This window comes from Megalobrama amblycephala, linkage group LG22, assembly GCF_018812025.1.
Source record: "Megalobrama amblycephala isolate DHTTF-2021 linkage group LG22, ASM1881202v1, whole genome shotgun sequence".
Taxonomy (NCBI): domain Eukaryota; kingdom Metazoa; phylum Chordata; class Actinopteri; order Cypriniformes; family Xenocyprididae; genus Megalobrama; species Megalobrama amblycephala.
In genome coordinates, this window is record NC_063065.1 from 412196 (window position 1) to 469890 (window position 57695).

Here is a 57695-nt window from a genome sequence, read left to right on the forward strand (position 1 = left end):
GCGCTAGTTGCTTCGTTACTGAATGAATGACTTGATGACTCGCTCAATAAGACAGTGACCGTTGTAGAATTAAAATGAATCACTTAAAGCAGTGGTTCCCAAAATTTTGATGGTAAAAACAAAGTGATACTTTTCAATACTAAACTAAAACTGCCAGTAGGTGGTGGTAAGTCACTGTCTTAAGTCATCCAGTCATAGAGTTATTCATTCATTCAGTAACGAATTAACTAGCTGTATTTATGAATGAATCATTGAATGATTGACTCTCACGATTTGTTCAAAGCTGCAGAATTGTTCACGAAACAACAATGTGTGCTGTAGTTCTGCTGTGGCTTTCATTGGAACAAATATTTCATTGCAAAATAGAGTAAATACTGACAGTACTGTGTTTAAAATGCATGTTTTGTCTGTTGTCCTGTTGTATAATAATCAATGTCATGTTTGCATGTTTTTTTACTCTTATAGACAAAGTTCCCATTGACATGCATTATATGGCTGACAGATGGCAACGGTTGGAGTTAAAAATCATCATTTGTGTTCTACTGAAGAAACAAAGTCACCTACATCTTGGATGCCCTGGGGGTAAGCAGATAAACATCACATTATCATTTTTGTGTGAACTATCCCTTTAATGTTATAAGGACCTATGAAATATATTAGATTGCACAATTCAACCAGCAAACCTTCTTATTGTGCTAAATTTAATAATTAAGTAATTGCAATAAAACTGCAGCATGTAATGCAAATACATACAGTGGGTACGGAAAGTATTCAGACCCACTTAAATTTTTCACTCTTTGTTATATTGCAGCCATTTGATAAAAAGTTCATTTTTTCCTCATTAATGTACACACAGCACCCCATATTGGTAGAAAAACACAGAATTGTTGACATTTTTGCAGATTTATTAAAAAAGAAAAACTGAAATATCACATGGTCCTAAGTATTCAGACCCTTTGCTGTGACACTCATATATTTAACTCAGGTGATGTCCATTTCTTCTGATCATCCTTGAGATGGTTCTACACCTTCATTTGAGTCCAGCTGTGTTTGATTATACTGATTGGACTTGATTAGGAAAGCCACACACCTGTCTATATAAGACCTTACAGCTCACAGTGCATGTCAGAGCAAATGAGAATCATGAGGTCAAAGGAACTGCCTGAAGAGCTCAGAGACAGAATTGTGGCAAGGCACAGATCTGGCCAAGGTTACAAAAAAATTTCTGCTGCACTTAAGGTTCCTAAGAGCACAGTGGCCTCCATAATCCTTAAATGGAAGACGTTTGGGACGACCAGAACCCTTCCTAGAGCTGGCCGTCCGGCCAAACTGAGCTATCGGGGGAGAAGAGCCTTGGTGAGAGAGGTAAAGAAGAACACAAAGATCACTGTGGCTGAGCTCCAGAGATGCAGTCGGGAGATGGGAGAAAGTTGTAGAAAGTCAACCATCACTGCAGACCTCCACCAGTCGGTGCTTTATGGCAGAGTGGCCCGACGGAAGCCTCTCCTCAGTGCAAGACACATGAAAGCCCGCATGGAGTTTGCCAAGATGGTGAGAAATAAGATTCTCTGCTCTGATGAGACCAAGATAGAACTTTTTGGCCTTAATTCTAAGCGTATGTGTGGAGAAAACCAGGCACTGCTCATCACCTGTCCAATACAGTCCCAACAGTGAAGCATGGTGGTGGCAGCATCATGCTGTGGGGGTGTTTTTCAGCTGCAGGGACAGGACAACTGGTTGCAATCGAGGGAAAGATGAATGCGGCCAAGTACAGGGATATTCTGGACGAAAACTTAACAAATTTAAGGGGGTCTGAATACTTTCCGTACCCACTGTATAAAGAGAGAAAGACTGACTAAGCAAGGCAGACGGTGTGTGCCTCCGTGTTCGTGTCCAATCTCCGAATCAGACACACACCAATACTGTTCTGTTTGTTGCACTCAAAAAAATATTTCAGGCTAAACATAAGTTTTATGTAACTGAATTACATATAAAATTTCCATCCATTTGGATTACATAGTTTTTACATAAACAAATTAATAAACTTAATGTGATTCATATTTGTAAGTCATATGTAAATGAAATAGGTAAGATTTATCTAATAGTATGCCCAGTCTATATAACACTGCTAGTGTTCATGTGTTTGCGCACTACTGAGTTAAAGTACCATTGAAGCATGTGTCAGAGTTAATGAGATAATTAAGTGATTAATTGAGTGATGATTGAGCATTATTGAAGACACCTGATGATAACAAGCAGAATCACCAAAGGAGAAAATCACAATTTTTAAGCCACCATCGTGGAGATGAGGGTTTGCTTTAGTCGGGCTCTTGACCCTTGACTATGTCTTATTAGATTTTGTTTGGGCTGTTGTAACAGCTAGTCAAACAAACAGAAAAGATGATCAGGTGGTGTTGGTTATGTTTTCACGTAATCATTATTTGTGTGAATAACTGAACTAATTTAGAGCTCAATCTCTGAGATAAATTTACATGATTGATTGCAGCAGCACTGTGATTCAATATAATCCAAAGTTATTCTCAAAAGTTGTTCTGAATAAAAAAATAAAAAACTTTCTTTTAGGCACACACAGACATCAAGAATCAGCCTGTGAATCTCAATGACGGCGATAAGCAACATATTCTGATAAACAGATCAACTCTGAACATTAGAAAACAAGCTACTAAAAAGTCACATAAAAACAGAAAAAAAAATAGTGACAATAAAGGAAATTACTAAGACAATTCAGCTCATAATTTATTCATGCAGCAATGCATGATGGGAGCCATGGATGAATTTTGATTGGTGGCTCCCAGAATGCACTGCAACATGCTTTTTGATGGTCACCACTGTTGAGATTCACGGGCTGATTCTTGATGTCTGTGTCTCTAAATACATTACCTTTTTTTTTTTTTTTTGAAAATTGAAAAGAATTTTTGAGAGATTTTTCAGATTATATTGTTGTATAAAGCTGATCTTCTGCTGTAGAATCACAGTTCTGCTGTAATCAATAATGTGACTCTAACTCAGAGATTGGGCTCTAAATGAGTTCAGTGATTCAGATTAAATAATGATTATGTGAAAACATAACCAACACCACCTGATCATCTTTTCTGTGTGTTTGACTAGCTGTTACAACAGCACAAACAAAATCTAAACAAGAAATAGTCAAGGGTCAAGAGCCCAACTAAAGCAAACCCTCATCTCCACGATGGTGGCTTAAAAATTGTGATTTTCTCCTTTGGTGATTCTGCTTGTTATCATCAGGTGTCTTCAATAATGGTCAATCATCACTCAATTAATTACTTAATTATCTCATTAACTCTGACACTGCTTCAATGGTACTTTAACTCAGTAGTGCGCAAACATATGAACACTAAGCAGTGTTATATAGCCTGGGCATACTATTAGATAAATCTTACCTATTTCATTTACATATGACTTACAAATATGAATCACATTAAGTTTATTAGTTTGTTTATGTAAAAACTATGTAATCCAAATGGATGGAAATTTTATATGTAATTCAATTACATAAAACTTATGTTTAGCCTGAAATATTTTTTTGAGTGCACCATCAGAATAGTTTTATGTGGTTTGTTTTTATCTCTCTCTCCAAATGTGATTTTTGTACATAGTTTAGTTTGATTCAGGTTGTCTGAACTTGTTTGCAGATGGTATCGAGCAGGATTTCCATCTTTAATTAAGATGCTTTTCTTGATGAGATCATGTTTGTTCTGTATAAAAACACAAAAACAATAAAGATGTTCATGTGTAAATGTTGTACAATGTCATATTTTGAAATCATCATAAAATTATAAAATATGCACTAACATCCCTGATATAATAAAGGGCCTTTCACATAACTTAACCAAGAAAAGGATTAGTATTATACATTTATCTTATTTTGTCATTTCTCCTCATATGCTAAATGTCAGTTTAGAATTGTTGTAATGTTTTCTGTTTTGTAAACTTCAGTAATTAAATTCTTTGTTAATTTGCATCCCACATCAGTCTTCTGTGAGGCTTGGTTACCTTGTTACCAATAGAAACCAAATATCACCCTTTAATGTGAAGCTATCAGCGTGTGATCATCAGATCACTGATTGTGTTTGAGGTTCAAGTCATGTGAAAAGGCCTCAAGATTAGAATAACAGTGTTTAATGATGTAGTAAAATTCTATAGCTGATATTTCATGTATGATCAACATCATACCTTTGTGATAACTGTGGTGACATCAGATTCAGTGATGTAGTTGAGTTTTCCCACTGCTGCACATTTAATATTGTACACAGTATCTGGTCTGAGATCAGTCAGAGTAACAGTATTCTGGTTCTTTGACACAGTTTGAGATCTCCAGTCTTCCTCTTCCTTCATTTTGTACAGCAGTTTGAGCTCCTCTGTAGCAGGACACGGTGGAGACACTTTCAAAACCACTTGAGTACATCTGACATCTTCACCCAGATAGCAACTTTGTGTCGGCCCAAATCCGGCCCACATCTGGCACATGCGGGATGATGATCTGGGCCACATGTGGCAGGAATGATGGCACTTGGGTGGACCGCTCCTGTTTGCCAGATCTAGACCACAAGCAGGCCATAGAAATGCCAAATGTCAGCCAAGAGCAAAGAACTGGACCTTATCTGATCCACAAAATATTTATATATTATTTATAGAGTCATCTCAGCATTAACAATGCTGTTATCAAGCAGAATCACTGAAGGAAAGAAGGAAACAGGAAAAAAAAGAGATGAGCAGAAACACAAGAACTACAACTGACTTCAGTCACAGCCTTAGAGGAAATCAACTAAATAGGGATGTCCAGATCCGATCACATGATCGGAAATCGGGCCCGATCACATGATTTCAGACTCGATCGGAATCGGACGTTACCTCCCGATCAGGACTCGGATATATATGTATTAGGGGTGCAACGGTTCTCAGTTAAAAATCAAACCGTACGGTTCTCCACTTACGGTTCGGTACGCACTTGCACCGCGGTCCATCTCTATTGGTTAATATGGTTTGTTTAAAATAGCAACGTGGAAAACAGACAGACAGAGTTCAAATAATGTATGTTTCAATCGATGGATGCGCAAAACGTTACAACAACGATAATCAGAAAGCGTGGACAAAACAGTCACTCTTTGTAAACTGTTACCTGCGAGTGCCGTATGCTCTAATGTCTAGTCATTTACGCCGTCATCACCCGGGTGTTGATACAGGTGAGACCTGAACAGCACACGTTGCTATCTGTGTTTAAACTAACTCATTTAAGCCTTGCTGATTTAAACCTTCAAGAACAAGACGCGAAAGAGAGCTCACACGCGCTGTGAGAAGATTTTGTGTGCGCTCATCCGAAGCGCGCACACGCTTATTTCAGTCAGCGCGCAAATACTGAGTTCTCTTTCAAGTCTTGCACTTCAGCGGACAAATTCATACAAAATTATGTCAACATGCCCGTCTTAGCGAGTATCATAGGAAACATAGTCGGTTATGTCTTAAGTGAACGTATATTAGTTGAGAAAGACAGCGCATGTGTAAGAGTATATGTACTGGATCGTGCATGTCTTGTAGGGAAAAAAACCATTCCTGCTGCCTGTTTTTAATGTTAAATCAAACAACAAATAACAAAGAAATCACTCACTGCTCTTGACTGAATAGTTTTTGTAACTTCAATAATGATTAATCTTTATTTATTTTCTACAATAAAGATAATATGCAGTGTTATTTTATATTTGATTACTTTATCCATTTTCTGTACTTGAAAACTACTGTTAGATACCTGAAAAACCTGAAAAGCACTGTTCCTGGATCCTGGATCTGTTTTTTCGCTCTTCTTTATTCTTTTTCATGTATTATAGAAGTATCGGATCGGGACTCGGTATCAGTAGATACTCAAAATCAAATGACTCGGACTCGGACTCGAGGGCAAAAAAACGTGATCGGGACATCCCTACAACTAAAGACAAAAGACATTAAATCTCTGAAGATCTGATTAAACAACTCCACAAACAGCATTACCAGCTTCACTTATTACTAACCAGACTGACTTTATTTCTGTCACACGTCTACAGAAGCTCTTATTGAGAATTAACAGAAGTTTAACTCTCATGTTGGTTCATTTCAGGTTACCATGATGGTGATTGATGTTTCCATTAGTTGGCCTCTTAACTTTTAACATATGTTTGTCTTCTTTGGCTGCTGTGGTAGTGTTTCTGTCAAACACATTAGCAGTAGCAAAGAAAACTGAAGCATGATCATTGTAAACTATTGATGATTTTGTAATCATCATATAACCTGTGAACAACACTGTGTCCAACAATTAGCCATCAAATAGTCTGCTTCACTGAAGTCTTAATAATTGAATATAAATGTTACTGCAAAATGAATCCAGATATTTTGCAGAAATCAGTTAGAAGATGAAAATAAATAAAAACACAAAAAGGAAAACTTGTTGACAAACACAGATATCAGTAATCAGCATATGAATCTCAATGATGGTGACAATAAACAAAATATTTAGACAATCAGATCAGCTGCATAATGCTCTGATGCATTCTGGGAGTTTTGTACTATAGTACCCAGCATGCATTGCGGCTACATGATGCTTTTGATTGTCACCATAGTTGAGATTCATGTGCTGATTCTTGATGTCTTAGTGTGTCATCTCAAAAGTCCCTTTTAAAAAAAATAATAATTTCTGCAATACAGCTCAAGCTCATGTCACAGAAACACAGGGTTTGTAATGTTAAGTGTATTAATGGCGCAAAACATTTTTTTTTATCTAAACAACATCATTGATTAGTTAAATCACCAACGGCTAACAGCCAACACCTGATCTCATTTATTGCTACTGCTAATGTGTTTGGTAAGCACACTATCACAGCAGTCAGAAAAGACAGCTATATATGTATAAAGTTAAGAGGCCAACTAATGGAAATATCAATCACCATCATGGTAACCTCAAATGTAACAAACGAGTTAAACCTGGTAATTCTCAATAAGAGCTTCTGTAGATGAATGTCAGAAATAAAGTCAGTCAGGTTAGTAATAAGTGAAGCTGGTAATGCTGTTTGTGGAGTTGTTTAATCAGATCTTCAGAGATTTAATGTCTTTTATCTTCAGTTGATTTCCTCTAAGGCTGTGACTGAAGTCAGTTGTAGTTCTTGTGTTTCTGCTCATCTCTTTTTTTCTTCTTTCCCTCAGTGATTCTGCTTGAAAACAGGCCTGTTAATGTTGAAATGACTCTATAAATAATACATAAGATTTTGTGGATCAGATAAGGTCCAGTTCTTTGCTCTTGGCTGACATTTGGCATTTTTGTGGCCTGCTTGTGGTCCAGATCTGGCAAACAGGAGCGGTCCGCCCAAGTGCCATCATTCCTGCCACATGTGGGCCAGATCATCATCCCGCATGTGCCAGATGTGGGCCGGATTTGGGCCGACACAGTGTTGCTATCTGGGCAATGATTGGACAGTCTGGTTTTGATGGAGGAGTGAAGCAAACAGCTTCATTAGATTCATTTTCATACAGCAGTATGCAGGAACCTGGATTATTTTTAATTTCTTTTGATGCAACAATGAATTTGGCTGATGTCCAATCATTTAAATCGATCAAGTTTTTAAAAACCCTCAAGTTGTTCCTCATTGTCTTTTGGATATCAGGTGCGAGCCAAGTCTTGTGTTCAGATTCAGAGCTTTTCTCTTCATTTTTTCCTTTTGTTGAAGGACTCAGGAAGGCCTTTTGTTCAGAAAGCAGCACATCTGTCCAGCTCAATGATGTGAAAGTGTAGCTGACCAAATATTTGACTTCCAGATTCATTAAAATTTTATTGAGTTTGTTTTCTACCATCACTCCTGAGTCATTCAGTTGTGTGAGCAATGATTTAATGATGTCAGATTCTTCCTCTTTCTCTTTCAGCCATTGTTCAAGAGCGCTTCTTTCAAATGGAGAATCCTCATGTTCTTGTAGAAGATCGATCAATGCTGAATCCTCTATGAATTTTCCACGGATCTTTGGTAAGAGAGAGCCGAGTTTCTTCACGAGACTCAATCTGCACTGGTTGCAGTTTTTCTTCATGTCATTGATTTTGTCATGAAATTGTCAGGAAATGAACACAGACAGAGGATCCAAGTGCAAGTATAACAATATTTATTGACAGAATACACTGTACAATAACTTCACTCCAAATGGACAGTCGATGCAAAGACTGAAGTGTGCTGAGACGGTTGCGTGCCGAGTGGTGACAAGCTGGGTGGGGCAGGGCTGCAACGGGTATCAGAGACCAGGGATAATCCAGCCCAGAAAGCAGGGCACATGCTGATAGTCCAGAGATCCGAGAACCAGAGTGAGAAAACAGAGAGCACAACACCAGAACAGCCTGCAATGAACTGATAAAGACTACATGTAGACACACACATTATATAACTCTCACTAACAAGACACGGCTGGCAACAGATCACAATCAGACCATAATGGGTGACGCCCACACAATCTTTCACTCACACACATACACACAACAAACACACGAGGGCGAGTAAATGAATCCATGAACCGTGACAGAAATGCAGTAAATGTCGAAGCAGGTGTGTCTGTCAGAAGGTCACTGCATTTCATCTCAGTCGTACTTAAAATAACATGTTTCAATTGAGTAAACCCAACCAGGACTCGATCAAACAGGATTTTCACTTCCCATCATGCTTTGCAAAGGGGCTGAACTAGGAGTGTAAATGTTGAAATAAAATGTTATTTTAAGCAGTTTTTAGGAAGATGAGAAAATGGAAAGACTTTTTAATGTTTACTGTTCTATTATGTTGGTATTTAAAAGTTTCTGTTAATTAATAGTTTTGGGGTTACCATTGTGGTGAAGTGTTGCACTTGTGCTTGGGTTGAGGACCTGCTAACAAAATTTCTAGTTACTTATACTGTAAATTGATTAACAGAATTATACTGTAACCCATTTTATAGCAATTAACAACTGTTTTACAGAATTTTGTTGGCAACTTTTTTGTTAGTAAATTCCTGTTAGTGATGGGAAGTTCGGATCATTTTACTGACTCGGACTTTTGAGTCTCGTTCAACAAATTGAACGAATCTTTTTTCGCGTTCATTTTAGCAAAATGTAATTAAAATGTTACGTGTTACTTCCCCAACACATCTGCTACTTATGCAAACGTTGATCCCACTACAAACAATACAAAACTACAATGCTATAAGATTCAGAAATGATTAATTCATTACCTGGGTCTTCAGTTTATGACAAGCTGATTAAGCTCACCTCACCTCTTGTCTGACAAGTCTTCGGGTTTAAGTCATTCCTTAATGACGTGACAGGCAGTCCCATGCTAAACCAATGCAGTCTGAGCCGGTAAGAGAATTGATTAGTTCATTTCATGAGTCTTTCGGGTTTTGAGTCGTTCCTTAAACACGTGACAGACCCATACACTAAGCCAATGCAGTCTGAGCCGGAAAGAGAATTGATTAGTTCTCTTCATGAGTCTTTCGGGTTTTGAGTCGTTCCTTAATCACGTGACAGACCCATACGCTATTTCTGACATTTCTGTCACTGTTTTTGTTACTGTTTCTTGAGGATCTGTGGTGTATTATAAATAAATAAAGCCCTGTTATAAATAAAATATTGATTAATTTATCTTTTTGACTGTCTATCTGTAAATAAACACTAGGCTATATAATAATATAATAATCCAAGCCTACAATACAAAGTATTTATAGCCTAGTTTTGAGTTTGCTGTTATAATAATTGCTTTTCCTAGGCAGACTTGACATATTGGTCTAATATAAGAAGATTGCTCAAAAAGGACATAATGACATAAATTAAAAGCAAATAACATTTTGAATTTGAATTATTAATGTTAGTTTAAAACATCAAGGTTATGATAACTTCAGCTTTAACAGTTGTAACACAAACTCAAACAAAACTGGAGAGTTAACGTTATTTACTAATAAATATAATGTGTATATATATAAGTATAATGTCACGTGATTAAGGAACGACTCAAAAACCCGAAAGACTCATAAAAAGAACTAATCAATTCTCTTTCCGGCTCAGAATGCATTGGCTTAAGCTGCGTTCCATTCGACAGGGTCCCTACGCAGTGTTCACTGCTCCCTACTCCCTGAGCACGGTATATCAGTTGAAGTGGACTTCGCTGACAATAATCTTTCATTTGGAACGCCCTGCAAACGTCATCAAAGAAAGTCAACGACAGAGTCGCAGAGATTGATAACATAAATAAATAAATAGATATTTTAATTTACTTTCTAATTTAAAATTGACTCTTAACAGATTTGAAGCTGTAACTGTCATGCCATGTGCAGAGGTGGACATTCCAGGGGTCAGAAAGTAAAAGTCCTGCCATATTTTTATTCCACCCACTGAAGCATTAATGAGATAAATAAGTGATTAATTAAGTGATGATTGAGCATTATTGAAGACACCTGATGATAACAAGCAGAATCACCAAAGGAGAAAATCACAATTTTTATGTTACCATCATCGAGGTCAGGGTTTGTTTTAGTTGAGCTCTTGATCCTTGACTGTTTAATATTAGATTTTGTTTGGGCAGTTTTAACTGCATTAAAACCAAACAGACAAGTGGTGTTGATTATGTTTTCACATAATCATTGTTTGATCTGAATCACTGAATTCATTTAGAGCTCAATCTCTGAGTTAAATTTACATTACTGATTACAGCAGCACTGTGATTCTACAGCACAAGATCAGCTTTTACAATTTTTTTTTTAGAGTTCTGATTTAAAAAAAAAAAAAAAAGAGCAGAGCTCATTTAAACACACAGACATCAAGAATCATCCTGTGAATCTCAACAGTGGTGACCATCATAAAGCATGTTGCAGTGCATTCTGGAGCCACCAATCAAAATTCATCCATGGCTCCCATCATGCATTGCTGTATGAATAAATTATGAGCTAAATTGTCTTAGTAATTTCATTTATTCTCACTATTAAAATTTTGCTGTATTTCTGTGACTTTTTAGTAGCTTGTTTTCTAATGTTCAGAGTTGAACTGTTGATCAGAATATGTTGCTTGTCACCGTTGTTGAGATTCACAGGCTGATACTTGATGTCTGTGTGTGCCTAAAAGAGTTTTTTTTTTTTTTGTGATAAGGACAACTTTAAAAAAAAAAAAATAATTCTATATTGTATAAGCTGATCTTCTGCAGAATCACAGTGCTGCTGTAATCAATAATGTAAATCTAACTCAGAGATTGGGTGCTAAATGAGCTCAGTGATTCAGATCAAATAATGATTTTGAGAAAACATAACCAACAACACCTGATCATCTTTTAACTTTGCTTGTCTGGTTGGTTTTAATGCAGTTAAAACTGCCCAAACAAAATCTAACACTAAAAAGGCAAGGGTCAAGAGCTCAACTAAAACAAACCCTGACCTCGATGATGGTAACTTAAAAATTGTGATTTTCTCCTTTGGTGATTCTGCTTGTTATCATCAGGTGTCTTCAATAATGCTCAATCATCACTCAATTTATCACTTAATTATCTCATTAATGCTTCAGTGGATGAGATAAAAATATGGCAGGACTTTTACTTTCTGACCCCTGGAATGTCCACCTCTGCATATGAATGTCATCTCATGCTTCCGTGGTTTTTTGACCTGTGCTTTACATAGACTGTAAAAAAATATGGACGTAGCGTCCGTGACGTCACCCATAGAGTTCTGAACAGCAGTTTTGAAGCAAAAATGAGGCCGCGGCCATCTTAGCTGCGCGTCACCGCACGTCACTCCCGGATAACTGAAAATGGGCAAAGAGGCGGGGAGGTGGTTTGAGCTGATATGACTGGTTGCTGAAACCACGCCCGCCTAGCTCGACGTGACCATGTTAGCAAGCAAAGGAGCTATCTATCTATCTTAGATACGATCTAAAATATTAATGAAGATAAGTTTTATCATCAGAACGTTCTAAAGGTTTACTGTCAATCTACGGTGTTTTTTAAGATATAGATCCTCCAACACCAGTAGTGTTGGTTGTGCAAATAACAACATGGAAAATCAAATGGGACTTCATACCTTTATAATGAAATAGAGATCGCGAGATGAATCCAATCTGTGGCACTTGGGTAAAATATGAGTGTCCATTGCAAAACAAAAAAACATTTCACATTTCTTCTGAATGATCTGCTCTCTGTCATCGTTCTTCAAGAAAGGATGCAATCTGAGCAGCCTTTATGTTGTAAAACTGTATACGATCGTATCTAACAAACAAATGAGCCTGTGTCCAAAGTATATTTTTTTTTCAAAATAGTGCAGCAGTTTTAGTTATAATATCCAAGCAGTGCTGTCGGATTTTGATATCCTCCCGCCATTGTCATTGCAGTAAATCTCACAACCAAAACTTTCAGTCAATGCCACGATCCAACAACGTGTGTTCTGTGTCTCTTCCCCATGCATGCACATCTACACAGACACACATCAGTCTCGAATATTATGCAGCAAGCCATATTTTATAATTGTATAAAATAATCGAGCACAAATACGGCTGAGATGCCAAATTCAGCGGCAGCTGAGGTAACATGACGGCTCACAGACAGCAGCGCAATCTACCTGTCACTCAAGTGACCACGCCCTTAATTATGCAGAACTTTAAGGCTTAATATAATTTAAACGGATAAGTTATAAAAAAATTCACCCCCCTCAGAGTTGTCATGAAGGGCAAAAATAGCAGTATAGACCAAAACCACAATTTGAACCAACTTGTAAACATGTTTTTTTCTGCTATAAACTTGGCCAATTTAACATGGGACTCTATGAGATTCTGCTCTCTTTTGGAGCCTGTCCCTAGCGGCCAGTCGATGAATCGCAGTTTAAGTTACTTCCGTATTGGCTTCACGAGAGAAAGGGGGAGGTTGCCGCTTGGTGCTTTACTGAAAATCACGTGATCTTCAAAAAACGGGTGTTGGCTCAGTATAAACTGCGGATATTTCTTTTTGCAAGTTCCTTCCTGAAGTGAGTTAGAGAAAGAAAGTCTGTTCATCAGGTAATATTCCAAGTCTTTTATTGCTCTTTATTCTGTGACTCAGTGTAGTAATCATCAATCATTTATCTCAGATTGTCTTATATTGTTGCATATGATTGCTTAAAATGCTTATGAATAAAGAAACAGGGCAGAATGAAAGAAATATATTGTGTATTTATGTATATATTATTGCGTAATTTACTTGTATCAAATTTCATTGTTTAGCAAAAACAGTGTACTCTCTAAGCTGGCATCAGTCATGGCAGATTCTACTGAAAGGTAGGACTACTACACACTTGCATTTTGTCTTTAAATTCTATTTTTATTACACTTTATACTAATGTTCAGTTATAAGTAATTTATAATTTATTAGTTAATGGTGAATTAATAATATACAAGACATGATTATACTTTCATAAATGATTAAGAAGTGATATGCTAACAATTTACATGTGTTGTTGCTAAGTTGGAGAGATTGGTTGGTCTGTTAGTAAAATCTGTTGACTTTATCTTTGTTTAATTATACACCAACAGTGACAGTTCAAAAATGACAAAAAACACTTTTTGTGTTTATGCCTCAAATTTGCATGCCTGTAACTCAAGAAGTCTTAAACATATCTTAATATCCTTTCAGATTCTGGATCTTAACAAACTTTCCTTTTAGTATCTTCATTTTAAAGGCCCTCGATGGTTCAATCATAGAGATATGGACATGTTAATGTGGTTCCCTGAGTAAATTGTACACAGTTACATTGGCCATAAACCAAATGTGGGAAAATTGATTCCCATTTTTCTTTTGGAATCTTCATTTTTAGGTCTTATAGTTCAGTAGCATATCCAGATAGCAAGCAATGATTGAAATAATGTTAAGTCAATGTTAATGTGTCAACGTTAACCTCATTGAATAAATATCACATTTGCACCCTCAATTAATGTTGAAAAAATGTTGAAATTTCAACAAAAAAAAAAAAATCAATGGTAATGGCATTGACTGAGTGTTTGCACTCTCAGAAAATGAAACACAACTACAACTGACTTAAAGCCACAGCCTGAAATCAACTGAAGATAAAATAAGACAATTGAGAGATTGAGGGATTCTCAAGATCTCAGCAGAAGTTCTTTTTGAGAATTAACAGAGGTTTAGATGTTGTTTCATTGAAAATGTTTGGTCACCATTTTGGTGATCAGTGTTTCATTTAGTTGGTCAGTTTAACTCTGGGCTTTTTGTGAGTTTATGCTCTTTGTAATAGTGTTTACTAGAAAACCAGAAACAAAATTATCAAGTGATATAGTTTTTTGCTTCACATAACATTACTAATCTTGTTCTTGACCAAAAGTGGTTTTATATTTGTTATATTTGTTATTCAAATATTATATTCTCCAATAAAACCTTCTTACCACAGATCATATTTGCTTTTTTTTAATACATTGTGGAATTTTTTATTTTTGTTCTTGACACACACAGACATCTAGCCTGGATGCCAGCCGAACTTAGCCCCGCCCACAACATTTTGAGGTCGGGGAGTTCGGTCTGGACTTGATCCGTAGAGGAGTAATTATGCCCGAACAGAAACTGTTCGGACCAATCACATTGTCAGGGCGATGATTGACAGATTATCACCAGAAACATAATCAGCCACATCATCAAAGAGCGCTTGGGGAGTTTGATTGACAAGCGATCTAACCAATCAGAACGCCGCATCCACTATTTTGTCCGACAAAGCAGTCAGGAGTTAGAAGATTAACATCGGTGGAGTTAAACTTGAAAAATTTTGCATATTGACGTCTTTCCGCGTTTGAAACAACATTCATTCTCATGTTCATTCATGTTTATTTGATGCTATAAATGGACTCGTAGGAAGAGATGATCGGTTCACGAGCCTCTTGAGCTGAGGCGCTACAGCAATCTGTCACGATCATGGTCACAACACATTAAAGAGCCACAAAACGGTTTTTATTAACTACACAGTTTGAAAGCTGGGGCTCTGTTTAATATCATAAGTAACCTGTCCTGTCTTGTCTGTCGACGTGTTGTCAGTTTCCTCTTTGCTCCGCGATGTATTTTCCACTCTGTGTGGCGTGACAGCGCCACGGCTTGTCGGACAAAGCAACAGTAACTAAGGGGGGCGAGTCTTGCGAAAGGTCAATTAGTTTACAACAATGATGGCTGTTGTTGAAGAACTGAGATGTGTAGATTCCGCCATCGCGTCCGTTATAGAAGATATCGACAGCGCATTAAAGGTACAATATGTAAAATTTTTGCAGTAAAATATCCAAAAACCACTAGGCTAGTGTTATATATTTTGTCCAGCTGATTACAAACAATATCTCTAATGTTTTCAACTACTTGTAAATCATGAGAAAATTCCCATTCTAAACAGTGCCACGGGGCAGTGCAGTCGCCTGTCAATGACGTCAGTTACCTTTGTTACCGCCTTTACTGACGTAGAAACCACATGACAACAGTGCCGTGGACAAATGCGGAAGTAGTGTCTAGCGTCCAGCAAACCACTAGATTGCTTCAAGCAGTTCCTTATTTACTTCTTGCACGTTTTATGGTGGATTGTGCTACTTATTTATGGAACATAATTACTGTTTACCATCTGCCGCTGGTTCTGTCGACAAGGACAGCTCCCGTAAACTCATGACCGGAAAAGCGGAAGCGGCGCCGGCGACTGTGTCATAATAAAAGTCCCGCTGCTCGTGAGGCGTGTGTTGATCAATCGCTCCAGCTCCCGCAACACACGGTCCTGCTCTGCTTCATACTACAGTAACGTTAATAATCGCATCCACGAACATGAGTTCTTCCAGACTCCAATCCCTATTCTTTTGCACCGTCCGTTGAGATGGAGACCACATGTCCCAAGTTTCCGCTCTAAAACTTGGCGTCATCAAACTACGCCTTTGTTTTGAATAGACTTCTAGCGACCTCTAGCGGAAAAAAATATCACAGATTGTACCTTTAATTTTAAAAGAGGAACAGAGGACCGCGATCAAGGCATTTGTCGATGGGAAAGATGTCTTTGCTGTCCTTCCTACGGGATTCGGCAAAAGTTTGATTTATCAGCTAGCCTCGATGGTCGCTAAGAAGAGTTCTGTTGACAACTATGCGTCGCTCAACGTACGTCACTTACTCTGTAGCTCTGATTGGTTGTAGGTCTATCCAATTGAGGTCTTTCCTGGATCGGTTGAAATACGCCCCCATAATCAAAGCCCAATGGAGCAGTATCAGACTCATATTCGAACTAGAATTGAGTATGACCACGTCAGGCTAACAGACATCAAGAACCAGCACATGAATCTCAACAATGGTGACATCATTCAATGCTGCAATGCATGCTGGGAGCCACCATAGTATACAACTCATGACTCCCAGCATCCATTGTGGCATGAAGGATGTCACCATTGTTGAGATTCATGTGCTGATTTTTGACGTCTGTGGATGCAATTATTTTTGGCCTTAAAATGTGATCACTGCTTGATCAGATCTTTACCCAATAAGAACAAAGAATGTTAATATTTGTTCACGTCAAGTGACTGCTGTATCTGGATAACTGCTTGGATTCGTGTTTCCCACACAATTTTTAAATTGAGCGCTTTTGAAATGTAGACACTTCAAATGTCTTCATAGTGTAGAAAAACTTTCCCTTTAGCCTTTATTAATGCAGTACACACAGCATGGCTTTTTTGTGATTTATTCCACAAAAGTATACAATCGATCACAAATAAAGAACTTAAAGGGGTGGTTCATTGCGATTTCACTTTTTTTTTTACTTTAGTTAGTGTGTAATGGTGCTGCTTGAGCACAAACTGTATCTTAATGCCTACAAAGACGACCGGTTTGGACTACAACAAGCTTCTTCCCGGGTTGGTGACATCATAAACCCTGCAAAACATGCCTCCGGGAACATGCAACAAAGTGGGCGAGGCCATGTGCGGAAGAGTTGTGTACACCAGACACGAGCGGCGAGTCAAAAGATAAAATAACCCATTATAATCTGTGATATATTCTACACTGGATGCGGCGCTGAAGACAGCTTCCAGAATCTACACGAGTTTAAAGCTAGATTTGCACAAAGGCTTTTACTGAAAGATGAAGCAGTTCCTACTTTAAAAGCAGAAGCTGCTGTTTATCGCCCCCAAACTGTTGTATTGTTTGTCAGTGATGGGAATAACAGCGTTACTTTTTTCAGTAATGAGAATTCAAACAAATTACCGTTTCTTCTGTTACAATGCCATTACCATTACTGACAGGTGGGTAGTCACCTCTGCGCAAATTTTTTTTAAAAGTTGTCTTTATCACAAAAAAAAAAAAAAAATATTTCAGGCACACACAGACATCAAGAATCAGCCTGTGAATCTCAACAACGGTGACAAGCAACATATTCTGATCAACAGATCAACTCTGAACATTAGAAAACAAGCTACTAAAAAGTCACAGAAAAAAAGCAAATTTTAAATAGTGAGAATAAAGAACATTACTAAGACAATGCAGCAATGCATGATGGGAAGCATGGATGAATTTTGATTGGTGGCTCCCAGAATGCACTACATGCTTTATTATTCTCACCATTGTTGAGATTCACAGGCTGATTCTTGATGTCTGTGTGTGCCTGAAATACTTTGTTATTTTTTTTTGTGATAAAGACAACTTTTAAAAAAAAAAAATTGCTTTGTAAAAGTTGCTCTTCTGTTGTAGAATCACAGTGTTGCTGTAATCAATAATGTACATCTAACTCAGAGATTGGGCTCTAAATGAGTTCAGTGATTCAGATCAAATAATGATTACATGAAAACATAACCAACACCTGATCATCTTTTAACTTTGCTTTGATTGGTTTTAATGCAGTTAAAACTGCCCAAACTAAATCTATTATTAGAAAGTCAAGGGTCAAGAGCTCAACTAAAACAAACCCTGACCTCGATGATGGTCACTTAAAAATTGTGATTTTCTCCTTTGGTGATTCTGCTTGTTATCATCAGGTGTCTTCAATAATGCTCAATCATCACTCAATTAATCACTTATTTATCTCATTAATGCTTCAGTGGGTGGAATAAAAATATGGCAGGACTTTTACTCTTTGACCCCTGGATTACCCACCTCTGATCATATGCATGCCAAAACTCATTTTAGCTTATATATTCTATGAGATTACACATGTGTACTACTGATATGCATTCTCATGTGATCGTGTTGCCATAGGACCTGCAACGTTTTTTCTCTGGTGTGTGCTGTGGTTAGTCATACACAAATATAATTTTAAACTGATAATGTACGATGCTCTGTGTGTGTGTCAGAGCATTCGAGCTGAGCATGAGCTCAAACCAGAATACCCTTTGTTGCATGCTGGATCGAAAATATGTGAAATAAGTTTTTTCTAGTCGACTAGTAGTTATTCATTTAAGCCATTAGTTGACTAATCACATTTATATTAATTTAATTTCTTAAATACTGGAAAGAATAAACCATAATAATGAGTGTTTACGTAATATAGGCTTATATAGCTTCATAAAGCGCACTCAAAGCTTGCCATAAAGAACCGGCAAAAGTAATGATTATGAATGTGACCAAAACAGCAAGGAGACATTTTAATTGTTTATTAATAAAGTAATGTTTTCTGAATCAGTGTCGACTGCAAAGATGACGCTGACATTGCCGACTCTCATCATCTCCACATGTGGACGCGCCTACACTGTAAAAAAAAAAAAAAAAACGAAAAATAAATGTCTTATTAAATGTCTTAAAATAACAGTTATTTTACGGTATTTTTCTGGCGCCCCTGCTGCCAGAAAATTACCGTTTTTTACGGGATTTTTTTTAATTTAATGATTAAAATACAGTTTATAACCATAATTTTCCATAAAATCTTTTGTATTTTCTTTAGCTTCTTAATGTTTAATGAAGGACATTTACTTAAAACAATAAAAACAATAAAATTCCCTATAAATAAGGTTAAATGCTGCTATATACAAATAGCCGGTCTTAACTGCAAAAGAATGTTTGTTATTAGTTTATTTTATAAAAAGCCAAAAACAGTTTTAAAACTAGTAATGGTTTCAATTACAGCAGTATACTTAATATACAGATACAACAATTTGTTACCAAAGTAAAAAAGGTACAGTGGAATAATAATTAAACAGTCTGCCTTCAAAACCTGACCACTGGTCGACAGATGAATTACAAGGAGTCATAAAAAAAACACAAAAAAAAAAAAACAATTAAAGCAGGAAATAGTGAGTGTTCTTAACCTCTTAACTGTCACAATCCCGTTGGCAGGACGCCTCTCAGCCAGCACACCCATGTAGAGGCCACATGGTTTAGCCCAGATGAAATGAACATTGTTCAGAGTGAACACTACAGGCTGTTAAATGTAACACTGAATCAGTGTTGGAGTTAATGAGATAATTAATTAATTAAGTGTTGAGAATTATTGAAGATAGTTGCTGTTAACAAGTAGAATGAATGAAGAAAAGAGAAACAAGAACAGAAAAAAATCGAAACACTAGAACTACAACCTCAGCCTTAGATAAAAGAAGACATTAAATCTCTCAAGATCTCAGCAGAGGAGAATATACAGAAGCTGTTATTGAGAATTAAGAGAGAGAGTTTTTGTTGTTGATTTTTTATTGAAATTTGTTTGGGTTTTTTGTGTTACCATCATGGTGATCAGTGTTTACTTTAGTTTGGTAGGTTGACTTGTCTCTGTAACGTTAGAGTTTCTTTAGCTGCTGTAACTGAGCTTGTTATAGCAAGAAAAGCAAGAGAAAACACAATCTGATGCTGTGGTTGTTTCATGATGTGAATACAATCATTATGTAGTGGCTTAATTCACTGATCTTATGACTGAGTTTAATATGAAAAATATCTTATTAACTTTGTTTTATTGTGATTCATTTAAAGACATAGCACAGATTTAATTAAAAAATTTGACTGAGTTTTAAAACAGATTGTACACTAAGCACTTTCAACTACAGTGAGCTTTAAGGCCTTTGCACACTGAGTCTGAAAGTTTCGCATGCGTTTTTTCGTATTCGCAATCCTAAAAATTCGTCACGCACAGAGACCTTGCACACTGAGTCCGATGCGTATTAATGAATGCGTTGCGAAAAAAATCGCAAAACAAATCGCAAAACAATACAAAATGAAGTCTTCAAGCAGTGAGCATGATTAGTTGTCTCCGCTCTTCTTAAAAAGAGAAAAAGAAAGAGGAAATATTGGGTCCCTTCAATCCCGAGATTGCATAGAGAGAAAGGAGAATTCACCGCATCAAGGAGCTGCAGGATTATCCGGGCCTTTCAAAGATTACTTCAGGATGTCAGTGGCTCTGTTTGATGCTTTACTACTGGCACAATCTGTCTTTATATTCGGTCTCTTTGTATTCCTCACGTTGTTTGTCATTCAGTGCTGCTGTTTTGTGCTGTAGAAGACGTGGATCAACTTGTCAGATGGCATTCTGGATTTTTGTGTTCGCGTACGGTGGCTCTGAATTGTCAAAACGTCTCTCAAAACGCGTGCCACGGATGCAAAAAATGCAGAAAATCAAACCTGATCCGTTTTTTTTTTTTTTGATGGACAAAAGTTTCGGAGGCAGTGTGCAAACGCGATTGACGTGCGAAAGTTTCGCATGTGAATTTTCGGACTGGGGTCCCATGCATGATTTTTGTATGAGGCACCCAGAATGCATTGCAGCATGAAGCATGTCACCATTGTTGAGATTCATATGCTGATTCTTGATGTCTGTGTGTGAGGAAGTTTTGCTGGAGTTTTCAAATGTTTAGTATGTGTTTTTAAAACTCATTCAGCTCTCCTGATTAAAAGCGTTTTATCATTGTATTTCTAGAAAAGATCCAACACAAACTTAACATTTTATTCATATAAAACTCTAGTCATTAGATCAGTGAGTTAAGCCACTACATATTCTTATCATAAAGCAGCTAACAGTAACTGATCATATTTTCTCTTATCATTATTACCATAACAAACAGTTACAACAACCACAGAAACACTAAAACTGTCAAGAGTCAAACTGCCTAACTGAAGTAAGCACTGACCTCGATCACAGTGACATCAAACCAAACTTATTTTCAAAAATTCATCAACATCTAAACCTCTGGTAATTCTCAATAACAACTTTTGTAGATGTATGTCAGAAATAAAGTCAGTCAGTAATAAGTGAAGCTGGTAATGCTGTTTGTGGAGATGTTTAATCAGATCTTCAGAGATTTAATGTCTTTTATCTTCAGTTGATTTCATCGAAGGCTGTGGCTGAAGTCTTTCTGTTTCTCTGTCCTTCAGTGATTCTGCTCATTATCACCTAATTATCTCATTAACTCCAGCATGTTTCTGTGTTACATTTAACAGCCTGTAGTGTGCACTCTGAGCAGTGTTCAGTTCATCTGGGCAAACCCATGTGGGGCCTACATGGAAACCGTGGACAAAAATGTCTGGGCCTCAGTTAGGCAGCCCAGGTGACACCCATCTGGGCCCCACCATGCTGTGCTGGCTGGGTAGCTACATGATAATAACTGTCCCAGCCAGCAGAGCCATGTTGGGCCCAAATGGGTTTGACCTGGGCTATCTAACTGGGACCCAGCCAGTTTTGCACCCAGTTTCCATGTAGGCCCCACATGGATTTGCCCAGATGAAATGAACACTGCTCAGTGTGCACACTACAGGCTGTTAAATGAAACACAGAAACATGCTGGAGTTAATGAGATAATTAGGTGATAACGAGCAGAATCACTGAAGGACAGAGAAACAACAAGAACTACAACTTCAGCCACAGCCTTCGATGAAATCAACTGAAGATAAAAGACATTAAATCTCTGAAGATCTGATTAAACATCTCCACAAACAACATTACCAGCTTCACTTATTACTAACCAGACTGACTTTATTTCTGACATTCATCTACAAAAGTTGTTATTGAGAATTACCAGAGGTTTAGATGTTGATGATTTGTTGAAAATAAGTTTGGTTTGATGTCACTGTGATCGAGGTCAGCGCTTACTTCAGTTAGGCAGTTTGACTCTTAACTATAAATTTTATTTTTTTCTCTGGCTGTTTGTTATGGCAAGAAAAACAAGAGACAATGTGGTCGGCTGCTAAAAATATAGTCATCATTTAGTGGCTTAATTCATTGATCTAATGACTGAGCTTTTTATGAGCAAAAGGTGTTCAAATTTGTGCTGGATCTCCTCTAGAATTACAACACTAAAAATGTTTTAATCAGAAAATTTGAAAAACACATTGTTCACTAAACACTTCAAACCTCCTACAAGATTCACTTACACAGACATCAAGAATCAGCGTATGATTCTCAACAATGGTGACATGCTTCAATGGTGCAATGCATTCTGGGAGCCATGGATGAGTTTTGTATGAGGCACCCAGAATGCATTGCACCATTGAAGCATGTCACCATTGTTGAGATTCATATGCTGATTCTTGATGTCTGTGTGTGAGTAAAACTCACAGGAGCCTAAAATATGTAAATAGTGTGATATAAATTGTTTGATGTTCTGATTAATTTCTATTATTCTCTTGCTGTAGAATCATAACAATAAAACAGAATTAATAACATACTACCTGTATAAACCTCCCACATAATATCAATGAGTTAAGCCAATATATGATGATTATATTCTTATCATCAATCAGCTTACAGCATCTGATTATATTTTCTCTTGCTGTTCTCAACATAACAAACAGACACAGCTGTTAAGAGAAAAACTAATGTTAAAAAGTCAAGAGCCTGACTAAAGCACACACTGATCGCCACAATGGTAACATCAAATCAAACTATTACTTTCAAATAAGTAATCAACATCTAAGCCTCTTCTTAATTCTTAATACGAACTTCTGTAGATGACTGACAGAAATAAAGTCAGTCTGGTTAGTAATAAGTGAAGCTAATGTTGTTTGTGGAGTTGTTTAATCAGATCTTGAGAGATGTAATGTATTTTATCTTCAGTTGATTTCATCCAAGGCTGTGGCTGGAAGTAGTTCTTGTGTTTCTCTTTCCTTCAGTGATTCTGCTTGTTAACAGCAGGTGTTCTTCACTAATACAAAATCATTATTCAATCACTTAATTATCTCATTACCTCCAACACTGATTTAGTGTTACATTAAACAGCCTGTAGTGTGCACACTAAGCAGTGTTCATTTCATCTGGGCAAATTCATGTGGGGCCTACATGGAAACTGGGTGCAAAACTGGCTGGGTCCCAGTTAGATAGCCCAGGTCAAACCCATTTGGGCCCCACATGGCTCTGCTGGCTGGGGTAACAGCATACATAAACCAACTAAAGTACCATATCCAGACACAATGTTTTAAACTAACCATTCGGAGATGTCCTACTGTAGCCACTGAGTTTCAACTTCTTCATCCGTATCAGATTCTGGGTCAAACTGAAAGCTTGAACGACTGCGTGTCTACGAGCCATTGTGATACATCCACTGTCAACATTAGCGCATGGTACAGTGGCCACAAGCTGGTTAAGACCACACAAACCCTCCACCTTGCCCCGCCTCTCTCCTCCTCATTAGCATTTAAAGCTACAGACCCAGAAATGGCACGTCCTGAGGAAAGCTCATTGTGGGACTGGCTTGTAGAGGCTGAAATTCTGCACCAAGGCTGAATTTCGGGAAAGAGACTTCAGATACAGTACTAGGGACCACTTAGGCCTATATAAAAGCATCCAAAAAGTAGCATGTTATAAGACCTTTAAAACAGGCCTTCCATCATTTTTGGCAATAGCCTACAGATTAGTGCAAGACTACAAATAGTCTACTTTTATTTGTGTACGCTCACAATAACAACAAAACCTTGTACTTTTGTAAAATAAAATAAATTTAAAAAACAGGGTGTGCTTTCAGTTGTCTCTCTGCGAGAATCTTTCTGAAACGTCTCAAAAAGTAACTTAAACTCAGCGAATAATTGTACAGAAAGAAACATCTCCATTCGATAAGAAATTCATAGGTCTGTGTTAAATAACAGGCGATCTATCCACTGGAATGTGTTGTTTTTGAAATCATGGCCAGAGCTCGTTGCGGTTGTTATCAGTTCTCTTGCACACGTGCAGTTTTCACACAGACAATCGAGCGTTTTGTTCTGGTAAAAGCACAAAACAAAATGCACACAATTCACCACATGATTCACTGTTAAATCAGTTTTTGTAAGCTGTGGGGAAGACAGAATTAGGTGCACAAAAAATTTTAACACATGACATCACTGCTTGTGGGAGGGGCCCCATCTCATTCTTTGCGTGGGGGCCTCAAAGACATGCGGTACCCCACTGTGTATCCCTATATATTGCGCATCTTATGATGCATCTTACTCATGCTGTTCACTTAATCAAATAGATGAATTAAAAACATAACATAGGACTATTTAAACATAAATATGAAACTATGTTTTCTTTAATGGCTACTAACACATATAGTATAGTACAGAGAAATTTCATGTCGTGAGCAAGAGTGGATCATGAGTCACGAGTCAGATCAAGAATCATTTATTTTTAGACTTATATTTAATATTAGGGGCATCCAAGTTATTTGACTTTTTTTTTTTAAGTAATGCAATAGTTACTTTCCCTGGTAATTAGTTACTTTTATAATGATGTAACTCCGTTACTAACTCAGTTACATTTTGTGAGAAGTAACTAGTAACTGTAACTAATTACTTTTTTAAAGTAACGTGCCCAACAATCTTGTTTGTACATGTCTTTTAAACTTATAGTTCTGTTGCTATTTTCGGTTGCATCAAGGACGTAAACAAAGACCAACACGTTTTTGTTTCACTAGCCAGTTAGCGTTAGCTAAATTCTAGTGCATACTTCTCCAACAAATGCCAACAAACACCTACAAACTTCTATGTTCATAGACAAACTGTTCATGCTATAAATTAAACGCTTCCTTTACAAAAATGATACTACTCAGTCATGTATTCAGCTACAGTAAAGCTTTAATCAGGATAAAACTGTATATTGAAAGCTAACAAATATCTAAACAGCAACAAACATCTAACAAACATATCTAAACACTTTGACACAAATACAAAATGAAATACCATTCATAAACATCCTTTAAATGCCGTGATTGCAGTGGTTCAGCTTGATCCTCTTCATCTGGGTCTGATTCGGCTCAATTTGATACAGCAATATAGACGCCATTATTTACATTTCCACCAAAGCCCACGTAACCGATAACAACTAATGGTAAGGGGCGTGGCGTTTCCGGATGCTTCAGCAAATCACAATGGCTCTGGATACACTGGGCCAGCTAACCAATCTGAGCACATTGCGTATTTTGGAGGGAGTGGCTTCATAGAAGCAGGAAGTCAGACAGCGGTGTAGAAACAGAGGTGTAGAATAAAAGTAAAATATATGAAAAATACAGCTTTTTTAAAAAAAAAAAACAAGCATTAAGACATGTTAAACTGTGCCACAAAAACACAATCAGGCCTAGAAAAAAAACACTGAACCACCGCTTTAATCTACCAATTTAAGTTTCAAAAATATTTTGACGCATTTCATGATTGAAAGAAGCGCGCAAACAATACAAATGTAATATGTAACGGCAGAATGCAAACACTTTGTATTAAAGAAATAAAAGAATGCACTTCACATTAAAGAGCATTAATTAGAACTAAACAAGGGTAGGCTATACAACACCAGATAAGAGTAAAGACGATACAAATTAAATAATGTCCTATCACTTAGGCTACTTTACTTTCCGATACAATCTCCAGTCTTAGATCAAATAAATTTTTTAAATGAAAAAATACTCCCAGAGTTGAAAAATAACTGGGTTGATCTTAAACAAGTCACATCATCCAGGTTTAAAGTTAAGTGTGCATCATTGGAAATAAACTGAAACAATAAAAACATATGTGATCGCCTCGTTTAGTTAATGTTGCACAATTAAAATGAAACATGACACACAATCATGTAAGTCTAAATACACTGTTTTAAAGATAGACGTTTATTGTAAAGTTCAAAGAAGTTTAATTTCTTGTCAAAACTGCATCTGTCCATTATTTTCTGACAGCCATGGGGAGAGACTGTGCGGGGATTTAAATGACGTCGCCCTCTGAATGTAGATATGATGGCTGGATCGCGTTTACATTACACTGAGATCCGACCACAATGCGTTCTCTATTACATCCGAATCAGGACACGTTGATCGGATAACATTCCGATCACAAACGCGTTTACACTTGTCTTTTCAATGCGTATGTGAACAACTTCCAGATACAGGTTGCATGTTAATGCCAAATGTAAACTCAGCCATTGTGTGTCAAAATATTTGTTTTCCATAATATATTAGAAAAAAAACAATATCTGTGGCAAGAAAGTGTTATTGAATATAATATTTTAAAAACCAATAACCACTTTTGGTCAGGAGTACTATTAGTAAATGATTTTGTTTTATGAGGCTAAAAACTATATCACTCAGTCACTTTGTTTCTGGTATTCTTTGCAATAAATTATGTGTTTTGGTAAACACTGTTATAAAGAGCACAAACTCACACAAAAAGCCAAGAGTCAAACTGCTCAACTAAAGGAAACACTGACCACCAAAATGGTGACCAAACATTTTCAGTAAAACATCAACATCTAAACCTGTTCTCAAAAATTCTCAAAAATCTTCAAAGATCTTGAGAGATTTATCGTCTTCTTTTATCTTCAGTTGATTTCAGGCTGTGTGGCTTTAAGTCAGTTGTAGTTGTGTTTAATTTTCTGAGAGTGCAATCACCGATTCAATGCCATTACCATTGATTTATTTGTTGAAATTTCAACAGTTGTTTATTTGTTCAAATTAGCATTGATTTAACATTATTTCGATCATTGCTTGCTGTCTGGGTATGGTCTGTTCATACCACTTCATGCATTTTTACTGAACAGATAGCTACTGTTTATTTCATGATTTACTATTTTTTTAAGATAACACATTTTTAAATCATTAGCATCAAATATATTATTGCCTTATGAATGTATAGTTGTTTTGTAAATGATTAATTCATTTACTACAAACTTACAATTGACTTATAACTGAACATCATTATAAAGTGTTACCCTTTTAGACATAATAGACATTTACATGTGGTACTATGTTGTTTCCTGCTTTATATTACAGACAAGATGCAGCCAGCATAGAACATAAGTTGTGCAATATTGAAGAAATTATCCAACAAAGTACTGAAATTGGGAAGGGTACTCCTGCTCGTTATTGTTTGAAATCAAAAACAGAGTCTCCTGATCAATCTAACCTATATAGACAAATAATCTTTGGAGAAAGAGATAACAACAAACCCCATAAAACCATTCTGATGGTTGGAGAAACAGGAACAGGAAAAACAACCCTGATCAATGTGATGATCAACTACATGTTGGGTGTTCAGAGAGAAGACAAGGTTTGGTTTGAGATCACAGATGATCAGTGTGACCGATCTTCAGTTCACAGTCAGACCTCCAGCGTCATTATATATGGCTTATATCTACAAGAGAGTCCAATCCATTTAACAATCATCGACACTCCAGGATATGGAGACACGCAAGATATTCAGAAAGATAAAGAAATCGCAATGAGTTTGCTTAGTTTAAGCAGATGTGATGACTGGGTTCATGAATTACATGCAGTGTGTCTGGTGATTAAAGCAACGGAAAATCGACTCTCTGACAGACAACAATATATATTTGATGCTGTTCAGTCTTTATTTGGAAGAGATATTGCTGAAAACATTGTCCTGCTCTTCACACACTCAACTGGATCTCATCCTAGAAATGCCCTGACGGCTGTTAAAGAGGCTAAAATCAAGTGTGCAGTGAATGATGAGAATCAGCCAGTGTTTTTCCTGTTTGAAAACTGTCAGTCAGAAACTGCTGATGAAGATGATGAAATAATGCAGGAACAATCATGGAGACTCAGTTTTAGAGGAATGACAGGATTGTTTAAGTTTCTTGACACAATAAAACCAAAAACCCTGAAGATGACTCAAGATGTGTTACAACAACGGAAGCAGTTGGAGGCAAATATCAATAACCTACAATCACGTGTTCAAGAAATGGACCTAAAGCAAAAGGAGCTGAAACAAACTCAGGAAGCTCTGGAGCAGAACGCAGAGGATGTCAAGAACAATAAAAACTTTGAGTATGAAGTTGAGGTGTCCTACAAAGAGAAGATTCCCATTGATCCAAATATGTGGGTCTTGACCAAAGAGGCGACATGCTGCAGCGTCTGTAAGGAGAACTGTCATTATCCAGGATGCTGGTGGGTCAGTAATCTCTCGTGGTGCAGCGTGATGAAAAATAATCACTGTACAGTGTGCACAAAAAAATGCCACTACAGCAAACATGTCAAAGAAGCAAAAATATATGTAATAAAGACAAAGAAGGAGAAGAGGACGTATGAAGCTTTAAAGAAGAAATATGATGGTAAGATTAGGGACAGTGTGTCTTTGGTCAAGAAGCTGGAAGAAGAACTGCAAGAATTAGAGAAAGAGAAAATGAAGTTGGTGATTGAAGCTTTTCACTGTGTGGAAACTCTGCAGATGATCGCACTCAACACTGATTCACTGCTTATACTTCTGCATGTTGATTTTCTGATAGAGAAGCTGAAGGAAATTAATGAGCCTGAAAAAGCCAAAATATTAGAAAACATCAAGAAAAGAGCAGGAGGAGAAAAAAAAGGAGCACTGGGATACTTTACAAGATTGCTTAAATAATTACAAATAATATGTCTCAGCTACAAAAACCTGCTGAAAATTATTTTGTTTCTTTCAAAAGCATGTCCTTCATATATATATATATATATATATATATATATATATATATATATATATATATATATATATATATATATATATTGATTGTAAATGCAAGGTTTTATGAATTTCTATCATCACACTTGCTTGTGTTTTGCCTTGGATAACGGCAAGTGCGACATTAACTGATGTAAAATAGTATAGTAAGTGATTACTGTAATTCATTTCCTGGAATTAATAAATTCATCATAACATCACAGCTTTTTTTTTTTTTTTTTTTTAATATCTATTCACTGAACTACTAAACACAAGCCAAAAATCCAATGCTCATAAAAGTACTAAATGATCAGTGTTGAGCATGTTACTTTAAAAAAAGTAATTAGTTACAGTTACTAGTTACTTCTCAAAAATAGTAACTGAGTTAGTAATGGAGTTACATCATTATAAAAGTAACTAATTACCAGGGAACGTAACTATTGCTTTACTTAAAAAAAAAAAAGTCAAATAACTAATATTAAAAAAAGATGCGATAAAGTGACTTTGAAGCCCATTTACAAAATATTTGAGTCATGTTAAGTGTTAACGATCGATTAAATACACAACACAAAGAAACTTTTTACAGTGTTCTCTTCTTCCGTATTGTTTGTTTGCATAGATATATACACTAGAGGCATTTCTCAATGTCAAGGAAGGATCCTCGGAAGCCAGAATTTCGAGGATGCTACGTCATCGACATCCGTCGAAGGACTGTTCCAATGTCGAGGATCCTCGGAATTTTAAACAAGGTGTGAGTCCTTCCTTCGAAAAATATCCCATATACAGGAAAGGATGCATATGTGTAGCCTTCGCGCTCTCAAATCACCCACAATCCTATGCGTGCAGCTTTGCGATCTTGTTAAAAATTTTTTTAAAAAAATGTCGGACGTTAACGGGCAATATGCTTTCAAATGTAAGTATATTTATGTAGCCCAGCTAAGGTTATTTATAATCTCCTAAATGCATATTTCTGAATATGTAAATGTTTCTGATATTCTTGTGTTAAAATGGTATAAATGTCATGGACTCATATAATAGTATATCATTTCACTTGTACGAGTGTTACATTGATTATGGTAAAAGTTTATGTGAGATGTACTGGTTAAAAACGTGGGTTTGACAAGCATGCATGTTCTTTTATTTGTGATTGGTCTTTATTTTATTTAGTCCCGCCTTGTTTGGTCACTGAGATTTCTGATTGGAAGTAGGACAGGTGCGAGAGGAGAGAGATGATGGAGGCAGATCGGAAAGTGATGTCGCATTTTATTTTTCTCCTGATTTAGAGAAAAATAGTAACATAACCGCTAATTAAGTGGTCAAAGCTTATAGTCAGTGAATGTAGGAAGTGTTAAATAACATTTCTTTAATTTGTTTCCTTTGTTTTACTCTGATTAAGAGTTTAATTATCTCATAAACTTCAACATTGTTTCAGTGTTTCTTTTAACATTGTGTAGATTGGACTTATATAAACACAGACCAGTGTTCACTGAGGATTTTACTGTGTATGTTGTACATTTGAGCATCTATCCAAACAGAATTTTGTACCTGTAAATGTTTTTTATTTTATTTTATATACAAACATGAAAAAAGTCTGAAATATATATAGTTTAAATATATATAGTATAATTTTTAAGTAATTATTCTACAAGTATGTGAATTTATGAACGTGTCTAAGGGCAGAACAAGTGTCTCAGTGGAAAACACTGTCTCCTCACAACAAGAAGGTTCCTGCGGTTCGAGTCCCAGCTGATCCAGAAAGTCTTTCCTTCAGATCTGGTTTCTGTCACAATCCAAAGATGTGTGAATTACAGATGCTAAGTTGCCTAAAGGTGTGAACATGTGTTTTACTGTCTATGGATGCATCACTTTTGAAAGACTGAGCAGTATTACTGCCCCCTAGAGGAACATGATGCAGTTGTTTTGACTGAGATTGACATTCAAAATGTAAATAAATTAATTCAAATTTATGCAGTGTTCTTTGTCAACTTCACAGGGTGTGTCCTGGACCTAAAAGAAAATTTCCATGCAGGTTTTTCTCTCATTTGTAAATCAGGGTAAATGCTATTGAATTAAATTCAAATCTGATAATAAATTCATTTAAAATACATACAGTTTTCTATCTCAACTTCAAATGTTGTGTGTTGTTGCTGGCTCCTAGAAGAACATTTTAAGGTTGGTTTCATTCACAGAACTGTAGCACAAGGCGAGCTATTGATATTCAAAGAAAGACATAAGCTCAACTCAACTCAACTTGTATTCTAACTCAACTTTAAATGCTGTGTGTCTGTACTGGTTCCTAGAAGAACATTTTAAGGTTGGTTTCATCCAGGAAACAATAGCATAACATGTGTTATTGAAAGCAACAATTGAGAAAAATCGCGCAAAGCCTCCTAAAGACTGAGCGGTATTACTGCCCCCTAGAGGAACATGAGGCAATTGTTCTAACTGAGTTTGATATTCAAACGTTTACAGTTTTTTTTACGATTGCTTACACACTAAAATTAAAAATAATACACAGTTACTGAAATCTTACACTCAAGGAGCAAAACCTCAGCCCAGATCTGCACAACTATAAGCACATTCTCAGCCTCACACTTTTTGCAAAACACTACGCACATTGTTTTGCACAACACTAAACACACTTCTCTACATTAGACACAGAAATCTAACATAATGTCACTTCTTTGCTATTTCAAGACACTGCTTTCCAAAATACCACACCTATAAACCAATTGATCAAACAAAGCCGTCAGGTCTGCAGACACTTAGGTGCTTAACTATAAACTCAACAATCAGGTGTAAGTAGTCTACTAAAAAAAGGCAAAAGGTGAGTTTATGAGTCTTCAATAAAAGATACAGTAAGAGGAAGCAGTAAGAGGAAGAGGGAGAAACATCATTGGCCACAAAGCTATTTTGAATATCCCGGGACAACGCGGTGGTAACATCCCAATGTATGTTGCAATCACACAGAATGAGGTCCTCCACCAGCATGCCAACTTAGGCCCTTACAACACGGCCACATTTTCACATTTTAGACAGACTGCACAAAATCGTCACACCAGAAGACCAAATGGATATACTGTCCCTTCCTTAAACCCATTGAGGAGATTTTTTTTTGGCATGGAAGGTTTACAATCTCCAGCCCTATGTGCCTCATTCAAGCCATGGAGAAGGCCTGACCTAATTGATGCAGGGCCTGTGCAAATATGGATTCGCCATTCAAGAAGATTCTTCCCTTAAAGAATAAGTCCACTTCCGCCTTCCCGAATTGTTCCCAGATCAGTCTCACTGTCCCGGGTTTCAATCTCCATTCTCCTTGAGGGGTCCCGTCCCTCGACAGCATGTCCGCGCCGCTGTTCAGGTGGCCCGGAACATGCGGCGCTCGGATGGAGAGCAGATGGTGGTCGGCCCACAGTAGAAGCTGCGCAGCCTGCTCGTAAAGGGCTCGCGAATGCACTCCGCCCTGGCGATTTATGTACGATACCACCGAAACATTGTCCGTACAAACCAATACATGATGGCCCCGGACTTGTGTGAGGAAGCTTCGAAGAGCCAGAAAGCACTCAGGGCGGACATCAAATCGCGAACACGCTCCTGACCTAGACGCGCTCTCATCGCGACCGAGTCCAACTCCACCCCTAGATACGAGATTGACTGGCTGGGGCATAACATACTCTTTTGTGTATTTACGCATAGACCCAGGTTCTCCAAATGAAGCAATAGAGTGCGTTTGTGGCCGTTGAGCACATCCTTTGAATGGGCTAAAACTAGCCAATCGTCCAAATAATTGAGTATGCGTATTCCGTTCGCTCTCAGGGGGGAAAGCGCTGCATCCACACATTTTGAAAACGTGCGAGGAGCCAGGGCCAATCCGAACAGCAGAACTGTGAACTGATATGCTGTGCCGTCGAACGCAAATCTCAGAAAGCGCCTGTGACGAGGGGCGATCTGATTATGAAAATATGCGTCTTTCAGGTCTACTGAAATAAACCAATCTTCGGACCGAATTTGCGCGAGGATCTGTTTCAAAGTCGTCATTTTGAAAGGGCGCTTGAATAAAGCCCGGTTGATGGGTCTCAGGTCCAATATCGGATGGAGGCCACCGCCTTTCTTTGGAACGACAAAATAGCGGCTGTAGAACCCGCTCTCCCTCTCGCTTGGTGGAACCACTTCTATCGCGCGCTTTGCGAGGAGATTGAGAACTTCTTGCCTCAGCACTGACTCGTTGTGAGCCGGCACTGTCGACATAACCACGCCATTGAAACGGGGCGGTCTGCGCCGAAACTGCAAAGTGTAGCCGTTCTCTATTACGTTCCGCACCCAATCTGAAATACCCGGAACAGCCCGCCAAGCGCTCGCAAATTGGCACAGCGGACGGGGCACCCCGCCTTCTGTCTTCAGGACAACGTCGCTGTATACTGGGGTAGCACGCTGACAGCTCTCTTGACGAACGGGCGCGTCGAGAGGCGACGAGTCGTGTATGTGAGAACTGACACGGGTGTTCCGCTGCGGCGGAGGACCTACATTCGGAGCGCGAGCGTCGCCGATTACACAGGAGAGCTGCGAGCCCGATTGTATCTGCAGCAATTCGCCTGAGCATAGAGTGCGAGAAGCTGCCGCTGCTAGAGGAGGAGAAAAAAGCTCTTTTTGTGAGGTTGTAACATTCTTTATTACATTCACAACAGACACATTCTCGTAGTCGCCTGCAACCGCCAAGGGGACTTCTCGAGAACACCTCGGACGCTTCGCAGCGGGTCCTTCGCTCAGCGTCCTCCTCCTCTGCACTTTCCCGTCAGGAACGAGGCTTCTGTTCCGATGAACTAGGAGCAGTCCCGGGGGGGCTGCCTTTCTTAAAGCCGTGACGCGACTTCGGCGGTCTCTGCCAGGGTGTTCTGGTACGTGCAGAAGGCTCCGGGTCTGGCGCCGGAGGGGCGGGAGCAGAGGGAGCTCGCTTCGGCGGCCTGTTTGAAGCTGAAGAAGATCTACTGCGCGCTGGAGGCGGCGCGGAAGGAAATGACTCATCGCCCTGGAACGCTTCTGTGCTTCAGAGAAGCGCTCTGCAATCGCTTCCACGGCGTCCCCAAAAAGGCCGGAGGGAGATAAAGGAGCGTTGAGCAGCGCCTTCCTATCTGCATCTTTTAACTCTGTAAGAGTCAGCCACAAATGACGGTGGAGCACAACCATAAAGCCCATGCTTCGTCCGATCGCCTGGGCCGTTTTCTTCGTTGCCTTCAGGGCAAAATCAGTCGCAGCGCGCAGATCTTTAAACGCCTCGGGGTCCGCCTCCCCCTCGTCCAGGGATTTCAGGAGCTGAGCCTGGAAAACCTGAAGTACCGCCATTGTGTGAAGTGCTGAAACTGCTTCACCTGAGGCGGCGTACGCCTTATCAGCGATATGCGCGGTCACACGGCAGGGTCTTGACGGCAACATAGCACCTGCCTTCAGGGAAGCTGACGAGGGGCAGAGGTGAGCCGCGATAGATTCCTCGACTGGCGGAATGCGCGTATAACCACGGGCTTCAGCGCCATCAACTTTTGTGAATATTTCCGAGCCGCTGGCGTGGGCGCGAGCCGAGTGGGGCGCGGCCCAGGTGCTAGCGACCTCCTTGTGCAGGTCTGGAAAGAAAGGGGCTCGCTTCCTTGGAGCGGCAGCTCGGCGGCCCAAGTGAAGGAACCACGAATCCAGTTTGCTCTTCGCTGGCTCGTTGGGGGAATCCCATTCAAGACCGAGATCATTCACGGCCCTAGTAAGAACCCTAACAAGCTCATCTTGAAATGCCACCTGCCCCTCCGGCTCAGAGCGCTCCTCCAGGATGCTGTCTGCCCAGTCCTTCTCGGACGCCGTTAGGGACATGGCCTCGTCGGGATCTTCATCCCTCGGCGCGCCGAACGAAACCATCTCCGATGCGCCGGGGGCGGGTCGAAGACTCTCCTCTGTGAAGTAAACAGGAGGGCGGGGTGGTGAGTCACACCTCATTCCCGCGTCATCGCCCCTATGCGGCTGTCCCACCAGCGGCTCGTCAGCGGCAGTGGGACGTTGCCTAGAACACTCACCAAGGGCGATGCTCCTCCGAGCCCTCAGCACCCGCACTGGGAGATCCTCGCAGTGTGGGCAGCCCGACCCGGCGAGTGCTGCTTCTGCATGGGCGAGTCCCAGGCACAGAATGCAGTACTCGTGGGTATCCGGAGCCTCGATAGGCCCCGAACACAGCGTGCAGAAGGTAGACATGCTGGAACGCCGAGAGGGTAATCCGTCTACTTCGCGTCTTCTCCACAGCTGTCTCGTAGTAATGTCGAAGTTATTAATTGTTGAAGTGAAAAGGAAGATTCTGAGCTTATGCCGCCAGGACGGCGCATTATATAGTGGCGGGTACCGCCCCCCCTTTCGCCGTCTTGGCTGGCATTGGCCAGTGAGAGTTGCAACTTCACTGGCGTTGTGCAATAGGATTTCAGGAGAATTAGGAGAAAAGGGAGTCCCCAAGCGTCAGCTTCTGACGCCATGTCGAGAGACCGTTCTCGAAAGGGAACTGTAAAATAATGCTTTTGTTTTGTCTCCACAGATGTTTTTGTTTGTGCAATATTTTGTATTGAGAATATGTTCTGATTTTCAGTGCAAAGTGAACCTTTGGAAAGGCATTGATGTATTGAAAGGTTTTGTGAGAGTGGTGAGAGATAAATATTTTCATCAATGTGCAGTACTGATCTTGTGTTTTGTTTGTTTGTTTTTTTGTCAATATATTCATGTCCATTACTCTAACAATATCTCTGAAAAAAATTAAAAAACGGACTATATCATTAGAAAAGTATAAAAGTTACAAGTATTTAAGATTGAGCACAGCAGTGTGTAAATGAATCAAACAGAATCAGAATGTATGAACCATGTGTGTTCCATACGGTGTCAAAGTTGGATTTTGTTAAATTAATGTAAAGTTTTGAATGAAGTGTTTCATTTTGCAAAAGAACTGAGGTGTTCTGCTACTTGTGTGTGTGGATCTGTGAATTGTGTGTAGTGTTTTGACAAAATGAGCCTTGTTTTTAAAATTGTGCTTAAGCAATCGTAAAAAACTGTAATACATTTATTTCAAAATCATACAGTGTTCAATCTCTGCTTCACATGTTGTGTCTTGTTACTTGGACCAAAAATAACATTTTCATTCATATATTTATGTCATTTGTAATTCAGGATAAATGGTATTGAATTAAATTCAAGCCTGTTGAGAAATTAATTTAAAATACAGTTTTCCATCTAAATTCCAAAGGGTGTGTGTTGTTGCTGGCTCAAAAAAAAAAGAAGAAGAAAAAGAAAAGGTTTTAGTCACAGAATTATAGCAGAAAACTTTTTTGTTTGTTTGTTTTTTTTAAAAAAAAACGTTATTATCCAATTAAATAATCGCATATGGTTCCCCACATGCAATGTTCACACACAAACACACATAACTCTGATTGGCACACAGCAAAAAAAATAATGTGTTTACATCTTATGTGGTTACATCTAAAATTAATTTATTGTACTGAAATAAAAGTGTTATTTAACATTTAGAAAGCATTAAAGGCAGGGTAGGTAAAAAATGTATAAAAAAACTTTTTTTCAAAATTTGTTTAAACTTTATTTATATATCAACACATAATTAAAATGTAAGTACTCTGAAAAAGAAAATTTAAAAATCGAGTGTCTGTAGACCTCTCACGACTGTTTTAAAGACAGCTCATTATTTCCATTCACTCCACCCCCTCCCTTCTGGGCTCCTTCCAAAGCCACGCCCCCAAAACGCATGAACGTGCGACTCCGACCACTGAGCTGGAAGACGCATTCCCTGCGTTCCAATGTCCATACTATCCATCCTAAATAGTATGTGAGATTAAAATAAGTGTGTCCCAAAGCATAGTATGTTGAAAAGAGTATGCCAAAAGTCCCCGGATGGTCTACTATTTCCGGTAGATTTTCGAAGTGTGGATCCGTGCACACTATAAAGGCTGATATTGCCCACAACCCATTGCGCATTGGACGAGGATTCAGTTCAGAACTACAAACACGAGTAAAAAGTGTTAAAAAACTACAAAACATGGCGGATACGCGCGATCGACGCTGAGAGGTTTGAGTGACTAATAATCAGTTTAACCTGATAGAAAATATATATTTAATGTTACCCGTGTTATTTTTCATCTGCAAATACCAATGTGGACTTTTATAAAGATCCGAATGGCCATTAACTTTTAAATGCATCATTATTCATTAATATGAGGAGAGTTCTCCACATGAAAGACCCGCGACTGCATATCAACGTGCTGTATTTCTCTCCGATACGGTAGGAAATTAACTAAATGAAATGTGGAGGATGTAAGATGATTGACAGGCCAGTTTACGGTGACTGGATGCGGCAGAGAGCAAAGACGCGATTGTATGACGTGTTAGTATGTCCCAAAGCTTGTTTACTCTTTTGCTACACACTCAAAAGTAAGTACTTTTTGTTCACAGAAAGAGTACATACTTTTAGGGCGTAGTATAAGTAGGCGAATTGGAACGCAGCAATTATTTACCTGAGACGAGCGGAGAGGAAGGAGCACAGTGCATGTAGTGACATCATGTCAGAATCACATGTAATAAAAATAACTTTATAATTATGAAGATAAACAAACAAGATGTATTTTAGTACTCACTATCAAGCTAGCATATTGATATTGGTAAAGTTTAAAATATATATTTTTTGATTCGCTAATGAGCTAGTTATCTATAAGGCAAAGCTAAAAACAGGTTGCATGATACACGTTTTTCCATTACCATCATTTACACTGTGATGAAGATTAATTTCGTGTAAGATTCATAACGTTGTTCTACAGATAAACAGAGTAACATACACTCAAATATCAACTCACAACTGCATTGCAGACACAAAATAATAACACACACATACAACAAAGTGTGTACGACACACACAGATACAAGATAAAGACATCAGTAAACATAGGTAGAGAATATAAAACAAAGGCGAAAAAAACGTGCAGGTAAACATGGTAAAAGAGTTAGACAGAGGGTAAAATTATGCACAATTCAACAACCGATATAAAGTTGGTTTGACGTTGGATGTTAGATATTCGATAGATATTCGGTCACGAAAATTTTCAATAGATTCTTTGTGAATAATTATAAATGTAAAAAAAGCGCCTTATTTGAAAGGTATTATAACATAGAACTAAGCACACATCGCAGTTTATGAGTTTTAATCCTCTTTAATGTGTAGCAACATATTTTATCTCTAGCAGTGATGCGCTAGCGCAGGGATGGACAACTCCGGTCCTGGAGGGCCGGTGTCCAGCAGAGTTTAGCTCCAACCCTAATCAAACACACCTGAACCAGCTAATCAAGGTCTTTAGGATTAGTACACAGCAAAAACTGCAGTGTTAAATTAACTCTCCTGGAAGTACATGTGAGACCATACTCAAGAGTGTTAAAGTGTTAAAATAAGAGTGTTAAAAGAACACTGAAAAGTGTTAAAGTTAATAAGATAATTAAGTGATTAATTGAGTAATGATTGACCATTATTGAAGACACCTGATGATAACAAGAAGAATCACCAAAGGAGAAAATCACAATTTTTAAGCCACCATCGTGGAGATGAGGGTTTGCTTTAGTTGGGCTCTTGACCCTTGACTTTATAAAATAATATTTTGTTTGGGCTGTTTTAACTGAGTTATGACATCCAGACAAAACAAGTGGAAAAAAATGATCAGATGGTGTTGGTTATGTTTTCACATAATCATTATTTGGTCTGAATATCTGAACTCATTTAGAGCCCAATCTCTGAGTTAGATTGACATTATTGATTACAGCAGAACTGTGATTCTACAGCACAAGATCAGCTTTATCAATATAATCTGAAGGATTTCACAACCAGTTGTTCTGAGCAAAAAAAAAAGAATCTTTCTCTTAGGCACACACAGACATCAAGAATCATCCTGTGAATCTCAAGGACGGTGGCAAGCAACATATTCTGATCAACAGATCAACTCTGAACATTAGAAAACAAGCTACTAAAAAGTCACATAAACGGAACAAAATAAAATATGAGAATAAAGGAAATTACTAAAACAATTCAGCTCATAATTTATTCAGCTCATAATTTATTCATTCAGCAATGCATGATGGGAGCCATGGATGAATTTTGATTGGTGGCACCCAGAATGCACTGCAACATGCTTTATTATCCTCACCATTGTTGAGATTCACAGGCTGATACTTGATGTCTGTGTGTGCCTAAAAGAAACATTTTTTTTTTTTTGCTCAGAACAACTGGTTGTGAAATCCTTCAGATTATATTGATAAAGCTGATCTTCTGTAGAATCACAGTGCTGCTGTAATCAATAATGTCAATCTAACTCAGAGATTGGGCTCTAAATGAGTTCAGTGATTTAGGTCAAATAATGATTATGTAAAAATATAACCAACACCACATGATCATTTTTGCCATTTGTTTGTCTGGATGTTATAACTCAGTTAAAACAGCCCAAACTAAATATTATTTTAAAAAGTCAAGGGTCTAGAGCTCAGCTAAAACAAACCCTGACCTCGATGATGGTAACTTAAAAATTGTGATTTTCTCCTTTGGTGATTCTGCTTGTTATCATCAGATGTCTTCAATAATGCTCAATCATTACTCAATTAATCACTTATTTATCTTATTAACTTTAACACTTTTCAGTGTTCTTTTAACACTCTTATTTTAACACTCTTGAGTATGGTCTCACATGTACTCCCAGGAGAGTTAATTTAACACTGCAGTTTTTGCTGTGTACTAATCCTAAAGACCTTGATTAGCTGGTTCAGGTGTGTTTGATTAGGGTTGGAGCTAAACTCTGCTGGACACCGGCCCTCCAGGACCGGAGTTGTCCATCCCTGCGCTAGCGCTTAGGCCAGATAGGGACCGTCTACAAAGTACATGTGGAAGAAAAAACGATCTTATTTATTTTTCTTCACTTAAAAGCAATTTAGTGAACACACACACAACGCTCACTTACAGAATAAACAATTTCAAAGACCTTATGTAGCTCCGCCCCTTTTCAGCGCTGCGCTCGCTCGTTATATTAAATATTCTTGTAAAGTAAATATTCTTTGACAGTGATGCCATTGAAATGTAGATCTACCGCAAAATGTAATTTCAAAGACAATTTTATAAAGATGGCGGTGCGCTTGTATACTGTACACAAAATATGTAATTGGTTATGTTATTAGTGCTACCAATACAATCTTTTCATAATTCCCACTAAGCAAAGTTATGTCCAGAAGACGTCTCTTCACAAAAGTCGTACATTGAAAAGATATCCACTGAGGAGCCAGAATAAAAGTTTTTATGACGTCTTCTGAACGTCCAATATAGACGTTCGTTGAAACTCTGTACAAGGTTAAAAAATGAGCATAGACAGTAAAACACATGTTCACACCTTTAGACAACTTGGCATCTGTAATTCACACATCTTTGGATTATCAAGTCAAGTCACCTTTATTTATATATCCCTTTTTACAATGCAGATTGTGTCAAAGCAGCTTTACATTGATAACTGGTATATAATTTTGGCTATACAGCAGCTCTTAAAGAATGGTGTTAAAGCAGGCAGATCAAAGCACTGTTGAATATCAAATGTCAAGTGTCCCCAACTAAGCAAGCCAAAGGCGACAGCGGCAAGGAACCCAAACTCCAACAGGTGACATCAGGTGTTAAAATGGAGAAAAAAAACCTTGGGAGAAACCAGGCTTAGTCGGGGGGCCAGTTCTCCTCTGGCGAACAGTCCTTTGTTACGACTCGGGTTGCTATCATAAGTCGGATAGGATCGCAACATTCAAAGTATTTATTTCAGTTCCATCCAGTTGAGGATCGTATTCATCATGCCGGTATGGACGGTTTGTTGAGGAACTGTGCTACTGGCTGTCGTGTTGATGAGGCCTTCACAATGGATGATCAAGTTGACTCGATCTCTGCTGATACTTCAGGGCTGCGTTTTGGTCGTGTCAATGTGCAGGTCCTCAATCTCACCTGGATATGGCCCGGATCCGGCTGACTACGATAAGCCTCGGGATAAACAGAAAGACTAATATTAGCGTAGATGCCATTCTTCTTCTGATGTAACGAGTACATCTGGTGAAGTGTTCCCGGTTCGGGCTGACCTAATTTATGCAGCCTAATAATCCTTTAACGGATTTGAAAATATAAATTCGAGAGAAACCAGATCTGAACAAAGACTTTCTAGCTCAGCTGGGATTCGAACCAGGAACCTTCTTGTTGTGAGGAGACAGTGTTTTCCACTGAGCCGCTTGTGCTTCCCTTATGCATAGACATACATACAAACATACATATATCATACTATTTTCATGTTTATATGTAAAATAAAATAAAATTAAAAACATTTACAGGAACAAAACTCTGTGTAGATATAAACACAGATCAGTGTTTACTGAGGATTTTACTGTGAATGTTGTACATTTCAGCATCTATCCAAACAATGTTAAAAGAAACACTGAGACAATGTTTTTGAAGCAGTTAATGAGATAATTAAAGGGATAGTTTACCCAAAAATGAAAATTCTATAATTTACTCACCCTCAAGTTGTTCAAAATCTGTATAATTTTCTTTGTTCTGCTGAACACAAAAGAAGATATTTTGAAGAATGTGTTAAACTGAACAGTTTTGGGGCACCATTGACTTCCATAGTAGTTTTTTTCCTACTATGGAAGTCAATGGTGCCCCAAAGTGGCCTGGTAACAAACTTTCTTCAAAATATCTTCCTTGGTGTTCAACAGAACAAAGAAAATTATACAGATTTTGAACAACTTGAGGGTGAGTAAATGATGATAGAATTTTCATTTTTGGGTGAACTATCCCTTTAAGTGATCAAATAATAGATGATTGAACATTTGCTAAAATCAAGCAGAGGAGGATTAAACAAACAGCATTACCATCTTTACTTATTACTAACCAGACTGACTTTATTTCTGTCACACATCTACAGAGGTTATTATTGAGAATTAACAGAAGTTTAGATGTTGATGTTTGTTTCATTTGAAGTCACCATCAAGGTGGAGAGTGTTGCTAGTTGGGATCTTGGTCCTCATTCTTCTTCTGTTAGCTTTTATTTGGCTGTTATAACTGTGTTTGTAAAACACATTTGTTGTGGCAAAAAAAAAAAAGCCTAGATGAAGCAGGATAAGTTGTTATCAACTCCTTGTTATAGAAAAATGGTAAAATGAGCATCTAATGGTATGTTTTTAATTAAACTGATCTGAAGGTGGGTAAAAAGCATGCACAAGATTTGATTGAGTATATCATGAAGTCACACACATAGACATCATTATTTTGGATATGATTCACAATAATGGTGACAATCAAAACTAAAAAACTCATCCTTGTTTTGATTGTCACCATTGTTGTGAATCACATGCAAAATCTTGATGTCTGTGTGTGACGACATGATTACTCCCGCTCAAATATCTTGTGCACATGCTTTTTATCTAGCTTCAGGATAACTGATAATTTAATGCTATTGGTGCAATAATGCAGTTTCACAAGGTTGGTGGACGTAAATGCCAAATATAAACAGAAAATTAAAAACCTAAAAGTAGATTTTTGCTCCGTGATGATTTTGTTATCAACAAGAAGTTGATTTGGCTTTATCTGGACTTTCTTCGCCAAAACAAATGTGTATTGTCACAAGACATTGTGACAAATGTGTCCCACAGCTACAGCAGCCAATGAAAAGTTAACAGATGAAGTACAAGGACATTCAGCGCTGCGCTCGCTCGTTATATTACATATTCTTGTAAAGTAAATATTCTTTGACAGTGATGCCATTGAAATGTAGATCTACCGCAAAATGTAATTTCAAAGACAATTTTATAAAGATGGCGGTGCGCTTGTATACTGTACACAAAATATGTAATTGGTTATGTTATTAGTGCTACCAATACAATCCTTTCATAATTCCCACTAAGCAAAGTTATGTCCAGAAGACGTCTCTTCACAAAAGTCGTACATTGAAAAGATATCCACTGAGGAGCCAGAATAAAAGTTTTTATGACGTCTTCTGAACGTCCAATATAGACGTTCGTTGAAACTCTGTACAAGGTTAAAAAATGAGCATAGACAGTAAAACACATGTTCACACCTTTAGACAACTTGGCATCTGTAATTCACACATCTTTGGATTATCAAGTCAAGTCACCTTTATTTATATATCCCTTTTTACAATGCAGATTGTGTCAAAGCAGCTTTACATTGATAACTGGTATATAATTTTGGCTATACAACAGCTCTTAAAGAATGGTGTTAAAGCAGGCAGATCAAAGCACTGTTGAATATCAAATGTCAAGTGTCCCCAACTAAGCAAGCCAAAGGCGACAGCGGCAAGGAACCCAAACTCCAACAGGTGACATCAGGTGTTAAAATGGAGAAAAAAAACCTTGGGAGAAACCAGGCTTAGTCGGGGGGCCAGTTCTCCTCTGGCGAACAGTCCTTTGTTACGACTCGGGTTGCTATCATAAGTCGGATAGGATCGCAACATTCAAAGTATTTATTTCAGTTCCATCCAGTTGAGGATCGTATTCATCATGCCGGTATGGACGGTTTGTTGAGGAACTGTGCTACTGGCTATCGTGTTGATGAGGCCTTCACAATGGATGATCTAGTTGACTCGATCTCTGCTGATACTTCAGGGCTGCGTTGTGGTCGTGTCAATGTGCAGGTCCTCAATCTCACCTGGATATGGCCCGGATCCGGCTGACTACGATAAGCCTCGGGATAAACAGAAAGACTAATATTAGCGTAGATGCCATTCTTCTTCTGATGTAACGAGTACATCTGGTGAAGTGTTCCCGGTTCGGGCTGACCTAATTTATGCAGCCTAATAATCCTTTAACGGATTTGAAAATATAAATTCGAGAGAAACCAGATCTGAACAAAGACTTTCTAGCTCAGCTGGGATTCGAACCAGGAACCTTCTTGTTGTGAGGAGACAGTGTTTTCCACTGAGCCGCTTGTGCTTCCCTTATGCATAGACATACATACAAACATACATATATCATACTATTTTTCATGTTTATATGTAAAATAAAATAAAATTAAAAACATTTACAGGAACAAAACTCTGTGTAGATATAAACACAGATCAGTGTTTACTGAGGATTTTACTGTGAATGTTGTACATTTCAGCATCTATCCAAACAATGTTAAAAGAAACACTGAGACAATGTTTTTGAAGCAGTTAATGAGATAATTAAAGGGATAGTTTACCCAAAAATGAAAATTCTATAATTTACTCACCCTCAAGTTGTTCAAAATCTGTATAATTTTCTTTGTTCTGCTGAACACAAAAGAAGATATTTTGAAGAATGTGTTAAACTGAACAGTTTTGGGGCACCATTGACTTCCATAGTAGTTTTTTTCCTACTATGGAAGTCAATGGTGCCCCAAAGTGGCCTGGTAACAAACTTTCTTCAAAATATCTTCCTTGGTGTTCAACAGAACAAAGAAAATTATACAGATTTTGAACAACTTGAGGGTGAGTAAATGATGATAGAATGTTCATTTTTGGGTGAACTATCCCTTTAAGTGATCAAATAATAGATGATTGAACATTTGCTAAAATCAAGCAGAGGAGGATTAAACAAACAGCATTACCATCTTTACTTATTACTAACCAGACTGACTTTATTTCTGTCGCACATCTACAGAAGTTATTATTGAGAATTAACAGAAGTTTAGATGTTGATGTTTGTTTCATTTGAAGTCACCATCAAGGTGGAGAGTGTTGCTAGTTGGGATCTTGGTCCTCATTCTTCTTCTGTTAGCTTTTATTTGGCTGTTATAACTGTGTTTGTAAAACACATTTGTTGTGGCAAAAAAAAAAAAGCCTAGATGAAGCAGGATAAGTTGTTATCAACTCCTTGTTATAGAAAAATTGTAAAATGAGCATCTAATGGTATGTTTTTAATTAAACTGATCTGAAGGTGGGTAAAAAGCATGCACAAGATTTGATTGAGTATATCATGAAGTCACACACATAGACATCATTATTTTGGATATGATTCACAATAATGGTGACAATCAAAACTAAAAAACTCATCCTTGTTTTGATTGTCACCATTGTTGTGAATCACATGCAAAATCTTGATGTCTGTGTGTGACGACATGATTACTCCCGCTCAAATATCTTGTGCACATGCTTTTTATCTAGCTTCAGGATAACTGATAATTTAATGCTATTGGTGCAATAATGCAGTTTCACAAGGTTGGTGGACGTAAATGCCAAATATAAACAGAAAATTAAAAACCGAAAAGTAGATTTTTGCTCTGTGATGATTTTGTTATCAACAAGAAGTTGATTTGGCTTTATCTGGACTTTCTTCGCCAAAACAAATGTGTATTGTCACAAGACATTGTGACAAATGTGTCCCACAGCTACAGCAGCCAATGAAAAGTTAACAGATGAAGTACAAGGACCAAGATCCCAACTAAAGCAAACACTCTCCACCACGATGGTGACTTCAAATGAAACAAACACCAACAAATAAATCTGTTAATTCTCAATAATTTCTGTATACGTGTGACAGTAATAAAGTCAGTCTGGTTACTAATAAGTGAAGCTGGTAATGCTGTTTGTGGAGTTTAATCAGATTTTGAGAGGTTCAGCGTCTTTTACTTGCAGTTGATTTTATCAAATGCTGAATCATCAGTTAATTATCTCATAAACTTCAACATTGTTTCAGTGTTTCTTTTAACATTGTGTAGATTGGACTTATATAAACACAGATCAGTGTTCACTGAGGATTTTACTGTGTATGTTGTACATTTGAGCATCTATCCAAACAGAGTTTTGTACCTGTAAATGTTTTTTATTTTATTTTATATACAAACATGAAAAAAGTCTGAAATATATATAGTTTAAATATATATAGTATAATTTTTAAGTAATTATTCTATAAGTATGTGAATTTTATGAATGTGTCTAAGGGCAGAACAAGTGTCTCAGTGGAAAACACTGTCTCCTCACAACAAGAAGGTTCCTGCGGTTCGAGTCCCAACTGATCCAAAGATGTGTGAATTACAGAGGCTAAGTTGTCTAAAGGTGTGAACATGTGTTTTACTGTCTATGGATGGATCCATGGCTCTTTTTTTTTAAACCTTGTACAGAGATCCAACGAACGTCTATATTGGACATTCAGAAGATGTCAAAAAAAGACGTCATAAAAATTTTCATTCTGGCTCCTCAGTGGACATCTTTTCATTGTACAACTTTTGTGACAAAGACATTGAAAAGAAATCTTTTGGACATAACTTTGCTTAAGCTCAAGTTAATTCAGTTCAGTTCAATATCAAGATTGATGTAGCATGTAGTTTATCAATTATGAAAGAAAATTTGAAAAAGCTATTATGCAACTTTACTGATATCACTAAGCTAAATATAAGAATTTAGCTCCAGCCAAGCAAGCCCAATGTTACAGTGGCATTGAAAAATGTTTTTCTGATGGTTTTACTGTCAAAAGTGATGCTGAAGGCATGCTATTGAAACGCAGTAATTGTGAAAAATCTCGCAAAGCCTCCTAAAGACTGAGCGTTATTACTGCCCCCTAGAGGAGCATGATGAAGTTGTTCTGAATGAGTTTGACATTCAAAATTTAAATAAATTAATGTAAATTCATACAGTGTTCAATCTCAACTTCACAGGGTGTGTCCTGTTACCTGGACCTAAAAGAACATTTCCATGCAGGTTTTTCTCTCATTTGTAAATCAGGGTAAATGCTATTGAATTAAATTCAAATCTGATAATAAATTCATTTAAAATACATACAGTTTTCTATGTCAACTTCAAATGTTGTGTGTTGTTGCTGGCTCCTAGAAGAACATTTTTATGTTGCTTTTAGTCACAGAACTGTAGCACAAGGCGAGCTATTGATATTCAAAGAAAGACATGAGCTCAGTGAAAATAAATAAAGTGTTCTAACTCGCATTCAAATGCTGTGTGTCTGTACTGGTTTCTAGAAGAACATTTTAAGGTTGGTTTCATCCAGGAAACAATAGCATAACATGTGTTATTGAAAGCAACAATTGAGAAAAATCTCGCAAAGCCTCCTAAAGACTGAGCGTTATTACTGCCCCCTAGAGGAACATGATGAAGTTGTTCTGACTGACTTTGATATTCAAAATTTAAATAAATTCATTTAAATTCATACAGTGTTCAATCTCAACTTCACAGGGTGTGTCCTGTTACCTGGACCTAAAAGAACATTTCCATGCAGGTTTTTATCTCATTTGTAAATCAGGGTAAATGCTATTGAATTAAATTCAAATCTTATAATAAATTCACTTAAAATACATACAGTTTTCTATCTCAATTTCAAATGTTGTGTGTTGTTGCTGGCTCCTAGAAGAACATTTTAAGGTTGGTTTCATTCACAGAACTGTAGCACAAGGCGAGCTATTGATATTCAAAGAAAGACATAAGCTCAACTCAACTCAACTTGTATTCTAACTCAACTTTAAATGCTGTGTGTCGTTATTGGTTCCTAGAAGAACATTTTAAGGTTGGTTTCATCCAGGAAACAATAGCATAACATGTGTTATTGAAAGCAACAATTGAGAAAAATCTCGCAAAGCCTCCTAAAGACTGAGCGTTATTACTGCCCCCTAGAGGAACATGAGGCAATTGTTCTAACTGAGTTTGATATTCAAACGTTTAATACATTTATTTCAAAATCATACAGTGTTCAATCTCTGCTTCACATGTTGTGTCTTGTTACTTGGACCTAAAATAACATTTTCATTCATATATTTATGTCATTTGTAATTCAGGATAAATGGTATTGAATTAAATTCAAGCCTGTTGAGAAATTAATTTAAAATACAGTTTTCCATAAATTCCAAAGGGTGTGTGTTGTTGCTGGCTCAAAAAAAAAAAATAAGAAGAAAAAGAAAAGGTTTTAGTCACAGAATTATAGCAGAAAACTTTTTTGTTTATTTGTTTTTAAAAAAAACAATGTTATTATCCAATTAAATAATCGCATATTTCCCCACATGCAATGTTCACACACAAACACACATAACTCACACAGCAAAAAAATAATGTGTTTACATCTTATGTGGTTACATCTAAAATTAATTTATTGTACTGAAGTAAAAGTGTTATTTAACATTTAGAAAGCATTAAGTTACACCAACAAAATTAAACCTACGCTTGGGATGAGGTAAACAGCTCTTTCACCAGTTGCAGTATGGGTGACCACCTGGTTATTGCTCTGTCACAGGGCATAGATGTGAGTTGTAAGAGATATATTTTTACTACTGTTATACCATGTAAATATTGATTTAAATTATTTGTAAAGCATGTTTGCTTTGTTGGATTAAAACGTGTTTTAAATCGCTAATAAGCTTTGTTAATTTTAGTTAAAATGAATTAAACAGGCTTGAATTTAATTCAATAGTATTTAACCTGAATTACAAATGACATAAATATATGAATAGAAATGTTGTTATGGGTCTAAGTAACAAGACACAACCTGTGAAGCAGAGATTGAACACTGTATGATCTTGAAATAAATTTATTAATCGTTTGAATATCAAACTCAGTCAGAACAACTGCATCATGCTCCTCTAGGGGGCAGTAATAACGCTCAGTCTTTAGGAGGCTTTGTGAGATTTTTCGCAATTATTGTGTTTCAATAGCATGCCTTCAGCATCACTTTTGACAGTAAAACCAACATCAAATTATTCTTCTAGGAACCAGAGACTAGACACGCCCTTTGAAGTTGAAACAGAGCATTGTATTTATTTTTAATTCATTTATGTATTATCTTTATTTTCAATAACATGTTTTCTGCTGCAGTTCCGTGGATAAAACCAAAACCAAAATGTTCTTTTAGGTCCAGGTAACAGGACACACCCTGGGAAGCAGAGATTAAACACTGTATGAATTTAAATGAATTTATTTACATTTTGAATGTCAAACTCAGTTAGAACAATTGCCTCATGTTCCTCTAGGGGGCAGTAATAACGCTCAGTCTTTAGGAGGCTTTGCGAGATTTTTCACAATTGTTGCTTTCAATAACACATGTTATGCTGTTGTTTCCTGGATGAAACCAACCTTAAAATGTTCTTCTAGGATCCAGCAACAACACACAATATCTATATTTGAAAAATTAGTCTATATGTATTTTATACAAATGTATTATCACATCTGAATCTCAATAGCATTGCTTTTGCATCACTTATGATAGTAAAACCAACTGAAAGCAGTTCTTTTAGGACATAGTAATAGATCACACTATTTGAATTTGGGATTGAATATTATGGTTTTTCCTCAGAATGTAAAACTTCTTTTTCTTAATAACATTGCTATTACCACTACTTTTATTCTTTCCAATATGTAACATTTACAGTCTTTTACCAGGTGAGACTGAGTGTGTGTATGTTTCAAAGTTTTGTGTACACAGTTTGATCGCCTTTTTCCCAAGAGTAAAGTATATGGATGGAAAAATTGAGCGTATTTCCTCTTCGTTTTGTACTTTGTAGACGGTCCCTATCTGCTATTTTACATTACAAAATGAATAGGTTTCTGATACAGCAATGCAGATTAAACACATAAACTACATTGTGTGTCCTCTTCTACTTTTTCAAACAATTCGAACACAACTTGTTTTTTGTTCTTATACTGAATCGTTATTGATCTATTGAAGTATTTTCGAAGTTGAATCTCTGACGAATGTCAAACGTCCAATGTCAAACCAACTTTATATCGGTCTTTTGTTGCTTATAATAAATTGACATGTTGATAACACACACATAAGCAGTCTTTCAGAATGCTCTCAAATGACTGAAGCTTAGATCAGATGCATACTAAATGCATTAGTGAGTGTGGTGGCTAGTGCTTTTCGGGTGTCGCTCTGATATGGGTTAGTATGAGGCTGGGAGGAAAGAAATCACAGTATACTCTACAAAAAACTAGACTACACCCCTGAGATTACTAGGCATAGGAATTTAAAAAAATAAAATAATGATGTGCACGGATAAATCATTTACTGCAATATTCCATAAAAATTGTCAGATTTAATTTCATGGTGAATTTAATTGACAGCAAAATCAATGTGAGTCAGAACAGACAATATTTGTTGAGTAAAACATTATTTAGACTACCCACAAAAACATTTTTGCCATTGTTTATTTAATATATGGGAAGAATATTGCAGTTGCAGTTCAGTTGCAATCATTTCATATAATTACTCATTTAGATGTATATCTCATAGTTTTTTCTTACTTTATTTATTTATTTATTTATTTATTTTTTTAGTCACTTATTATACATCACAGAGTTCTGTTTTATTCTCCTCCTGCTCTCTTTGTGATGCTTTCCAATGTTTCAGCCTTTTCACACTCATTTATTTCCTTCAGCTTCTCGATCACAAAATTATCACGAAGAAGTCTGAGTAGAAAATCTTGTCTGTAGAGAGTCTTGAGTGCAATCATCTCCAGAATCTCTAGATTGTAAAAAGCATCAATCACCAGCTTTATTTTCTCTATCTTTAATTCTTTCAGTTCTTCCTCCAGCTTCTTGACCAAAGACTCACCGTCCTCAATTTTCTCACATTCCTTTAAATCTTCATATGTCTTCTTCTCCTTCTTTGTCTTTGTTACATACATTTTTGCTTCTTTGACATGTTTGCTGTAATGGCATTTATTTGTGCACACTGTACAGTGATTATCTTTCATCACGCTGCACGAAGGGAGATCTTTGTCCCACCAGCAATCTGGATAATGACAGTTCTCCTCACAGATGGTGCAGCACATCGCCACTCTGGCTGAAGGATGATCAATATCAACCTTCTCTTTGTAGGGCACTTCAACTTCATACTCAAAGTTTTCATTGTTTTTGAGATGTTCCTTGTTCTGCTTTAGAGCCTTGAGAGTTTGTTCCAGCATTGTTTGCTTTAGTTCCATCACTTGAATACGTGATTTTAGATTATTAATATTTGCCTCGCACTGCATCTGTTGTAACACATCTCGAGTCATCTTCAGGGTTTTTAGTTTTATTCTATCAAGAAACTTGAACAATCCTGCCATTCCTCTAAAACTGAGATTCCATAATTGTTCCTGTATCATTTCATATTCGTCATCAGCAGCTTCTGACTGACAGTTGTTAAACAGGAAAAACACTGACTGATTCTTGTCATTCTCTGCACACTTGATTTTAGCCTCTTTAACAGCCGTCAGGGCAACTTTAGGTGGCATTCCATCTGAGTGTGTGAAGAGCAGGACAATGTTTTCAGCAATATCTCTTCCAAATAAAGATTGAACAGCATCAAATATGTATTGTTGTCTGTCAGAGAGTTGGTTTTCTGTTGCTTTAATCACCATACACACTGCGTCTATTTCTTGGATCTCTTCTTCAGATTTACTTAAACTACTCAAACTATTGGCGATCTCTTTATCAAGTTCAACTCCACGAGTGTCTCCATATCCTGGAGTGTCGATGATTGTTAAATCGACTGGACTCTCTTGCAGATAAAACCCATAAACAGTGATTCTGGAGGTCTGACTGTGAACTGATGTTCGGTCACTCTGATCATCTGTGATCTCAAACCAAACCTTGCCTTGTCAATTTTCTGTAATTCTTCATTTGGCATTGTTTTTCTTTGTAATGTTAAAACAGAAATCATCGTTTTATTTTACACGGCTTGTTAAGATGTGTTAAAATTTTATATGTATTATGTTTTATTTTATTTGGTCATTTATAACCAAAATTACATTCATGTAAAGGCTATTAAAAATATTTATAATTGGTAAATTGTAACACTGTAAAAAAAAATTGACTGTAGATTAATACTGTTTTCCAATAAAATAGTATTATACTGTATAAAACATGCATTAATTATAATCATAATTTTCACAAATGACCACAACGCTAAAGAATTTTGAAGCCTAAATTCAATCGACAGGTGGAAAAGGCTAAAGTTGGGCTGTAAATGTACCACATTGTTTCCTGACTTCAATGTAACCACCATAGGCTTACAACAATTCTTTCATTCTTTATTTTAAAAACCTTTTCCCTGATCCACTGTGCTGTTTTGTGGCATTGTACATCTGTTTTGGTTTAATAATATGTTTATGTTATTTATATCATTAAGACAGTGATAGGGTGTGTGATATGGTGTATAATATTATTGTCAATAATAACGTTTGTTGTTTTAATGATGTGTGATCTGACATTAACGACATATCGCTCACTTTACAAAAACAAATCTAGAGAGTGCACACATACACTGTGATGTAGTCTAGAAGGTTAGACTAGTGCGCTTGTGTATTTAGAGTGCATGCTTTCACTGCATGATTCTGTAATAAGACCCGGCTCTTTCGGCTCCCAAAACACAAATGAATGATTTTACCTATGTTTGGTATGTGTGCACAAATATATTTAAGTTATATTAGTAGGCCTAAATATACTGAAGTAAAATAAATATACTAAGCAATTAAAAAAAAACTCAAAACTATATAAAATGCCACGTAATATTAAGTTTTGTTATAATTCAGATTTACAAAATTCAAATTCAAATAGTCATATTTATTTTACATTATTTTTGGTATAAACCTTAATTTATATAAAAACATCAAACACTATTACAGAATGTTAGTGAACTATCCAAAACACAAACTTTTGCAGACAAATCATACTCAAAATGGTACACATTAACCATAAAAAAATACAAAGCAGTGTGGCAAAAATCATCCAATTATTCTGACTTGTATTAATTTACCATTTAAAGGAGACAGCTCATTTGCGAACAGCACATCACTAATTAAAATGCATTTAGAATGCCCCCAGTGTAAGGGGGCAAAAATAACTCTGTATGCCTTACATATTAATATAATTTAATATAGTTAATCAATATCAGAGGAAGAGTGCCATTTTTCTTCAAATATCCGCAAATTACAAATGTGATTTTGATTTTATACAAAAGTTCAATAAAAAAGTTAATATTAAGTGATTTACGTTTTAGACAGTTTTTGCCAACAAAAACAGTTCCAAACAAAGCCACAGGACTGTTTTGCATTTCTGAGCAAAACACGTTGGTTTTGCGTTAACGAATGAATGAATCGTTTGAATGAATGACTAGATGTGCTGTGTTTGACAGAAACCAGGCTAAAACCAGACAATTACATTACCCAAAAGTCTTTCATATATAATTCCTTCAAAGTGACGGTGCTTTATGTAACATTATGTAATGTAAGTGACAAATCCTGTCTGACATTTGTGCTGCCACCAGGGCACCATACAGACTTTATAAAAGAATTAGCTGATTTTCAATCAGAGTTAGTACTGGCTGTGGATAAAGTCCTAATTGTTGGTGATTTTAATATCCATGTAGATAATGATAAAGATGCATTGGGATTGACAAGTTAGACAACACGTGTTGAGACCCACTCATTGTTGTAATTATACTTTAGATTTTGCAGCACAGCGATAACATCTCAGATCATTATCTAGTCTTGTGTATACTACATTTAGCCAAGGCTGCAAAACTGCTTCCCAGATATGGTAGAACTATCACTTCTTCCTCTAAAGATTGCTTTATAATAAATAATTCTTCATCTCTTTAGCATACCAGAAAGCTTAGAAGAACTTGATGTTGCAACAGAAACTACTGACTCTCTCTTTTCCAGCACATTAGATGCAGTTGCTCCTTTGAGCTTAATGAAGATTAAGGAAATTAGTCTAACGCCATGGTACAACGAGCACACTCGGGCCCTTAAGAGAGCAGCCAGAAAAACTGAGCGCAGCTTGGAAGAAAACAAATCTAGAGGTTTTTCTCATTGCATGGAAAGAACACATTGTTACGTACAGAAAGGCATGGTAAAGCAATAAGACTAAACGTGTTGAGCTATATAACAAGTTATATAAGTTATATAGCTTGTTATATATAAGTTTTAAAGCTATATAAGTTTTCTATCTTTAAACGTAACCAAACAGTTGTTCCATTGTCTATTAAAACATGTAATATATTGTCTTTGGTGTTTCATTGGTTTTTACAAAATAAAGCTGGAAACCGAGGGTAACACGGGTATGACGCAATTGACAGGCTACTCCTTACACGTCCAGGACCCTTGGTTAAAATTGCATTTTTCTCCTGATTTACAAATAGTTGGAAACATTCTGGATATTTTAAGTACTCAAGTGAACAAAATATGTAACACTGGCCTAGTGTTTTTTGGATATTTTACATATGGCACCTTTAAAGGTCCCGTTTTTCGTGTTTTTTTGAAGCTTTGATTGTGTTTATAGTGTGCAATATAACATGTGTTCATGTTTCGCGTGTAAAAAAACACATAATTTTTCACATAATTTACTTATCTGTATACCGCTGTTTCCACTGTCATAAAAACGGGCTGATGACTTCCTTGTTCTATGAAGTCCCTCCTTCAGAAATACGTAACGAGTTCTGATTGTGCCAGCGGTTCCTGTGTTGTGATTCGACAGCAGTTTAGCGCATCTTGCCCGGAAAGGTCACGCCTCTTACCATAACGTGGAGATGCACGCGCTCAGTGTTACTGTAAACATGTCTTTAATTTTACCCTATCAATTTGAGCCGGAATCAGACCCGGTGATTGGACTGCGGGATGAAAATAACAGCGTTTCGACGACATGGCGACAAACACACTCTACAAACGCAACTCTTGTGTATTCCTGTGGGCGGAGGTTAGTCAAAAAACTGTTTTAGTGACGTCATTAAAGAAGGAAGTAGAGGGATGTAGTCCAAACTGGCCGTTCGATGTAGGCGACTTCTGTTAAATAAAATATCTCGCTTGGCATTGAACTTTGAGCTTTAAAATTTTACAGATTTTATTTATACTCTAACAACAACATTACACACTAACTAAAGTTTGAAACATGGGATCACGAAGAACGGGACCTTTAAACTAAAAGATCTCTCCTATATAATTTTCTACAAAAACACATAAAACACTTCAGTTCAATATTTACTCTCCATATCAGTTGCTGACTTCGCATAACTTTTTCTGTTAACTTTCACTAAAATTTAGTGAAATTAACTTGTTAATTAACATTATGTTTTACAGAATATTGCTGTTTTTCCCATCATTTTACGGTAATCTACTGTCAGCAGGGTTGATAGTAAATTGCTGTTTTTCTACAGTTTGTTGCCGTAAATTAATTTATATTACTGTTTTACTTGATTTTACAATAATCTACTGGCAGCTGTGTTTGCCAGTACATTGCTGTTTTTTTTTACAGAATGTCGCCATAAATTAATTTACAGTTGATTACTGTTAAATTACGTTTCACTCTTATTTTTTAATCTTACACCTTTAAAGGGTTAGTTCACCCAAAAATGAAATAATGTCATTTATTATTACTTCATGAAGCTTCGGAGCGTTATGAATCAGCGTGTCGAATCAGCGGTTCGGAGTGCCAAAATCATGTGATTTCAGCAGTTTGGCTGTTTTAAACGCTCCCATTCATCACACAGTTTAATCTGACCCCATTTTTAATTCATGTTTACTTGACCAATAGGGCCGATCGTTACACCTCTACACTGCAAAGGTGAATTATTTTTATACTCATTTAATTTGATTGTTAACAGCCCTCAACACAATAAACAGACTGAGCAAAATATTGTCTAAAATTATAGTTATTGAGAAAATCACAGAAATATTGTGTATAATTTTTTTTTTTTGTGTATAATATTGTGTATAATTTGCACACCCCTACACTGAATATAAAATCCTGTCCAAAGCTTTGGCCACAAGATTAAGTAGGAAAGGTGATACACTATGATTAGACTTATTATATACCAAATAGATTCATTTTTGATAATATAACGCTAATCAGAGATGTGTAAAACAATATTAATACTGGCCTTATTTCTTTAGATCAAGAGAAGCCTTTTGATTGAGTTGAACACCTTTTTTTGTGGCATACATTACAAGCCTTTGAGTTCAATCCTAGTTTTATAGAAATGATCAGAGTAATGTATTGTGAAATTGAGAGTGTGCTTAAAATTAATAGTGGTTTGTGTACCCCTTTTAGAGTACGTACAGAGAGAGGTTAGACAGGGTTGTGCCATGTCTGGAATATTACATCTGTCTATATAGAATCCATATTAAGCAAGTTAAAGGGTTTGACTTTGCCACAGTGTAATAGGCTAATACTTTGTATTTATCTGCATACTGATAATGTTATTGTTTTCATAAATGACAGTGATGATGTTCAAAAATTACAACAAATTGGTAATGATTTTAAAGATATTTCATCAGTTACTGTTAATTGGAGAAAAAGTGATGCTTTATTGATTAGCAACTGGAGAAAGGAAATCCCATTCTACCAAGCGGTTTATTATGGCAAAGAGATGGGTTAACATTTCTTAGGTGTTTTTAGACAATAAATCTTTCATGCAGAAAGATTGGGAAGGATTGGCAGATAAAAAAAAAAAGACTGGTATGGAGACCAGTGGCTCAATGCATTTTAAGCAGAGTAAGTGGACTTGGCCTGGACACTGTTTTTTTTATGTATTCTAAAAAAAAAAATGAGAGGAGTTCCTGTTTTTTATCAAAGACTTTTTAAGATACTGACTTCTTGTGGAACATGTCTCAATGTTTTTGGTGAAGAAACACCAGGGGCCTCATTTATAAAGCGTGTGTATGCACAGATTTGATCTTAGAGTGTGTGTTCGCTTAAATCCACACCAACACTCATATTTATAAAACGGACTTTGATGCAGAAAAGTGCTTAGAGCCATGTCAGGGTCTGAGCAGATGTACTCACTATTCGTTGTCAGAGTACTGCAGGTTTTTGGAAATCTAAGATTTGGATGATAACTGGTGATCTTTTATGTAAATTACATTAATTATGTTTCGTTTACAATGTGGAGAACTGAAACCATTCAGCTGCGTGCATGTTCAAGATCATTTGTGATTTCACATCAATGATGTCTCTTACTGAAATATGTAGTAGAAAAAACAAGATTTGTGTTAAAATTAAAAAAATCCATGACATATTTGGACAATGGGGGGTGGCATTTTTTTTTTAGGTGCACAGTGCGTTCTACATCAGTGACGTCAAATGGACATCAAATTGCAGTCGGTGAGCACTGCAATTTGCACAACCAAAAGCTGCACATTGTATATTATATTCTGAGTTGTGTTGCTGTAAAAAATAGCAACAGGACAATGTTAGTAGATCGAGTGCAACCATTTGACATCATGTAGAACGCACTGTGCACCTCCATTGTCCAAAATATGTCATGGATTTTTAAAATAATATAAATCTTTCATGGGTTTTCTACTACATATTTTAGTAAAAGATATCATTTATGTTATATTAAGCTATACAAGTCTTAATACCAGGGGTTCCATTCAAAGAAAGCAGTTTCAGCCTTTTTAAGTGTAAAGTCTCAATTCATTAAGCATTTTTTTTCAGGGGACTTTGAATGTATAAGAAAGAATTTTACTCGAGGAGACAAAAAGAAATGTATATTTCCAGATTGTGAAGATGTTTTCCCAGATATAAGTATTGTTCCTGATTTTATCTCATCAAATTACATTAATCACTTGTTGAAGAAGGATATTGATGAGCAAATTGATTTTTTTTTTTCAGCTAAAGGGAAAGTACTGTACAGAAATATTGTGAAAGTTACAAATATTAAATGGTTAAAGAATAGAAAAGGCACATTAAAGATTACTGAAACAACAAAACCAGTGTGGAGGGTTCTTTACACTGTAAAATGTAATTAGTTGAGTTTACTTAGAAAGCTTAATTAAACTGTTGGGTTTGCTTAAAAAACTTAAGGAAAACAATTGCCTTAAATTTAGCAAGTAAGTTAACTCATCATTTT

The 57695-nt window shown here is 36.9% G+C and overlaps 1 protein-coding gene across 1 annotated transcript; it reads left to right on the top strand.

The window, feature by feature from the left end:
* The first annotated feature begins 12924 nt into the window (after positions 1–12924).
* LOC125257960 lies at positions 12925–30924 on the top strand. The gene is made up of 3 exons (XM_048174700.1): positions 12925–13036; positions 13241–13294; positions 27155–30924. The coding sequence occupies exons 2-3, from the start codon at positions 13275–13277 to the stop codon at positions 28740–28742; spliced, it is 1608 nt and encodes a 535-aa protein (XP_048030657.1). The 5' UTR covers positions 12925–13036; positions 13241–13274; the 3' UTR covers positions 28743–30924.
* The last annotated feature ends 26771 nt before the right edge of the window (positions 30925–57695 follow it).

Excerpts from the sequence above, each read along its gene's own strand:
- LOC125257960 (XM_048174700.1), top strand. The coding sequence starts at position 13,275 with ATGGCAGATTCTACTGAAAG. Across the intron at positions 13,295-27,154 it reads ATGGCAGATTCTACTGAAAG|ACAAGATGCAGCCAGCATAG; the intron begins GTAGGACTACTA and ends TTTATATTACAG.